This window comes from Coregonus lavaretus (assembly GCF_964263955.1).
Source record: "Coregonus lavaretus genome assembly, chromosome: 10".
Classification (NCBI taxonomy): Eukaryota; Metazoa; Chordata; class Actinopteri; order Salmoniformes; family Salmonidae; genus Coregonus; species Coregonus lavaretus.
Window position 1 is genome coordinate 35,850,275 of NC_139997.1, and position 60,948 is coordinate 35,911,222.

The following is a 60,948-nucleotide window of genomic DNA, read 5'->3' on the forward strand; positions in this document are numbered from 1 at the left end:
TGAAACCAAAATATAACCTTTTGGTAAAAACTCAACTCGTCATGTTTGGAGGACAAAGAATGCTGAGTTGCATCCAAAGAACACCATACCTACTGTGAAGCATGAGGGTGGAAACATCATGCTTTGGGGCTGTTTTTCTGCAAAGGGACCAGGACGACTGATCCGTGTAAAGGAAAGAATGAATGGGGCCATGTATCGTGAGATTTTGAGTGAAAACCTCCTTCCATCAGCAAGGGCATTGAAGATGAAACGTGGCTGGGTCTTTCAGCATGACAATGATCCCAAACACACCGCCCGGGCAATGAAGGAGTGGCTTCGTAAGAAGCATTTCAAGGTCCTGGAGTGGCCTAGCCAGTCTCCAGATCTCAACCCCATAGAAAATCTTTGGAGGGAGTTGAAAGTCTGTGTTGCCCAGCGACAGCCCCAAAACATCACTGCTCTAGAGGAGATCTGCATGGAGGAATGGGCCAAAATACCAGCAACAGTGTGTGAAAACCTTGTGAAGACTTACAGAAAACGTTTGACCTGTGTCATTGCCAACAAAGGGTATATAACAAAGTATTGAGAAACTTTTGTTATTGACCAAATACTTATTTTCCACCATAATTTGCAAATAAATTCATAAAAAATCCTACAATGTCATTTTCTGGATTTTTTTTTCTCATTTTCTCTGTCATAGTTGACGTGTACCTATGATGAAAATTACAGGCCTCTCTCATCTTTTTAAGTGGGAGAACTTGCACAATTGGTGGCTGACTAAATACTTTTTTCCCCCACTGTATATTGTCAAAGAAGTGTGGATCATCATTATTTGGTCCGTAAAGGTTAATGAGCCATATCTGTTTATGGTCCAATAACATATTTAAAATAATCCATCTACCTTGCGTATCTGTTTGGACAATTTGCACATTCGGATCGAAATTGCTGTTAATTAATATCAACCCCCCTTTTGAGTTTCTTTGCCCACGGGAGAAGTATATTTCGCCCCCCCATTCCTTTTTCCACGCAACTTTATCTAGAATTGTTGAATGAGTTTCCTGTAAACAATAGATATTATATTCCTTCTCTTTGAGCCATGTAAATATTGTTCTTCTTTTGTTATTATCTGCTAAGCTAACTGGCTATACTTATTTCACCATATACCATAATGAGACACAAGTTTCAAATATTTTTATCATTATATATGTTTGTAAATTTACCAATAAAAAATACCATAGTGATTGAGTGTCCATATACAGTGGGGAAAAAAAGTATTTAGTCAGCCACCAATTGCGCAAGTTCTCCCACTTAAAAAGATGAGAGAGGCCTGTAATTTTCATCATAGGTACACGTCAACTATGACAGACAAAATGAGAAAAAAATATCCAGAAAATCACATTGTAGGATTTTTAATGAATTTATTTGCAAATTATGGTGGAAAATAAGTATTTGGTCAATAACAAAAGTTTCTCAATACTTTGTTATATACCCTTTGTTGGCAATGACACAGGTCAAACGTTTTCTGTAAGTCTTCACAAGGCTTTCACACACTGTTGCTGGTATTTTGGCCCATTCCTCCATGCAGATCTCCTCTAGAGCAGTGATGTTTTGGGGCTGTTGCTGGGCAACACGGACTTTCAACTCCCTCCAAAGATTTTCTATGGGGTTGAGATCTGGAGACTGGCTAGGCCACTCCAGGACCTTGAAATGCTTCTTACGAAGCCACTCCTTCGTTGCCCGGGCGGTGTGTTTGGGATCATTGTCATGCTGAAAGACCCAGCGACGTTTCATCTTCAATGCCCTTGCTGATGGAAGGAGGTTTTCACTCAAAATCTCACGATACATGGCCCCATTCATTCTTTCCTTTACACGGATCAGTCGTCCTGGTCCCTTTGCAGAAAAACAGCCCCAAAGCATGATGTTTCCACCCCCATGCTTCACAGTAGGTATGGTGTTCTTTTGATGCAACTCAGCATTCTTTGTCCTCCAAACACGACGAGTTGAGTTTTTACCGAAAAGTTATATTTTGGTTTCATCTGACCATATGACATTCTCCCAATCCTCTTCTGGATCATCCAAATACACTCTAGCAAACTTCAGACGGGCCTGGACATGTACTGGCTTAAGCAGGGGGACATGTCTGGCACTGCAGGATTTGAGTCCCTGGCGGCGTAGTGTGTTACTGATGGTAGGCTTTGTTACTTTGGTCCCAGCTCTCTGCAGGTCATTCACTAGGTTCCCCCGTGTGGTTCTGGGATTTTTGCTCACCGTTCTTGTGATCATTTTGACCCCACGGGGTGAGATCTTGCGTGGAGCCCCAGATCGAGGGAGATTATTAGTGGTCTTGTATGTCTTCCATTTCCTAATAATTGCTCCCACAGTTGACTTCTTAAAACCAAGCTGCTTACCTATTGCAGATTCAGTCTTCCCAGCCTGGTGCAGGTCTACAATTTTGTCTCCGCCAACGTTTCAACATCAATGCCCTCAGAAGATGATATCCCAACAATGCTACTAAAGTAACCCCTGCTACTACTAACACTGCACATGACGCATACCTCAAAATATCCCTAATTTGTGCCGTAGTCCAATTCCATGCTGTTACTATAGCATCCTTCACTAACGCTACCACTCCTTCAGTTACTGTCCCTACAGCGACTGCCGTGAGAATAGCTATTGCATGGAATCTGTCTCCTGCTCTCCTATTGCCTTCGTGGTTCACTTAGATCTAGGACTGAACCTTTCAGATACCCCCTACCTGTCTCCCAACTCATGCCTGCTGGACTGTTCCTTTTTACGGTACCGCATCCTGTTTATGTTTAGCCTCAGCCCACACTTTGTCGCCATTACCAGCTGTAGTCTTAGCTCTCTCGAATAACACCTGTGATTGCTTTATGCCTCTCTCACATGTCAATTTGCCTTGCTTATTGTTGTTTCGGTTATTTCTTATTGTACTATTTCACTGTAGAGCCCCCAGTCCAGCTCAACCTGCCTTAGATAGCTCCTTTGTCCCACCCCCCATACATGCAGAGACCGACTCAATCGGTGCCTCCAGTGATGCTATCTCTTTCATCGTTACCCAACGCTTAGGTTTACCTCCACTGTACTCATATCCTTCCATATCCTTGTCTGTACATAATGCCCTGATTCTATTCTACAACGCCCGGAAATCTGCCCCTTTTATTCTCTGTACCCAACACACTAGAAGACCAGTTTTTAAAGCCTTTAGCCGTATACTTATTCTACTCCTCCTCTGTTCCTCTGGTGATGTAGAGGTTAACCCCTGTAGCCCCCATTATCACTCCTACTCCCCAGGCGTTGTCATTTGTTGACTTCTGTAACCGTAAAAGCCTTGGTTTCTTGCACGTTAACATCAGAAGCCTCCTCCCTAAGTTTTAGTTATTCACTGCGTTAGCACACTCCGCCAACCCTGATGTTCTAGCAGTGTCTGAATCCTGGCTTAGGAAGGCCACCAAAAATTCAGAAATGTCCATCCGCAACTACAACATTTTCCGTCTAGATAGAACTGCCAAAGGGGGTGGGGTTGCAATCTACTGTAGAGATAGCCTGCAGAGCTCTATCATACTATCCAGGTCTGTGCCCAAACAGTTTGTGCTTCTACTTCTAAAAATCCACCTTTCCAGAAATAAGTCTCTCACTGTTGCCGCTTGCTACAGACCCCCCTCAGCCCCGAACTGTGCCCTGGACACCATATGTGAACTGATTTTCCCCCATCTATCCTCAGAGTTCGTACTGCTTGGTGACCTAAACTGGGATATGCTTAACACCCCGGCCAACCTACAATCTAAACTAGATGCCCTCAATCTCACACAAATTATCAACGAACCTACCAGGTACAACCCTAAATCTGTAAACATGGGCACCCTCATAGATATCATCCTGACAAATTTACCCTCTAAATACACCTCCGCTGTCTTCAACCAGGATCTTAGCGATCACTGCCTTATTGCCTGTGTCCGTAATGGGTCCGCGGTCAAATGACCACCCCTCATCACTGTCAAACGCTCCCTAAAACACTTTAGCGAGCAGGCCTTTCTAATTGACCTGGCCCGGGAATCCTGGATGGATATTGACCTCATTCCGTCAGTAGAGGATGCCTGGTTGTTCTTTAAAAGTAATTTCCTCTCAATCTTAAATAAGCATGCCCCATTCAAAAAATGCAGAACTAAGAACAGATATAGCCCCTAGTTCTCCTCAGACTTGACTGCCCTTGACCAGCACAAAAACATCCTGTGGCGTACTGCATTAGCATCGAACAGCCCCCGAGATATGCAACTTTTCAGGGAAGTTAGGAACCAATATACACAAGCAGTCAGGAAAGCAAAGGCTAACTTTTTCAAACAGAAATTTGCATCCTGTAGCACTAACTCCAAAAAGTTTTGGGACACTGTAAAGTCCATGGAGAATAAGAGCACTTCCTCCCAGCTGCCCACTGCACTGAGGCTAGGAAACACTATCACCACCGATAAATCTACAATAATCGAGAATTTCAACAAGCATTTTGCTACGGCTGGCCATGCTTTCCACCTGGCTACCACTACCCCGGCCACCAACTCTGCACCCTCCGCTGCAACTTGCCCATGCCCCCCCCGCTTCTCCTTCACACAAATTCAGACAGCTGATGTTCTGAAAGAGCTGAAAAATCTGGACCCCTACAAATCAGCTGGGCTAGACAATCTGGACCCTTTATTTCTAAATTAGCCGCCGAAATTGTCGCAACCCCTATTACTAGCCTGTTCAACCTCTCTTTCGTAACGTCTGAGATCCCCAGAGATTGGAAAGCTGCCGCGGTCATCCCCCTCTTCAAAGGGGCTGACACTCTAGATCCAAACTGTTACAGACCTATATCCATCCTGTTTTTGTTAAGATAGGAATGCGATTTTAGTTTTCTAACGAGATCATAGTTTTCATATAAGTTTTGCACCAGTCAGTAGCCACACCCAAGTGAGCTCAGAGATTGTGCCAGCCTGATGGAATGTCCCTTTTACCCAGAGTGCATAAAAGGCTAGGTAACGAAATTAACATTAGACCAGAAAGACGTGAGACGGTGGTCTACACGTCTGAAAATGGTTGGAATGTTGAACCTCAACACGAGGTGAAGAAGATCAACTCCCAGACTAGACCTGAACATTGCAAGGCTGCAGCTTTGCATGTAAAGTGGCTCAAACTCTGACTAAACACATGAGGTTGGAAGAAGAAAGCTCCCCTCTCAAACAATCACTGGTACATCTGAGTATCTGTTCTGAGGAAGCATTCCAGTACATGCCAGCACAACTAAGAAGAAGGACATTGTGATCTCTTGTGGACAATCAGAGCCTTACACCCACAGGACAATCAGATCCTTACAAGTGAGCTGAGCGAAGACCCAGCCAAAACCTCCTTTCCAAGAGGGCTTGGGTCAACAGAGATAGATGACGAACAAAGACATCCACACGTAAATACATTCATGATTTCTTACTCTAAACGGGCGGTGGTTCATGAGCAAAGTATTATGATTACTTTGAGGGTAGTTTCCAAATGTATCAACGATAAGTGTCTCTTTCTCTTTGTCTCTCTCTCTCCCTCACTTCCTCACTCTCTATACCCCTCCCTCTTTTGGTGACCAAGAAGTAATGTTGTTATTCCGCTAGGGACTTTTTCTCATGTATTAAGTGTGTATGTTATTCTGTGTTATTATTTAGTTAGCTAGTAAATAAATAATTAAGCACATTTGTGTAGTGCTGAATCATAAGTAAAGCTGTTTTTTGTGTAGTGCTGAATCATAACCATCCCCTGTAACAATATACATAGAGGAGTGGTATCATTCCCCAGAGACTCTATTACCCACTTCCTTAACTTATTAGCCACACAAATCTCTGCCCCAGTCGTATTAAATTCTGCTTCCCAATTCCCTGTAACGTTAACGCCTTGGTTTTTGGGACTCCATAGAATGCACTGACATCGGTCCTGCCAGAATCTGCAACTCCAAAGGACTGACCCTTGACCCCCCCCCATCATACCATCTATTTCTGTCTCAGTCACTAGTTCAGCCCCTAAATGAGTCTGTAAGTATGCCTTCATCTGCTCATATGCATCTTCTTCCCCCTGACGCTTGACAGTAAGAATAGTTTGGTTCCCATATTCACCCCTTAGGGTGTTGTCCAGAGTATAATTACCCCAACAATTTATCTTTCCCCAGGTTCGTGGTCTGCTGGTGTCTAAAACTTTCCCTGACCACTTCACTCCCTTAGTTGCTGTACTAAAGGGCATTACTGGCGAATAAAACCTCCTTTTATGAGATAGCACTTCCCCCACACTATCCTTTGCTGCTCCATTGTCAGTAATTGTTGTGTCCACACTATCAACCTCCTGAAATGTTTTAAGTTCTGGTAGCATTCATCTGAAAGTTATCGACTGAGCTTCTGCTGATTTAGAACCCTGGCACATTATGTCCATCTGCGGCAAAAGAGAAAATCTAGTTTCGTTCTTTAGACTGTCAGTGTTATTACGTTCCTTCCACACTCTGTAATAAAACTACACCTTGTTCTGAACAGCCTACGTCCAATGTACTAGTCCTGTTATCAAGTGGCTCCACCCAGATCACCATACCTTTGTGATTAGTGATCTGTCTGGTATCCATAGCGTTAGTACTGACACTGCCCCAATGCATTCTCACGTCTTCATATTTGGCAACTCATTCTATGCTAATTGTCAATCAATCCTTTTTACATGGTGCATTAACCAATAAAGCAACTGACACAAAAACTATGGCGGTTAAAGTAACTCCCAGACCCAACCCAACTGCTTGTTTACAGTGGAATCTACTCTTCCTCTCTCTCTTTAGCTCCGCTTCCTCTATCACAGCGTCTTCCAGCTCACCCATTATGCAGCTGGATCTTGTTTCACATGAGAAGTGTGAACCCACCGATGAGAGGCTGTGGTCTTTACCACTGCAGGTGCTGTAAGTCCAGACCAATGCCGTCCCAACCCCGCCATCCTTTCCCTACTTGGAGTAAATTAGTGAACAACAATGCCCAGGCCTCTACTTCCGGTCTATACTTACTATCTACACCTTATGGACACAGTTAATTTTACAATAATTCTATTATATATATATATATATATATATTATTATTATTATTTTTTTGCTCCTGAACTTCTTCTACTCTCAACCTCTCCGATCATTTTCATGATGTCCATCCGGTTTGCTTCTATATGCCATATCTTTCTAACTGTGCTCTTTCCCAAAAGCTCCCAACATACAACCTATATACTTATTATGGACACAGTATGCTTACATTATTAGCTATCTTTGTTATTATTTGTTGTTATTTGTTATTAGCCCCATCCTTCAACTCTATTCAATACCTCCCATCTATCTCTTAACACCATCCATATAGGATTTCTATTTGCCATATATATTTCAACCGTACTGTGATGTTTTACAAAAGTTCTGAACCTTTCTATTCTCATTGCTTTTACAGATTGTGAATTAAAAATTAACATTTTTGCTAAAAGTACTATTATATTATTGATCGATTGACTATGACTTTTCAGATCACCCAGTAATGCTATCTGCAAGGTTAGCTCCAGGTAAATATTGCAATCCTTTAGCCATTCCTGGACCTGTGTCCAAAAACAAGCTACAAATGGACAGAACCAAAACAAATGATCTAATGATTCTCTCTTCACAGCAAAATCTGCAGAGCTGGGAAGATTGTATCATCATATAAATAACATTCTATTGGTAGCAAGAATTTTATATAATAATTTAAATTGAAAGATTCTAATTTTTGAATCCGGTGTCGTTTTGCGTGTCAGTTCATAAACACTATGCCATGGGATCGGTACATCAAAGATCTCTTCCCAACTATTTTGCAATCTATATGGGACGGCTGTCAATCCTTTGGTCCTTAAGTGAAACTGATATACTTTTTTATTTATCACAGTTTTCCTTAACCAATTATGTTCTTTAATGCAAGGCCGACAGACAAGTTCCTTACTTTCTCCCCCTTTCCTCTTCCACTTTTGCGGTAAGGCTGCAATTATTTGGTTGTAATTTTGGGTAGAGCTCAGGGATTAGAACCAGCGACCTTTCGGTTACTGGCACAATGCTCTTAACCACTAAGCTACCTGCCGCCCCGACAATGAAAAGCATGGGCGATTCCCAAAGCCTTACACACCGCCTGTAGCACTTTGGAGGTAAAGTGTGTCCTTTGATCGGAATCTAATGTCCGGAATAAGCACCATCTCGGTATCACTTCCCTTAACAAAGTTTGTGCTACAAAGTTTGCTGAAGCTGAGGAAGTTGCAAATACTTCTGTCCATCTGGAGAATCTGTCCACCACCACCAATGCATGAGTCTTTCTCCTGCTTTGAGGGAGTGGCCCTATAAAATCTATCTGTAATTCTGTAACTGGTCCTCTGTCGGGCAGGAGTAGGCATTGTAGGTGCAATATTGTGTTGGGCACATATCACACATCTTTTAACCCAGTCCCGAAATGTTCCTAACACCCCCTTTCCCCACCACGACGTCTTGAACTGAGAATACATGTTCACAGCCGATTTATGTGTTGGTCCGTGATACATTTCAGAGAGAGTCACATGTATCCCGTTTGGTGCCACGGGCCTTCCAGTGGTAGTATTATACCACAACCCCTCAGTGTCTACTTGGCACCCATGTTCTAACCACTCCCACATTTCTTTCTTGTTAGTTTGCTGCTGTAAATCTTTTAGACTTAGAATCCCAGCCCTGGTATTCACAATATTTACATGTGGTTCTTTAACACCTTCTCTTACTAAGGCTGCTGCCTTAGCCATTTCGTCTGCTCTGCGATTCCCTATGGCTATTTTATCTGTACGACTAGTATGAGCTTCACATTTCACATCTGCTAATTTACAGGGTAGCTGACACGCTTCTAATAATGCCTCTACCTCATGTCCATTTTTTATTGGTGTTCCTGTCTCTGTTAACATGCCCCGTTGTGACCACAATGTACCGAAATCGTTAACTACCCCAAATGCATATCGAGAATCAGTGTATATTGTTACATTCTCCCCTTTCGACAACCTACAGGCCTCGGCTAATGCACATAACTCCGCCCCCTGGGCTGACACTGGCAGTGGGCTAGCCTTTACTACACCCCTGTCATCACACACAGCATACCCTGTTACTCGATTCCCTTCTATGGTCATGTAACTAGAGCCACCTGTATACAATACTTGTCCCTATTCCATTAATGTCTCTTGCAAATCGGGCCTAGGCTTTGGCGCAATTTGATCTGGGTCACATGTTTGCGATTCACCCTGCAACGGCATTAATGACGCAGGATTCAAAGCACCAATCTTATGGAATTGTAGATTTTCCCCATTTAATGTTAACTCCCATTGTGTCCATCTCGCACTAGTAACTTGTTGTGCTTTCGTGCTGTTAACTATGGTTGCTACTGCGTGTGGAACATACAGATCCACTTTTTGCCCCATTGTAACGCAAGACCGTTTCTGTCGCTTGTACCGCCTTCAGGCACGATGGCATTCCTCTCGCCACCGAGTCTAACGATTTACTCCAGTACATTACTGGTCTATCTTTTCCCCCTGATTTTGCGTAACCACTGCACTACAATGCCCTTCATGTTCATGAACAAACATTTTCAAAGGTAATTTTAGGTTTGGCAACCCCAATGCTGGCGCTTGACACAATTGCTTCTTTAGCTCGACAAAAGCTTCCTCACACTCTTGACCCCACTCTATCCTTCATGGGGACCCTTCCCCCCTTTCGTCATTTCCGTAAGTGGTTCAGCAATTTCCGAAAACTACGGAATAAAATGTCTCACAAAATTGAAAACACCTAGGGTTTTCCGGAGCGTGCGAGGAGTGTTTGGTCGTGCCAAAGAACGCATTGTTTCTACTCGATCACATGTAATGTGTTTCGTGCTTTTTGAAATCAAAACCCCCAAATATGTTACCTCTTGTTTCGCCAGTTGTGCTTTCTCATGTGATGCTTTGTGACCCTGCTCTGCCAAATAGTTTACTAATGTGGTGAGGTCTCGCATATGAGTTTCTTCATCTTTTGACGCCAATAACAAATCGTCTACGTATTGTACCAACACAGAACCTTCAAATGTACACCATTTTAGCGATAGTTACAATGCGGCGTGATACAAAGTTGGATTATTTGTAAATCCCATTGGTGCCCTCGCCCACGTATAATGCTCCCCTTGGCAACAAAACCCAAACCAGTGTCGTGACTCCTCAGCCACCAGCACTGACCAAAATACCTTTTTCATGTCTAGTACACTGTACCATTCTGAGGGAATAGATGCCAACAGGTCTGTCAAATCCACTCCCACTGGTGAGATTTTCACTGCATGTTTGTTTATCATTAATACGACATGTTGGTCCCTTTTTCACTGGGAATAAAGGGCTGTTGCATCGAGCTGGTCCGCGTACCACTATGCCGCGTTCAAGTAATATTGGAAGATCCTCCGCCACTGATTTCTCAGCCTCCGGTTTAATAGGGTATTGCTTCATTGGTGGCGGCGGCTCTCCCTCCACCACAACAGGCTTGCAACCTTTGATTAGACCACAATCTAATGCGTCTTTTGCCCATAGTGGATGATCCTGAAACAACACTTGCTCGGCTTTCACCGTTCTCACTGCCAATTTGTATTTGTTACCTTTTAGAATCCACTCTCCTGGCATCTCGCAAAGATTATCCAACCCCAAAATCGGTTCTACTCCCATTGCCATGTAAAATGATCTGGGTATTGTTACTGGACCTATGTTTAAAGACATGGGTAATAGCTGTATTGCCTTAGATTCTGCCCCTGTTACCCCGCTAAATGTCATACTTTTTCCTGTCGCAAATTTAGCCAATTTCTCATCGTAAGGAATTAGTGATATTTGAGCGCCGGTATCTATTAGAAAGTTGTGTGCGACGTGGCCTCCTACGTCTCCCTTCACATAGAAACCGTAAACTCTATGAGCCACTATTGATCGAACCGAGGCAATACACCGCTATGTGAAATTGTCCTGCCCCGCTGCTTTCAACAGTGTTTGCTGCTGTTCTTTTGTCAAAGATGCAAACGCTTGCATTGCAGCATTCCCTCCGAATGCAGCGGGTGCAGTAGGCTCCATTACCACCCTACACTCATTCTTCCAATGACCAATGGCCCCACATCTAAAACAAGGATCTATCGCTCTACGCTTTGATGTTTTTTCGCTACCTTTTCCTCCCTATTTCTTTTTGTTTGACTTGGGCCATTGTAACCACTGTTAGTGACTTTCAATGTGGAGGCATTAACTACTCGTACCGCTGCGGAGTAAGTGGAATTAGATTCCACTCTCAACGCCGCTTGTACTATTTCATCCCAGTGAGAATGTTGGTCCACTACCCCCGAAATAGCAATTTTGATAACAGGTTTCAATCCTGCCATCAAAGCAGATTTACAAATTCCTGCATTTTGATCGTATCTATCCCCCATTGTCAGATTAGTACGTAACACATCATCCATCCGATCCACATAATCTTGCATTCCTTCTTTCGGACCCTGAGTACAGTTACTAACTTTACTCACATCTGGTCGAACCAATACATTCCCATCTGTAGTTAAGGATCCCTCAATTTCGTCATTTGCTGTCACTGGGTCACACACTTCGCGTTCCGAGGACCAAGCCGACGTTCGATACCCCTGTGCGAGTGTTAACAACATGGCCCTTGGCAAAAGCGAGCGTACAATATGATTGTAATCACCAGCATGGAACACAAAAATTCTACCCTGTTTCCTTAGGAAACTGATAAATGCCTGTCCCTCCCTTATTGGATCCGGTACATCTTTCATAATACTACGCATTTCACTCACGCTCAGTGGCTGATGGTGATGCTGAATTTGGATCCGTACTTGGGGATGCGCATCATCGGGTATAGGGTTGTCCTCCCCTGGTAATATTTGTCCCGGATAATATGTAACCGGGGTCGCGTGTGTTCGTACTGGGTGCACATCTCTATGATTACCTGGATCATGCTGATCCCCTATCCAGTCCACGACTACTATATACGGACTCGTAATGTGCCTGTCCTCTGCCTCTCGCAACCCATATTGCTATTTTTCCTCTTTAAGAGAGGGGTATAATGGTGGCCCACTAGATGTGACCTGTTTCACCTGATAGCAGGGGGCGAACGCGGAGGAGTGGCAATTGCATATACTCCTCCACACCTATTTTGATACTGTTGAAGCGCAACTCTGTTGTTTAATTTGTTTTTGTCTTTCCTCAAGGGCTTCCTCTAATTCAATTAGGACAAGCATCATATTCCCCAGCATCATATTCACCGCAGCATGTGGAGGACAGCCATGGAGGTATGTAGTACATTCACTTAGCCCAGATGAGACTATGCTTGTCTGACCTGTTTTGCACAGTATGTAATTATATTAAAAAGTAACCTGCAATTTTCCACGAGGGCAACTTTTAACCTTTTTCAATTTAGTTTTATTTTTCAGGGTAGAAATCCAAAGCCTCCGACAGGAAAACAAATCACTGAAGGAAGACAAGGCAGAAATACAAAGACTCCAGCAGGAAAACAGAGCCCTTAGGGAAGAAGTTAAGGTGCTAAGGAGTGGGCAATCAGGTGAGAACATAACTTGTGTGACAGTGATTAACTGCTTCTTTTTTTCTATAGGTCCGGGTAGTATCGGACCAATGGGCCAATGGGTCGGTAGGAGATTTGTCCTTGCCTGATGAGCTCAATCTCCTGATGGGGTACCAGCAAGGCCTGGAGCTGCTGGAGACCAGGCTGAGCCAGGACACCGAGCTCCAGGAGAGACTTGTAAGTGTGCTCAGAATTTTATATAGCCATTGCTTTTTCCGGGAAGGAGCAAGAGACATTCAACTTTGACCCTGTTGTTGCGACCGTTGTCTCGGATTTACATTTACTATGTTACTTCTACGCCTGAGTTCAGGTTGGAAATTCACATTTGTGACTGCACTGGGCCTTTAAGGGTAGCGTTAGTGTAGCTTAACTTCTTCCAGTGAGAAGTAATTGGTAGCTTGGTAAACTATATTTTCAGAGTAGCTTCCCCAACACTGTTCCTATCCTACTCTTGCAGTCAGTGTCCTTGGGAACAGGGCTTCATATTGATGTGACCCAACAACGTATCCAGGGACTTCATGGCCCTAGTAGGTGACATTCTCTTAAAATGGGAATACATTGCATTCTATGAAAATGATGGTCTCTGTTTTGTTGAACGTTTCACTGCCACCCACTGTTTAAGTAAAGAACTGAGCATCAAATCAGCATCAGCCTCTCTGGACTTGTCACATTTGCGAAATGCATCATTGTGCCACTAGAGATCCTGGTTCGAATCCAGGCTCTGTCGTAGCCGGCCGCGACCGGGAGACCCATGGGGCAGCGCACAATTGGCCCAGCGTCGTCCAGGATAGGGGAGGGAATGGCCGGCAGGGATGTAGCTCAGTTGGTTGAGCATGGCATTTGCAACGCCAGGGTTGTGGGTTCGATTCCCACGGGGGGCCAGTAAAAAATAAAAATAAAAATATATATATATATGTATATATATATATAAAAAATAATAATGTATGCACTCACTAACTGTAAGTCGCTCTGGATAAGAGTGTCTGCTAAATGACTAAAATGTAAATGTTTATCTAAAGGTTTAATCAAAGCTTTATGGTCAAAAGATAAGAGCGGTCACCTGGTTTTGGAATTTAATCCAGCTAACAATGCCTTTTTAAGTAAAGCATATTAAGTGTGGACTTTGCTCTGATTTAGGGGAATCCCTATTGGAACAAAAAAAATTGGACCATTTATGCTTATGTGTAGATAAGTAAGACATTTTTTGTGGCATGTATAATATGTGCATGCATGCGTCTTTTCAATCTGTGGATGTATGGCTCCTTGTGTCCATCTCTTTTCTTAAGCCCTTGCTGTTGCTAGGCAACCTATCCTCATTTACTACAGTCCCTTATGGCCTGCAGAGGGACAGGGCAGGTGGGATATACCATTGCCTTACTTTGTGTAGGGGAAGGATGCTTGTCCCTGCCTCTAATATTGCAGCCTCGCTGTTTCACTTCCGTGGATGTCCAAGCCCTATCACCCCTTTGTCTGAAACAGAGTGCACTGCAGCCAGACCCAGAGATGGTAGAGTCTACTGTATTCTGTTGAACTTCAAAGTACACCTTTCGACTTTTGCAATGACCTTTTGGAATACACTGACACACAGAGTGTCAACAAGAGCAAATCATGCATTCTCTTTAGATGTGGCAGGTCCCGACTCCCATTCAACCAAAACCAGTCACTGGGTTTCTGGGATCAGCCCCAAAAACAGATTATTTTTGCCTAGAATAAGCATACTTACACTACCGGTCAAAAGTTTTAGAACACCTACTCATTCAAGGGTTTTTCTTTATTTTTTACTATTTTCTACATTGTAGAATAATAGTGAAGATATCAAAACTACGAAATAACACATATGGAATCATGTAGAAACCAAAAAAGTGCTAAACAAATCTAAATGTATTTTATATTTGAGATTCTTCAAAATAGCCACCCTTTGCCTTGATGACAGCTTTGCACACTCTTGGCATTCTCTCAACCAGCTTCATGAGGTCGTCACCTGGAATGCATTTCAATTAACAGGTGTACCGTCTTAAAAGTTAATTTGTGGTATTTATTTCCTTCTTAATGTGTTTGAGCCAATCCGTTTGAGCCAATCAGTTGTGTTGTGACAAGGTAGAAGATAGCCCTATTTGGTAAAGGACCAAGTCCATATTATGGCAAGAACAGCTGAAATAAGCAAAGAGAAACAACAGTCCATCATTACTTTAAGACATGAAGTTCAGACAATACAGAACATTTTAAGAACTTTGAAAGTTTCTTCAAGTGCAGTCGCAAAACCCATCAAGCGCTATGATGAAACTAGCTCTCATGAGGACCGCCACAGGAATGGAAGACCCAGAGTTACCTCTGCTGCAGAGGATAAGTTCATTAGAGTTACCAGCCTCAGAAATTGCAGCCCAAATATATGCTTCACAAAGTTCAAGTAACAGACACATCTCAACATCAACTGTTCAGAGGGGACTGTGTGAATCAGGCATTCATGGTCGAAATTGCTGCAAAGAAACCACTACTTAAGGACACCAATAAGAAGAAGAGACTTGCTTGGGCCAAGTGCTCAGCATATGTGGGAACTCCTTCAAGACTGTTGGAAAAGCATTCCAGGTGAAGCTGGTTGAGAGAATGCCAAGAGTGTGCAAAGCTGTCATCAAGGCAAGAATCTCAAATATAAAATATATTTTGATTTGTTTAACACTTTTTTGGTTACTACATGATTCCATATGTGTTATTTCATAGTTTTGATGTCTTCACTATTATTCTACAATGTAGAAAATAGTAAAAATAAAGAAAAACCCTTGAACGAGTAGGTGTTCTAAAACTTTTGACCAGTAGTGTATATCAAATTGAAATTTAGTTCGCTTTTTTGTTATTGTTTTGTTGATTCAAATGCATTCTCTCAGGAGGTAGAATCTTTTTTTGTCTTGCCTAGAAGAAACAGTTAACAGTTTTGACTGATTGAGGGCCTAGGTTTCCCCCCACCCTAGGGTCATTATTATAAATAAGAATTCTTGGTTTGTTTGGTTAAACAATGGACAGCTCTAGTCAAAGCATGGGAATATATTTATCAGGCCCATATGGCCATTTAGTACCAGATGCTTGGTTCTGGGTTACTCCTGTCTTACAAATGCATTAAAATATAATAATAGAATTATTATGCATATTGTGTGTGTGTGTGTGTGTGTTTCGTGTGCATGCATGTGTGTGTATACAAGTTCAATGACAGTTTAAAAATGCATTATATATAAGAATAATGATTATGCATATTATGTGTGCATTATGTATTGTGTGTGTGTGTGTGTGTGTGCATGCACAGGCCTCTGACCTCTTTATCACACTGTAACGTTCACACAGTCAATGACAGTAAATGAAGGGCAAATTTGAAAAAAAATCTGGACAGACAGAGGATTTAGAAATGAGCGGATTATTCACTATCATGAATATAAAACCATGGCTTGATAAAACCCCAGCTCTCAACAGCCTATGGCCTTGCTCTCTCACACACATATGCTAATTATAAAATAACCCTTAGGTGTATAGCCTACATCTCTAGGGATAATACAGTGCTTCAGAGTAATTAGTCTACTCTGAAGTATTAATTACACAAGTAGTTTAATCAAAAAGTGAAGGGGACGAAGTAAGAAATCTGCTATGAGTGATGAATTGAGGACGATTGGAGCCACTTCAACAGTTATTTTTTTTAGGTGGGTGGGCTCTTGCAGTTATTTTCCTACAGTGGAAGTAGTTAACGCTATAAATGCACACTGTACTGAGGGATATAGTCTTAGGCCTAATCAATAACTAAGAGACGAAAAGGGTTCTCATTAAGGAGACAAATGCGGCCCTGTGATGTTCTAAATCTGCAGTAGATCGAGGACCATCTGAGCGTAATCCCAATCGTAGCCTATCCAGTAGACATCAGAGGGGGTTTCTAAAATGGTACAGTCTCTCCGAAATGGGTGTGGTTGAATCGTGCTTACGAGATCTAACGTTAGCAAGCGCAGACCGGGTGATTTAATCTGAAACTACGTTATTTTATTAGAATACTGAAATTTAGCGCTTTGAATACAAGAACACCTCATGTGAATATGCATTAGGCCTATTGCATGTTTTTTTTTAAATTTGTGTACCAATGGGTGGGTTTCCTGCTCCTCCGGCAAGATAGCCCAGTTGCTTTTAAAATATTATTTTTATGTTTCTCTCAAGAGCTTAAGCCTCTGTGTTTGGCAATTTATTTAATAATTCATTTTTTGACGAGGAGGCGACGGTCATTACAAGCGAGGGAGTGAGGGGAGAGAGGGAGGAGGAAGATATCCGCGAACTAGCAGAGGAGGAAGGAAGCGAGGATCACGAAAACCACAATCAAGAGAAAAACTGAGTCATAAAAAAGCTATTTACTAATTTCATATGGTTCAATGCATTTTCTTTGATGCTTGGACAGACTGCAATTGTGTTCAATCCGCTCCAACAAAGATGTTTTCGAGTTTATGAAGGTCTCGGGCGTAGAAAGGCAAACCATTCTGAAGAGGAAACGGGAACACAACAGCAGAACTCATCTTTTCAAGAGGTCCAGTCAAACGGAGATATGGTGTCTCTGTACTTCGAACTAATATTTATTTGATGTGTAGCCTACATTGGAGATTCACTGAGCAAGAATTTAGAGAAGACAAGGAGCAGAGAGGATATTGAAAATATCTGCATATTTTTGTCCCTATATTGTTTTATTTTCAAAGGGAAAAAGGGGCCAATAAACATCCCCAGCCTTTTTGAAACATTACATCCAGACTGTATTCGAGAAAGACTACCAACCTCATCGGAAACATTACCAAACAGGTAGCCAGCCATCCATTATAAAATGCTGTCAGAGTTGTCATGGATGTAAGATGGCTGGATGATGTAGCCTACCAGTGATGGGCCTATTCATGACTAGGCTCATCATTTCGATGAAATTATTTTTCATCTGTATTTTTTGGTAGCCTAAATATAGACATATGGACAAACCTCCCCACTGTACCAAATGTTGTTATATTTGCATATAGCATAACTTGCTGTACATTCTTGCAATAACCTATATTAACATAGGCAACCCCGTAAAGTGTTTGCATATTTAGCGGCTTGGAAAAATTACAGGGTTGCCAGGGTGTCAGTGCAATTAACCGTGAATGCCCGGGGCTCACTGCTATAATCATGGAATTGTGACCTTAAATTCATCTAGTAGCCTAACAGCTACCTATATCAAGTAGCCTCTATACATTTGTGGGTACTGGGTAGGCTATTGTTGCTTGTAGTGAAGGAGTAGCCTAGCCGTCTGAGCTGCGCCCCAAGGCCGATGTAAGCAACCTATTTGTTGATGAGGGAGGGCTGTTCTACAGTGTCTATGCTGCTATTTGACCTTAAGATGGATTTTACATTTTATTCAAGGAATTTATTTAGAATCCTATTATAGAAAATGATGCTGTAATGCAGTCAATCCAATAACGCTAATATAATGTGCTTATTAGTTTACCACTCTTGGTTCGCTGTGAAATGTCAACCGAATAGACCAAGTAGGCTATCGTTTACTGTGCATGAACATAAGGGGTGGGGCCACACTGTATTTTGCATCATTTTTCCAAATGAGAAGCAAGTCTTTGACCTATAGTTTAGGTAGCTTCTGTCTGTCAGTTATCATTGGTAATATCTTGTCTTGGAGAAAATGCTTAACAAGCTGTTATGGTTACATTGATGGCCACCTAGTCAGCACTGGACACGTGGGTTGTTCGTTACAATGTATCATCATCACCATTCAGCAGTGTTCCATCATTAGGCCTGTAACAATCTGTGTCGTCGTCGTCGTCGTCCCCCCACACACACACACTAACACACACACACACACTAACACACACACACACACTAACACAAGTAGAGGTCCACAACTACTTATACTCAATAAGGAACATTTACATATAGCCGTGCCCTGTGTTTTGCATCATTTTATACATCTTTCAAAGTGATTTTACTAGTGGACAAACACTTGTTGAACCAATTCTACCAGAAATGCTCCCATAAAATGATGTTCTTGAGGGAGGGTTAGGAACTTGAACGTGTGTCCAGACAACAGCGGATTGGGTTGGTGACTGCCTGGCGAAGTGGAATGCATTGTACATACAGTCAAAGAAAGCATTGGGGAAAGTAGGAATTCAAAAAAGGGCTATTTGATGATGTCAGTGGGCGATGGTGTTTCATCCCATCCCATGATGCCCACTCCTCTCCCACCCTGGTATCTGATGGTGATGCAGCACCACCAACCCCCTCAGAGCTTTATTGGCTAAATGAGCAGCTGTGCCAGGAGACTGGGACCCACCAATTTCCCCCGGTCGCCTTCCATTAGTGCTGTGTGATCCATCTGGTTGGAGGTTCCCAACGGGAACAATGACCCAGTTAATTGCTCCTCTTCCTAGCCTAGTAGATGGTGATGATGTGGATGTGTGGATGTTCCTGTTTGTTTGTTTGTGTATGTGGAGTTGGAGGCCTTTAATAACATGGCACAGGTGTTGTGAGTGTTAGGTAATGTTAACATTGAGGCACTGGGATTAGAGGAAATATGGAAAATGTGAACACTAAATGTGATACTACCTGATACTGCTGTGTACCTGTCTGTGAATGTATTTTCTTTTTTAATATGCGTGTTTTCCAAGTACCGGTACACCGCCACTAACAGAGGTACAGTATCGACAGTGATGCAAATCTAATGTGCAAAGCAGAGTACAATGGTCAGAGGTATTTCATCAGTGTCTTAATGAATTTGAATAGGCCCACCAACTCATGCAAATACTAGTGCCCATTTTAGAATAGGATTTGAATGTGAAACCTCTCTCTCTCTCTCTCTCTCTCTCTCTCGTGGAGATGGGAGTGCTTATTACCCCTGGGTCCAATTTCGAATTCCCTGTGCATGTGATCAAAAACACATCTGTAGTGTTAAGCATATTGATATGGAAGTGTATGGTACAGCCAATACTGTTTTGGTGAATTTAAAATAGCGCTGCACACAAAATATAATACAAATAGGCCTACCATAGTATTTTCAGTCACATTCAACTGTGACGGTAACAATAGAGGTCTAGCGGGTGAAAAATGTAGTAATTTTGAAATGTAGTTTGTGATAATGCTAGTATCAGACATTTTCAGTAGTGTTTTTCACTAGGTGATCGAGATCTTGCTGTAAAATAGTTTTCATTCGTTTTGATACTGCAGCTTAAACAATGACATTTTGTGTCCACTAGAATCAACCATAATCGCGGCAATGTTGAATCAATAACAAGTCATTGTTAAAACATAGTAATAGCCACGTAATAACATAGTAATTATGCAAATATCCCACAGGCAAATTCCTTGAAGGATAGCTATGCTAAATAGAGATTCAAAACTGCTTTTAGAACACAATACAGACAGACACAAACACACACACACATTTTGTTAAATGTGTCTGTAATAAATGATAAATGCCTGCCTGCCTGCCTGCCTGCCTGCAGTAATCCTAATCTTGTTTCTGTGCATTAAGTGGTTCATGGATATCAGAGAGAGCCCATTAAATTATGAAGCTCTCTCAGATTATACCAGATTAGAGATTATTCTCCACAGTTAAACCAGACAAGGCTGTACTACCATAAACATACAGATTACAGAGTTTTACGTATTTTAGATGTGCTATGTTAGTAAACCATGCACTTAAAATACTGAATTAAGGATTATTTTACAGTTTATATGCCCAATTTACTCTGAATCTAGCTGCCGCTCTGCAGCCATGTTTGTGATGGTGTTGAACAACCAGCCTCCAGGTGAAATATGCCAAAATGATTATGATCAGATCACACCCATTGATCAGGTTGAGACCAGCAGAGGACCACGAGACCTCTGATGTAGTTGGAGTCGATTACTCACCATGATAACACTGCAATCAAATCATGCAATCTGATACGCATGCCATGTCCAAACATAGCGCATATTACATTACAAGCAGAAGATTGGTTTGTTCTGACGCAGGCACTGTCCATCATTCTAATTGGACATTTCTGCTCTTAGACGGAATCCTAACTTTGAACTTGATATCATAGTCTGGGCGATCTACATCAACGTTTTAAGTTTAAATTCTCATGCTGTTTTTCCATCCTTTGTTCCCACCAGGTGACTGACTGAGTGACAGAGGACATCGACGAGGCCAGGGACCAATCCAAAATGAGCGAGCTGGAGCAGCTGCGTCAGGAGGCGGAGCAACTTAGGAACCAGATAAGAGTATGTGTGTCAGAGAATGTTACTGATCTGGGCACACATTTACAAAGAGTCCCAGAGGCTAGGTATGCTGATCTAGGATCAGTTTAGCCTTTTAGATTACAGGATATATCCTAGATCAGCAATCCTACTCTGAGACACTTTATGATCTCAATGAAAGCAGTAAAACCATCGGGTTTAGAAGAGAAGGGGGTTGGTGGAAAAGGGAGTAGGCCTAACAAACCATATTGAGAGGTTGGATATTGGCCTGGGTGAGATTGAGAGAGATTGCTAATGCTTGTCTAACCACTCTCTGTTTCTCTGTCTCTTAGGATGCCAGGAAAGCATGTGGGGACTCAACCCTGACACAGGTAAGTATCACACATACCCACATAAAAGAGAGTATGGCTGCTTTTAGACAGCCAGCCCAATTCTGATCTTTTTTTCACTAATTGGTCTTTTGCCCAATCAGATCAGCTCTGTAAAATATCTGATGTGAAAAGATCTGATGTTTGAAAAAATATCAGAATACAGTGCATTACAGTGCATTACATTGACACAGTAACCCTGTGATGAACTTTTCTTCTTTGCATAGCTTTTTTGTGTGTTTGTGTGTCAACCAGATAACGTCAGGTCTGGATCCTGTGGGGAGGATTCAGATGCGGACGAGGCGCACTCTCCGTGGCCACCTGGCTAAGATCTATGCCATGCACTGGGGCACAGACTCTAGGTGGGTGTAACGTTCCGCCTACCCATTAGGGGGCTTCTCCCACTCTTCACACGCTCTCACTCATATACCACACATGGTGGTACAAGCTGTGCTTTTTTTGATGAGGTATAATACAATGGTTTTACACCTTTGTCTCCACAGGCTCTTGGTCAGTGCCTCTCAAGATGGAAAACTGATCATCTGGGACAGCTACACCACTAACAAGGTGAGATCTATACCCAAATAACAACATCTCCCCTGGTCTCACCAAGGGGCCTGAATAGGTTGACTCACTCTCAGCGAACTAGGCAGCCTTCAGGGATTGGAAATGAAATGGGAGCCGACTGAAAAGCTTTCTTTACTAGGAATGTGTGTTTTGACTCATCTCATACTTCTGCTTACATCATAACCTACCCGAGTCACTTTGCCATTCAAACATTGTAAATTATATTATGCAATGGCTCTCCCGAAAAGATCCTACAAATTCAATATAGAGGAAGCACAATGGACTACTATTCTGCTCCTTCTCTGTCTGGATGTGGGCTTGGCGCCTGGCTCCGTTTATGATGCTACTCTGTCCTTGTCCTTGTCCATGGCCATGCCTTTATTCTGTGACACACAGTGACCAACTCTTCTCCCCTCTCCAGATGCATGCTATCCCCCTGCGGTCCTCCTGGGTGATGACCTGTGCGTATGCCCCCTCTGGTAACTACGTGGCCTGTGGAGGTCTGGACAACATCTGCTCCATCTACTGCTTGAAGACCCGCGAGGGCAACGTCAGGGTCAGCAGGGAATTACCCGGACACACAGGTGAAGAAGCATTACTACACACAAATACCTACAGTACCAGTCAAAACTTTGGACACACCTACTCATTCCAGAGTTTTTCTTTATTTTTTACTATTTTCTACATTGTAGAATAATAGTGAAGACATCAAAACTATGAAATAACACATATGGAATCATGTAGTAACCAAAAAGTGTTAAACAAATCTATATATTATTTTTTATTTTTGAGATTCTTCAAGGTAGCCACTCTTTGCCTTGATGACAGCTTTGCACACTCTTGGCATTCTCTCAACCAGCTTCATGAGGTAGTCACCTGGAATGCATTTCAATTAACAAGTGTGCCTTGTTAAAAGTTAATTTGTGGAATTTCTTTCTTTCTTCATTCGTTTGAGCCAATCAGTTGGGTTGTGACAAGGTAGGGGTGGTATACAGAAGATAGCCCTATTTGGTAAAAGACCAAGTCCATATTATGGCAAGAACAGCTCAAATAAGCAAAGAGAAACGACAGTCCATCATTACTTTAAGACATGAAGGTCAGTCAATACGGAACATTTCACAAAAACCATCAAGCGCTATGATGAAACTGGCTCTCATGAAGACCGCCACAGGAAAGGAAGACCAAGAGTTACTGCAGAGAATAAGTTCATTAGAGTTAACTGCACCTCAGATTGCAGCCCAAATAAATGCTTCACAGAGTTCAAGTAACAGACACATCTCAACATCAACTGTTCAGAGGAGACTGCGTGAATCAGGCCTTCATGGTCAAATTGCTGCAAAGAAACCACTACTAAAGGACACCAATAAGAAGAAGAGACTTGCTTGGGCCAAGAAACACGAGCAATGGACATTAGACCGGTGGAATCTGTCCTTTGGTCTGATGAGTCCAAATTTGAGATTTTTGGTTCCAACCGCTGTGTCTTTGTGAGACGCTGAGTAGGTGAACGGATTATCTCCGCCTGTGTGGTTCCCACCGTGAAGCACGGAGGAGGAGGTGTGATGGTGTGGGGGTGCTTTGCTGGTGCCACTGTCTGTGAATTATTTAGAAGTCAAGGCACACTTAACCAGCATGTCTACCACAGCATTCTGCAGCGATACGCCAGCCCATCTGGTTTGCGCTTAGTGGGACAATCATAGTTTTTTCAACAGGACAATGACCCAAAACACGCCTCCAGGCTGTGTAAGGGCTATTTGACCAAGGAGAGTGATGGAGTGCTGCATCAGATGACCTGGCCTCCACAATCACCCGACCTCAACCCAATTGAGATGGCTTGGGATGAGTTGGACCGCAGAGTGAAAGAAAAGTAGCCAACAAGTGCTCAGCATATGTGGGAACACCTTCAAGACTGTTGGAAAAGCATTCCTCATGAAGCTGGTTGAGAGAATGCCAAGAGTGTGCAAGGCTGTCATCAAGGCAAAGGGTGGCTCCTTTGAAGAATCTCAAATCTCAAATATTTTTTGATTTGTTTAACACTTTTTTGGTTACTACATGATTCCATATGTGTTATGTCATAGTTTTGATGTCTTCACTATTATTCTACAATGTAGAAAATAGTAAAACTAAAGAAAAACCCTTGAATGAGTAGGTGTGTCCAAAGTTTTGACTGGTACTGTATGTCACTGAGCTTGAGTCATTTTGTGTTCGTTTTTATTGAGATATCATGGAAGTGTCTTAGCTAGGTTATGTGAGTTTATTTGAACCTCCCTGATTCTAATTGCCCCCAGTGACACTACATATGGTTGTATATGCAGTTCAGTTGAGTATTCCTTCCCTGTCCCACAGGGATTCCCAGGTCCCAAACCGCTAAACAAGGAAGACTTTAATTCACATGGTTAATTAGTCACAGGGCAACACAATTATAATGAGCTGAGACTTCAGCCAGAAAACCCAGTGAGTCCCTTAGCTGTGTTACAACGCTAGCTCACCTGTGGCTCTCAAATGACTCATATTTGGTAGGACAAGTATTGTTGAAGTTAAGTCTTACGCCTCGATCACACCTACAGTGTCATTGCGCAAAATGGTACGCAGCATCATCTGGATATGTGTGCAAGAACAGTTCAACATTCACCTTCTGCTACCATTTCTGTCAAGCCGTCTACGCATACAGTTTGAAGCATACGTTCAATAAATCCAACGTATGCAACACACAGAAGGCACTGCAACTGCCTCTGCAATGCAATGCTGCAAGGCAAACGCAGCGTTCCATTGAAAATGAATGTACTTCTGGTGTACCAAAATGCAATGACGCTGTCGGTGTGATCGAGGCATTAGTAGGAGTACCATGCATTGATATGGTGTGGTCAGTGTTCTAATATATGTTTTTATTTGTGCTACAGGTTACCTGTCCTGTTGCCGTTTCATCGATGACAATCAAATCATCACAAGTTCAGGAGACACTACCTGGTGAGTCCTGATTGATCAATAACCAAGGCTGAAGAGAATGCGAATATAAATATACTACAGTATATTGTCTATACTGTAACTAGCTATGAGCTAGCCTAACCTTACACTCAAAATGATCTGATAACAGTTATTAAATCCAGTGGGTCCCTCTTCTGTTCTCTTTCCCAGTGCACTGTGGGACATCGAGACAAGCCAGCAGACCACAGTATTTTCGGGCCACAGTGGTGACGTCATGAGCCTGTCCCTGTCCCCAGACTTCCGCACCTTTGTGTCCGGAGCCTGTGACGCCTCTATCAAGCTGTGGGACATCAGGGACAGCATGTGCCGACAGACGTTCACAGGCCATGAGTCTGACATCAACGCAGTCTGTGTGAGTGTGCTGACAGGCTGGGGGCCACTGGTGACCTGCTTTCTGGTTCATGTCATGGCATTAAGCCAGGAAACCATACTCTAAGACATGTCACTGTTCCCAAAGTCCCTAATGTTAGCTGCACTAGCTAATTCTGAGTGTCTAATGTACCTAATGCTAGGTGCATGGCTAGCTGATCTAACCCATATCTGTCACTCCCTCTCACTCTCCTCTTCAGTTCTTTCCCAATGGCAGCGCCTTTGCCACCGGCTCCGACGACGCTACCTGCAGGCTGTTTGACCTGCGTGCCGACCAGGAGCTCAGCCTGTACTCTCACGACAACATCATCTGTGGCATCACCTCGGTGGCCTTCTCCCGCTCCGGACGGCTGCTGCTGGCCGGCTATGACGACTTCAACTGCAACATCTGGGACGCCATGAAGGGAGATCGAGCAGGTCAGTGGGGTGTGGTGGGGTGGAGTAGGAGCGAGCGGCTGTCATCTAGCTGGCAGCCATTGTTGTATAGTTGTGTCTGGCTATGCATCAGACCCGTGACTGAAAACAAATTATAACTTCAAAGGGAATGGTATATATTCTGATTTCATTGAAATGTTAGACTTCAATTCACAAGCTGATCTCAGTAAAGTTTCATTCAACCCTCTAAGGGATCCCTGTGTTAACAGTTAAGGGATATTGTAAGATGGTGGATTGATAGGATAGCTAACCAGGACACCATATGATGACACTTGTTTGTTTGTCCCTCTCTGTGTCAGGAGTGTTAGCCGGCCATGACAATCGCGTGAGCTGTCTAGGCGTGACTGATGATGGCATGGCGGTGGCCACTGGGTCCTGGGACAGCTTCCTCAAGATCTGGAACTGACAAGTTACCTGAGCCATGCACACACGCATACACACATTACACATGCACACACATAGACATACACATACATACACACACATACCCACACGCACACACAATATTGATCATACAAAGTATTCACATCTCACATTTTGGTACACATAGTTTGCACACTGTATTCACACTGTATGTAAAGATGTACACATACACATACACATTGAAACATTGTACATAATATATATATAACGCCAATTAGGTATGAGTTTACACAGACACACAAATGCCACTTGCAATTGTACATGTTACCAATCACATTGTATGCAGGAAGAGTACACCAGAATTACAAACAAATGCCCACACTACCCACAACAGATATACAGATCTGGAAAAAATGAAGAAACCACTGCAAAATTATCAGTTTCTCTGGTTTTACTATTTATAGGTATGTGTTTGGGTAAAAATAACATTTTTATTTTATTCTATAAACTACTGACAACATTTATCCCAAATTCCAAATAAAAATATTGTCATTTAGAGCATTTATTTGCAGAAAATGACAACTGGTCAAAATAACAAAAAAGATGCAGTGTTGTCAGACCTCGAATAATGCAAAGAAAATAAGTTCATGTTCATTTTTAAACAACACAATACTAATGTTTTAACTTAGGAAGAGTTCAGAAATCAATATTTGGTGGAATAACCCTGATTTTCAATCACAGCTTTCATGCTTCTTGGCATGCTCTCCACCAGTCTTTCACATTGATGTTGGGTGACTTTATGCCACTCCTGGCGCAGAAAGTCAAGCAGCTCGGCTTTGTTTGATGGCTTGTGACCATCCATCTTCCTCTTGATCACATTCCAGAAGTTTTCAATGGGGTTTAGGTCTGGAGATTGGGCTGGCCATGACATGGTCTTGATCTGGTGGTCCTCCATCCACACCTTGATTGACCTGGCTGTGTGGCATGGTGCATTGTCCTGCTGGAAAAACCAATCCTCAGAGTTGGGGAACAATGTCAGAGCAAAAGGAAGCAAGTTTTCTTCCAGGACAACCTTGTACATGGCTTGATTCATGCGTCCTTCACAAAGACAAATCTGCCCGATTCCAGCCTTGCTGAAGCACCCCCAGATCATCACCGATCCTCCACCAAATTTCACAGTGGGTGCGAGACACTGTGGCTTGTAGGCCTCTCCAGGTCTCCGTCTAACCATTAGACGACCAGGTGTTGGGCAAAGCTGAAAATTGGACTCATCAGAGAAGATGACCTTACTCCAGTCCTCTACGGTCCAATCCTTATGGTCTTTTGCAAACCTCAGCCTGGCTCTTCTTTGCTTCTCATTGATGAAGGGCTTTTTTTCTAGCTTTGCACGACTTCAGCCCTGCCTCTAGGAGCCTGTTTCGAACCGTCCTCGCCGTGCACTTCACCCCAGCTGCCATTTGCCATTCTTTTGGTAGGTCACTTGATGTCATCCTACGGTTGTTGAGTGACATTCGAATTAGTTTGCAGTCATCCCGGTCAGTAGAGAGTTGTTTTCGCCCTCTGCCGGTCTGTAGCTTTGTTGTCCCCAATGTCTGCTGCTTGAACTTGTTCTTATGAACCGCCGTCATTGACATTTTAAGGATGGAATCAACCTGACGCTCACTGTATCCCTCTGCCAGTAAAGCCAGAATTGAACCCTTCTTTTCCTCACTCAAAACTTTCCTTTTCAACTCTTTTGGCATGGTCAATAGCTATTTTTTGATCAATATTACTTTTGAGGTACTATTAGCTCTGTTTTTGCCATCCAGCTGGTCCTATTGCAAGAGGATAGTGATGACCACAGCAGTGGTTTTTATACTTTTCCTCGTTAAATAAGATTTGGTTCAGGTGATCACCTAATCAGTACCTAATTCAGTAGAATGAGGTGTGCCTGTGTTGGAGTTCAACAGACACTGGAATGGAATGGCTGTCATACATGTAGAGATGCTGATTTAAGAAAAAATTGCAGTGGTCTCTTAATTTTTTCCAGAGCTGTATATATACACAGCACACGCACGGGTATAATACATTTGTAATTGGAACTACCATTAAAGACGTGACCAAATTCAATAAAATCCTGTCATATGCTAAACTAAAACACACATTTGAAATGTCACACATTACCAGATCTTTCTGTTAACACAAATGTGTTCACACACACATACTTTAAGTGCATACACACATACATGCACACACACATAAACAAAAATATATAAATGCCACACATCTACAGTACATGTTTATTTCTGAGCAAATCTCCAACCCTTGAGCTAAAAGGTGGAGACAATTCTGTTTTTCGTTTGTTTACTCTGAAGTCCCAAATATCCTTAAAATGGATTTTCTGTGCTACAGTAGGTTTGTGTGTCTCTGTAACAGGGTGAAAAAAGTGACAGTTGAAGGAACAGAGAGTGATGGGCTGGAAAAGCATGAGAATAAGTGAATCCAGTAACACTCAGAAGACTACAGACAGGGAGAGATAGATAGAGAGCAGAAATAATGAGCAACTTTCCACAGTGACACTGTTAAAGGAAAATCAAGATAAACCATCAATTCTTAAAGTTTCTTCTGGCTCAAACAAAATGCTATCATGTAGTTACAGTTTTTATAGATATGTACACCCACATATATAAGTAAATATATGATAGTTTTGATTTTGATGTTTTTGTTGTATTAATTTTTTACGCCTATTTTATTCATGTTTTCCCTGTGTGCCTCAGATACACTTTAAGGATAATTAATAGAGAATAATGATGAAATTAAACTAAATTAAATCAATAAAATGAGAGATTCATAAGGTGAGCGAGATTATCAAGAGACAACTCTCAAATAAGCAGGGGGCAATATTAATACTTTGACTTTGTCAATATATTATGTCAACTTTATGATGGTATACATTGTACATACTATTAATAAATACACGTAGCCTCTCTTGCCAGTTTCGTCCAGTTGTGTGTACTTATTTTTTAGCATTGTAATTTCTGTGTTTAAAACCATGCATGCTAGTTTTCAAGGGAGATATGTGGAGATTCTGTTCAGCATACAACTTGAACATAAACAGTGAATTTTACATGCTTTGATGACCCAATTTAAATAATAATATGCCATTTAGCAGACGCTTTTATCCAAAGCGACTTAAAGTCATGCGTGCATACATTATTATTTTTTGTGTATGGGTGGTCGCGGGGATCGAACCCACTACCTTGGCGTTACAAGCGCCGTGCTCTACCAGCTGAGCTACAGAGGACCACACATTTAACCTTGATAAAACCTTCCTGATGTCCAGATTTCTGCTCTAATTTCTCAACACACTACTCACTGTAAACTGATTAATGCTATACATAGTTACTGGTCATTTTTAGAATGGTCAGATAATGTATTCATGAAAATCATGGCTTGCGTTCCGAATCTCTACCCTTCTTCCAGGAGTGTGCATCCGTTCACTCCCCCACATGAGGATTGGATTTTTTGTTGTTGTATTTATTAAGGATCCCCATTAGCTGCTGCCAAGGCAGCCACTACTCTTCCGGGGGTCCAAACATATTAAAGCACTTACATTACATATAAAACAAAATATAAAACAGTACATCATATGACATTATTACACCACCACCTATCTACAATACAAAATGTTTAATACCACCATACAAAAATATCAGAATGTGTGCGTATGCATGTGTCTATACTCTTGTGTGTGTCTCTTCACAGTCCCTGTTGTTCCATAAGGTGTATTTTTACCTGTTTTTTAAAATCTGATTCTTGCATCAATTACCTGATGTGGAATAGAGTTCCATGTAGTCATGGCTCTATGTAGTACTGTGAGCCTCCCATAGTCTATTCTGGACTTGGGGACTGTGAAGGAGACCTCTGGTGGCATGTCTTGTGGGGAATGCATGGGTGTCCGAGCTGTGTGCCAGTATTCCAAACAGACAGCTCGGTACATTCAGCTTGTCAACACCTCTTAAAAACAAGCAGTGATGAAGTCAATCTCTCTTCCACTCTGAGCCAGGAGAGACTGACATGCATGTCATTAATGTTAGCTCTCCATGTAGTTTTAAGGGCCAGCTGTGCTGCCCTGTTCTGAGCCAACTGCAATTTTCCCAAGTCCCTCTTTGTGGCACCTGACCACACTACTGAACAGTAGTCTAGGTGCGACAAAACTAGGGCCTGTAGGACCTGCCTTGTTGATAGTGTTGTTAAGAAGGCAGAGCAGCGCTTAATTATGGACATACTTTTCTCCATCTTAGCTACTGTTGTATCAATATGCTTTGACCATGACAGTATACAATCCAGGGTTAGTCCAAGCAGTTTAGTCACCTCAACTTGCTCTATTTCCACATTATTCATTACGAGATGTAGTTGAGGTTTAGGGTTTAGTGAATGATTTGACCCAAATACAATGCTTTTAGTTTTGGAAATATTCAGGACTAACTTATTCCTTTCCACCCATTCCGAAACTAACTTCAACTCTTTGTTAAGTGTTGCCGTTATTTCAGTTGCTGTAGTAGCTGAAGTATATAGTGTTGAGTCATCCGCCTACATAGACACACTGGCTTTACCCAAATGTCGTTAGTAAAGATGGGAAAAAGCAAGGGGCCTAGACAGCTGCCCTGGGGAATTCCTGATTCTACCTGGATTATGTTTGAGAGGTTTCCATTAAAGAACACCCTCTGTGTTCTCTTAGACAAGTAACTCTTTATCCACATTATAGCAGGGGGTGTAAAGCCATAACACATACGTTTTTTCCAGCAGCAGACTATTATTGATAATGTCAAAAGCCGCACTGAAGTCTAACAAAACAGCCCCCACAATATTTTTATCATCAATTTCTCTCAGCCAATCATCAGTCATTTGTGTAAGTGCTGTGCTTGTTGAATGTCCTTCTCTATAAGCATGCTGAAAGTTTGTTGTCAATTTGTTTACAGTAAAATAGCATTGTATCTGTTCAAACACATTTTTTCCCAATAGTTTACTAAGGGTTGGTAATAGGCTAATTGGTCAGCTATTTGAGCCAGTAAAGGGGGCTCTACTATTCTTAGGTAGCGGAATGACTTTTGCTTCCCTCCAAGCCTGGGGGCACACACATTCTAGTAGGCTTAAATTGAAAATATGGCAAATAGGAGTGGCAATATCGTCCGCTATTATCCTCAGCAATTTTCCATCCAAGTTGTCAGACCCCGGGTGGCTTGTCATTGTTAATAGACAACAATACTTTTTTCTCCTCTTCCACACTCACTTTACAGAATTCAAAATTACAATGCTTGTCTTTCATAATTTGGTCAGACATACTTGGATGTGTTGTCAGCAATTGTTGCTGGCATGTCATGCCTACATTTGCTAATCTTGCCAATGAAAACAATTATTAAAGTAGTTGGCAATATCAGTTGGTTTTGTGATGAATGAGCCATCTGATTCAATGAATGATGGAGCTGAGTTTGCCTTTTTCCCCAAAATTTCATTTAAGGTACTCCAAAGCTTTTTAGTATAATTCTTTATGTCATTTATCCTTGTTTCATAGTGTTGTTTCTTCTTCTTTTTCTTCAGTTTAGTCACATGATTTCGTTTCCCAATCGGCCTTATTTGCCATTCCTTTTACCTCATCCCTCTCAACCATACAATTTTTTAATTCCTCATCAATCCACAGGGATTTAACAGTTTTTACAGTCATTTTCTTAATGAAAGCATGCTTATTAGTAACTGGAATAAGCAATTTCATAAATGTGTCAAGTGCAGTGTCTGGATTGGTGCATGCAAGACCAGAGGGAGTTTCCAACAATGATTTATATATACACTAGATGACTACCTGATTTGAAGCCACTGTGCCTCCATCTTGGAACGCCCCACTGTTGTAAAAAATATTTTGGAAGCTATAGAAATGCATTTATTTAATGTCTACATTTGTTTTTACCAAATGTATTATATTAGACGCTTTAATGCATACTTCTAAATTATATTATGTGAGCTAAACATACAAAAGAACATGAAAATATACACTAGACTATTTTCCTTTAAGAATAATTTGTTTAAAGTTCTAATGTTACTGTCCCCACTACAACAAAATACTTAAATACATGTAATTTTGTCCTTGAAACATTTTATACAAATACTGTAGAATTCCATTCATTCCTTTGGAGGACTGCTTCATCTGGGAAGTGCCAATATGGCCGACCAGTGGCGACAAAGCCTCTCATTCGCCAATACATAGCATAAGCAATCCAAGGTTTATATACAGCATTGGTTTCCACCATGTTCTTTAAACCAGTCTATTCCTTTTAATTCCACAAGGTGGAGTGTAAATCCACACTTCAGGGAAATGGTTGATTATTGGACGCCAAGCCTGGTAAATGTGTCGGTTGGAGTGAAGTCCTGCATGATGGTGGTTGGGAACTCCTGATAGAAGACTGGAGGCCATTTATACAACACATGCTTAGCCCATTATCTCATTGGGTGTAAAGCATGAGGAACAATGAATCCAATCTATGAATAAAGACACTATTATAGACCATTTAAGATGAGATCAATGTAGTTTTATTTTTCAAACAATTCTTCATCAAGACTTTTACAGACTCATGAGTTCATTCAATACAATCTTTTAAAACGTTAAAGTTCATCAGTCTGTTAAATACAATCTTAAATTAACCCCTCAAAAAAGAAACACTAAACAAACATGGTAAAGACATTTAATTTCTCATAAACAAGAGATTGAAAAAAAAAAGTAGAAGTAAAGAGATTATAGACCCATCCAAAGATATCAGCTTTTTCAGCTTTCCGACTTTCACCTGTACTGGTTCCCACAACAAGCACCTATTAAAAATCACAAATCATTCATCCTTTAATCTAATTCTACAAGGAGATCCAAGATTGTTGTACAGCAGGGTTTCCCAAACTCGGTCCTACACGTTTTGGTTTTTGCCCTAGCAGTGCACAGCTGATTCAATTAACCAAATCATCATCAAGCTTTGATTATTTGAATCAGCTGTGTAGTGCTAGAGCAAAAACCCTGTTGTACAGTATTACTATATAATATCTGTAAATGGAGTGTCTGATTAGTGTGTGACTACATTGGGTGGAGCAGGTCATTGCCTCAATAGCAACATGCAGAGGCTTAGAGTCTGTATAGGTAATAAAACATTACACAGAAGCAGGAAACCCACCCAACTGATTATCGTGTATTATAATTTATCATTAAATGTATTGATCCTCCTCATACTTAATCATAAAAAGGCAATTACTGGATAAACGCATTAATGCAAAACTAGAAAAGCACCACAATTGTTAAAGTGATGTTTGAGTATTATGCTGACTGTAGATTAGAAGGTATATTTTCTTGTGATTAAGACCAAAAAACTGAGATTAAGCAGTGTATGGTATCTCTCAATTACGAGACACAAACAGTCCAGCTTACATTCAGTCTGCTAAAGGCCACGATAAACACCCTCCCACCAAAGTCACACAGACAGAGAGACAGCAGAGAATTCAACTTAACACTCATATTGCTTATGAAGAAGTGTCAACATTTGATTTGGCAAGGACAGCCTTTGTGATATGCCTATGTTTTGTGGGGCTGAAATATTCCATTCGGTAACAAAGCCCATTTTACTGTTACAACTTTGTCGTAACACTACACTTGACTGATATTGTATATTTAGATTTGACAATAGAAATGTTGCTATAATTAAAAAAAATAGATGGCTCGCTTAAAGACAAACTGTTGACCCTCTCCATCCACCCACCTTTCTGTCTCAGTTGACTATTCCTGCATCTCACAGTACATGTCCTCAATATCAGACTGGTCGCTCCCTTCCTCTCAACCAACAGTAAGACTACTAGTTGAACTGTATCAAGAGGAATCTGCACTTCCACTGGAAATACATGCAGCTCAGCCATCACTCTCATGCATCTGTCACACCCACAAAAACAGTCCAAACATTCAGTCTCTGTTAACATACACACCCACATTTATAGCTTTGCCCTCTGTACTGTAGATTCGAATACATTGTGCTTAGATTAATTAATATACCAGACAGTAAAGTATGTTATAAAAATCTGGTTTATAGATTTACATTCATTTATTTAAATCTCTCAATATAATTTACATATCCTTTAATAAAATTGTCCTTTCAGAATATATTAAGTTGGTTACATTCCCACTGCATCTCACCCAGTCCACACACATGACCACTCAAGAAAAACCTGCTGCTTTATCTCCATGTTTCTAGCCCCTCTAACACCACATAACAAAACTCAGGTCACTGGCTTCAGTTTCATTTGAACATATGAAATACTGTTCTCAACAAATGTGGAGTAGCATATGGCTTTTCTATGGTATTTTGGCCCCCCTCCCACTGTCTAGAGAACCATCATATTTACATTTACATTTTAGTCATTTAGCAGACGCTCTTATCCAGAGCTACTTACAGGAGCAATTAGGGTTAAGTGCCTTGCTTAAGGGCACATCGACAGATTTTTTCACCTAGTCGGCTCTGGGATTAGAACCAGCGACCTTTCGGTTACTGGCACAACGCTCTTACCCACTAAGCTACCTGCCGCCCAAGAGAGATGCATTTTTATAGGCATATAATTTGCTACATTCCAAATTGGTTAGGTTTGCAGCCATCATCAAACTGCACATTTGCCCTGTGCCAATATTCTAGTCACATGAATGGGTCATACAAGCAGATTGTATGCATTCTACACTTCACTGAAATGAATGATGGTTGAAATTCTCTAGAGAATGCCTAGACTACATGTCTAATGTTTCCTCTACACCTCAACTCTTCCACATGGTGGCAACAGATACAGTCCCTGTAACTGGTGTGTCCATTCAATGTTTAAAAAGCAGTAGGTAAACATTGTGATTATTATTACAAAATGAAATATATAATCATTGATACTGTAAAACATTAAAAGTCGTTGAAACATATTGGGACGTTCTGGTTTCTATTTAAGTGCACTTAATTGGCACAGGACACCATTCTTAACGAGGGAGGCAACTATTTATTATTTTGATCCGTCTGTCAGTAATACCTCTTCTTCATGGAGTTCAGAGTTAGAAGAGTGACTGGAGGGTCATATTCACCCCCCCCACTTCTCCCCTCAACACCAATCTCCCAGCCCCTTCCCTACTCCAAGGCACTGCTTAAACTGTAAACATGGCAGTTTGGCTAACTAAGATAAGAGGACCGTTTTCATGGCTGCCAGAGCTACTTGTGAAGTGTGTGTAAAATGTGACATTTGCGATATCAGTCACAACAGCACACAGCTGATATTGAATGCACTAGGCTAGCGAGAAACTACTCAAATAATTGTTAATGAATTGTGATACAGGATGAATTGCTCAGATATGTGCATGCACGCATGCTCACGAGTAAAATATACAAATTGTAACTGTACTAAAAGTGTTTGTCAATCGATTCTGTTCTTTACTCCCTTATATATTTTAATATAATTTTTAATATTTGCCTCTGTACTAAATATATTTATAATATATAGCATTTAGCATAAACTACATAAAATACCCACAGCTTAAGCATTTCCCTGATCTCTAAAATAATCAAAGCAGTTTAATGTATGTCCAGAGGATAATTGGGAACTTTGGTAGGGAAAACAATAGCAAATACAGTATATTCAACAACTTGTTGCCTTACTACTAGTTTAGTAAGCTGATAAATAAAAGTGCCCAATGAGTTTGAGTCCTCTGGTTCAGTATTGCAGAGCCAAATATGCCACAAAACTGGGCCTGCTAAAGCATCAGTCAGTGGATTTGAACACTGGCTCAAGAATCACACAGCTATTGCTTGGAACCACACTAATAGTTCAATATTATCCACTGCAGCCCCATCCCTACAAACTCTCATAAAGCAACACATATTTGTGTACAAACACACACATAACCAGATCCATACCAATTAACATAAAATACATTAAAAAAAACTGAGGTTTCAGAAAGAGTAGATCTAGCAAGAGAAAAGGGAACTATATTTCACTGGATTACAGACGCCAGATGAGAGCCTGAACCCCAGCACTACCCCCCAGGTAAGGTATGGATCATGACACCTGCTGCCATTATAATATTCTAACAACCACATCACTCGCTCACTCAATTCCTATGTCCTCTATATTCATGTCACTTCAAAACCTTCATACTTCATCAACCCTTGACCCCCACATCTTAAGTCACCTCACTCCCTACCACTGGTACATTTTACACACAACAAATTAAACCTAAACTCCTCTCTGAACAAGAAAAGCATATATATATTGCAATATAAATGGCAATATAACAGTATAGAGTAAAAGTAAGAATGCCAGTTAGACTAATACCAAATACAGAAACAGTACAGATACTATAAATTGTTTGCAGTGATAGTGTAAATTCATGACAAGAAAAAAGTTAATATCTTAAGTCTGTTAGATAGCCTCCTAAATGGTAAATAGCTCCACCCCCGATATGGAACACGGGGAGAATAAAGAAATAGAAAGCATAGAGCTACAACACAGCAGTATGTTCCATTTTACTAGGGAACAGAATGATACCATGTTCACATCATGGATAGTCGGTCTTGCAATGAGGTTTTTTAAACCTTCCCCCCAAAAATCAAATAAAAACATGAAATCAAGTTAATCAAACATCTCTTATTTTTGAATGATGAGTTGAATATTTAAGCCATTGGGAATCTGAAGTTTAGCATATTGAGTGAGCTTATATGATGAAGTGTTGCAACAAAGGGTGTGCCAGTACAGTATACAGTACCAGTCAAATGTTTGGACACCTACTCATTCAAGGGTTTTTCTTTATTTTTACCATTTTCTACATTGTAGAATAATAGTGAAGACATCAAAACTATGAAATAACACATATGGAATCATGTAGTAACCAAGAAAAGTGTTAAACAAATCAAAATATTTTTTCTATTTGAGATTCTTCAAATAGCCACCCTTTGCCTTGATGACAGCTTTTCACACGTTTGGCATTCCTTCAACCAGCTTCACCTGGAATGCTTTTCCAACAGTCTTGAAGGAGTTCCCACATATGCTGAGCACTTGTTGGCTGATTTTCCTTCACCTCTGCCGTCCGACTCACCCCAAACCATCTCAATTGGGTTGAGGTCGGGGGATTGTTGACGCCAGGTCATCTGATCCAGCACGCCATCACTCTCCTTCTTGGTAAAGTAGCCCTTACACAGCCTGGTGGTGTGTTGGGTCATTGTCCTGTTAAAAAAACAAATGATAGTCCTACTAAGCCCAAACCAGATGGGATGGCATATCGCTGCAGAATGCTGTGGTAGCCATGCTGGTTAAGTGTGCCTTGAATTCTAAATAAATCACAGACAGTGTCAACAGAAAAGCACCCCCACACCATAACACCTCCTCCTCCATGCTTTATGGTGGGAACTACACATACGGAGATCATCCGTTCACCCACACCGCGTCTCACAAAGACACGCCGGTTGGAACCAAAAATCTCCAATTTGGACTCCAGACCAAATAACTAATTTCCACCGGTCTAATGTCCATTGCTCGTGTTTCTTGGCCCAAGCAGGTCTCCTCTTCTTATTGGTGTCCTTTAGTAGTGGTTTCTTTGCAGCAATTTGACCATGAAAGCCTGATTCACACAGTCCCCTCTGAACAGTTGATATTGAGATGTGACTTGAACTCTGTGAAGCATTTATTTGGGCTGCAATTTCTGAGGCTGGTAACTCTAATGAACTTGTCCTCTGCAGCAGAGGTAACTCTGGGTCTTCCATTCCTGTGGCGGTCCTTATGAGAGCCAGTTTCATCATAGCGCTTGATGGTCTTTGCGACTGCACTTGAAGAAACTTTCAAAGTTCTTGAAATGTTCCGTATTGACTGACCAGGTCTTAAAGTAATGGTGGACTGTCGTTTCTCTTTGCTTATTTGAGCTGTTCTTGCCATAATATGGATTTGTACTTTTACCAAATAGGGCCATCTTCTGTATACCCCCCCTAACTTGTCACAACACAACTGATTGGCTCAAACGTATTAAGGAAAGAAATTCCACAAATTAACTTTTAAGAAGGCACACCTGTTAACTGAAATGCATTCCAGGTGACCACCTAAAAGCTGGTTGAGAGAATGCCAAGAGTGTGCAAAGCTGTCATCAAGGCAAAGGGTGGCTATTTGAAGTATCTCAAATATAAATTATATTTTGATTTGTTTAACACTTTTTTGGTTACTACATGATTCCATGTGTGTTATTTCATAGTTTTGATGTCTTCACTATTATTCTACAATGTACAAAATAGTAAAAATAAAGAAAAACCCTTGAATGAGTAGGTGTGTCCAAACTTTTGACTGGTAGTGTATATCAGGTCCAAGGCTACACCCTGAATGGAGGCGTTATATACACGTCTGCCAGTGACTTCAATCTACCCATGTTCTCTTCCATTTAAACATGTTAGATACTAGCTATTTACAATTCAATCTGGACTTATACTGGTTGAATCTTGCTTTCTTTAAAATGTATTTCACCAGTAAGGAATGTTTTTAACATACCCCAATAAGAAGGAACTAACTACGGTAGTTACGACTAAACACAGGCCCACCAAGTGACTGAGGTACAATAATACAGGATAAGTATATACAGTACAAAGTAGAGATGATATTACATTAGAAGCCTGTAGTAATATCTCATAGGTAGCTACCATTCCAGAGGGAGATCAATCAGATCATGGGAGTCAGAAGATGGCAGGTGAGATGGACTCTGTCGTGAAGATTTAGGCTGGAATGGATTTACAGTATGCTTGTGTGTTGGCGCGCGTGTATGTATGAGTGTTTTGTGTCTGTGTATTTGTATTTGTAATTATGGGGCCTTGTGGTTTCCATACACCAACTATGGGACTATGTTGCTTCACCAGTTCATGATGCAGTTCCTGTTCAGGGTCATGAAGTAGACCTGGCTGCTGCCTCCGGAGCGCACCGAAGCAAAGAACACCTGAGACACAAATTAACAAGACATTATGCTTATTACTCAGGTTCAATGTTCAGTTGTACGTACTGGAGGCATAAACGTAGATCTCTTAAGTTATATTTTGAATACCAGTGTGTGACCCACCTTGTCATTCCTCTCACAGAGAAACTTGAGCCTCTGGGCTCTCTTGTGCATGAAAACTCCGTCCAAGTGGCCTGTCTCTACAGCACGGATCTCTATGGCCTTCTCTCCCCAGCCCATGATCTGGTTAGAGCAGATATGTGCTGCACACAGGGAGAGAGAGAGGGAGAGAGAACTCAGAACATGCCACATTTCAAGAGAAAGAAGTGTGTGTGTATGCCGTGTGTGCCTGTGACTGCGTGCGTGCGTGCGTGCGTGCGTGTACACATGTGCCATACCAACGGAGGTGGGCATCTCGCCCCACTGCAGCACCACATCTTTGATGATGCGTCCGTAGGTGTTGACGTAGACGCCCTCGTCCTCGTAACACAGCAGCATCTCCATGCCATCCGAGCTGGGCAGGAACACGATGGCATGGGGCATTATCTGGACCTGGATCTGGACACACACAGGGGCAAAGGAGTAGAAGCTTGTTTTACCTAACAGAGTTGAATGCACTGATTCTAAGTCGCTCTGAATAAGAGTGTTAAGTGACTAAAATGTAAAATATATGTAAATCTTGCAAGAAATGGGTAGAATCTGTGAGGTTTTCATATCAATACCTTTCAGGTCTGGGCATCTAATCAATGAAACGTATCATTATTCATGTTTTATAGATATTGTAGTTGTCAATTAATTCCAAAGCTTTCTTTGATTTGGAAGAATTTGTGGGGGCTGTCATGACTTGCCCTCATAGGTTGAGGATCAAACATGCCGGCTAGGCAAAGGTTTGACCACCACCTATCCTGGGGGCAAGTTTTATGACCGGTCGTAAATACCGTGCAGACTTTCTCTTCCTTGCCATGAAGTATTGGGGGAAAGGACCCCTTTGTTAACAAAGGAAGTCTTCCCGCCAAGACTCCAACATCCAAAAGTGGATAATGAAACAATATTCCTACTTAAAAAGAATGTGGGAAATGGTCAGTAGGGACTTAATAAAACAATAATGCAAAATTTGTTACTACGTTGTGATGTCATTAAAGACGGTGGAACAACATAACTGTATCTCTGGGGGTGTACACTTCCCAGTTATGAGGTTTGCATCTAATTGTTGTATAAAACAAATGATTAAGTATAATAATACTTTTGTGAAGATAACAATGTGATTTTAGCATTCTAGATGAGATTATTGTTTTCCATATTGATTTGTTCTCAGTCAGCGGCCACGCCCAGATGAGCACAAACATGATGGAACGCCCCTTTTACCCTGAGTGCATAAAAAGCCTTGAAAAACATTTTAACATTAGACCAGGAAGCCCATGGCTTAAAATGGTTGACACTCTATAAGACCAGCAGACGTGAAGCGTGAGCTAAACGTTACAAAATGGCTAGACCAGAAAACGTGAGACATTAGTCCACACATTTGAAATAGAGAAACTCTGAAACTCTCAACCTCTACACGAGGTGAAGAAGAAGACAATGCACTAGACCTTATCATTTCAGTCTGCAGCTGGCATGTATAGTTGTCTAGAGAACTTTCCCTAAAGACACGATGTGGGAAGGACAATCCCTCTCAGACAACCGCTGGTACATCTGAAGTATCCATTCTAACCACTACTACGACCAGAAACTCTACCAAGGACATTGGGATCTCTGGTGGGCAAACCAGAGTCCTACATCGTCAACTCAACTATCGATGACAGCTACACGTAAATACATGTTGCATTTCTAATCCGAATGAGCGTTATTAGGGTGATGCGTCATAAGTATTATGATTACTGTGAGCGTAGTCTCCAAAGTAACCACAATAGTTTCAATCTCCCTCCCTTCCACTCTGACCCTACTTCTACCCAAGCATTCATGCTATTGTTAGTCCAGTCCACTAGGGACCTGTTTTCATTGTATTACGTTAGTAATCAATAACCTGTGTGTGTGTGTGTGTGTGTGTTTGTATTGTGTTATTATTTAGCTAGTAAATAAATAAATCTAATTTGTGTATTGCTGATTCATCAATAAGGTTAGGGTTCTTGCAGGGTCAAGGATTATGCGACGTTCCGAATTAGACTGATGAGGTAATTATTTAATAAGTGACTGTTATCGATATATAACATATCTTCTAAGAGTTTAATTCGGGAGATGGTAACTCGTTAAACTTATTCCTAATGAGTTCATTGTTACACGATTCATTTAATCAAGTGACAATTAAACATAGTTAGGTAATTTGATAAATAACAGTCATACATTCAAGTAAGTCACGTCACGACAGGGCTTAATAAGGAGATTCTGCCCCGTAGTTTCGGTCTAGCCCTGGAGATGAGTTGGTGTCCTACACACTCAATGCCTTCTGCGTCTGCGTGTGCTGTCACATGAGGAACTCCTCCACTCACATGCACTGGGATGTAGATGTCATAGTTGTTCCCAGAGTCGACATCAATAGCGTGGAAGCCAGCACTGGAGCCGTAGATGACCTTCAACCTCTGTCCTTCCTCCACTGTGAGGTCAACCAACTGGGGCCTGTGGGGCAGGTCACCAAAGGACTAGAAGAGAGGAAAGTGAGAGAAGAGAAAGAGAGAGGGGAGAAAGAGAGATGGGAAAGGAAAAGAGAGAGAACATAAGAGGTTTTGAATGTTGTTCTGGTCGACTGGCTGAGGGGAAATAGAACTCCTGGCATTCAGAACATTGAGGCAGGAAAGGTGAGACCTACCTTGAAGGCCATGAATTTGTGATAAGGCTTGGGAGCCCAGGCGTATACCTCCACCGCGTTCTTCATAGCTATAACCAGGAACTTGATCCTCTCATATTTCACTAGACACAAACAAAGTGGGATTAGAGCCTTTGTGACGCTATAAATAAACAGTGCCAAAAGGCAAAACCAATTGTGTAAATATACATTGTTCGAAAAACTGAACGCATTGATAATAGATACAAGGTTCAATAACGGGTCACATCACTGTTACTCTGTCTCCTTCCTCCCTTTACTCACCCACTTTGTAGTGCACACATCCCTCCATCTCCCCTACGGTGGTCCAGCCCTGCTTCTTCTCCACCTCCGGGTCATTGTGGAGGATCTTGTTCCTCAGCCAGGCCAGGTAGTACACACGCACCTTGTTCTTCTTACCTGGGATGGACACACACACAGGGTTATATAGTGGATAAGAAAAGGTGCTTAGTAGCAACAGATGTTTGTGGTGCACAGGTCCTTTTCCACAAGTGTATTCAACAAAGTGAAACGTTCAGAACATCGCAGATAGAAATGCAAAAGATAGAATCCTGTTAGCTCTACCTGAAGGTTTTGTGACGTTGCTCTCCTAAACAGACCCCCAGGTGAGTGCAGTGTGTTAAAGTGCTGAGCAGTACTAATCAATCACCTGATATGGTGATGAGCAGGTTGAGTCCCTCCAGGACGTCCATCTGTTGGAACCTGCGGGAGTTGATGAGGGGGTAGACCTTCCCCTGACCACTACGGTCCAGCAGCTTCAGACCGTTCTCTGTCCCCACCAGCAGGTTCACACCTGGGGACACACACATGCTTAGATACAAAATGTCCCCCTTAATGCAATCAGGACCTACAATATGTGAAAAATGTGATACTCAAGCTGGATGGAACAAAGTGTGTTACATGTGGTCATTGAAATACATATAATTCTATGTTCCATTTTAATTCTGTGCATGTGGCTCATATGATTAGAGTGTGGGCTATAGCTTAGACCAGTGTGCCGTCAGTCTCACCCCAGAGAGCAGCACAGAGGATCTCAGAGTTGAACCTCTTCTTGTACTTGCGGATCTCGGGGGTGTCGCTGTGGGGGCGTGTGTTGGTGGGGTTCACGTTCACCATGGAGCCTTTCCTCACCTCCATCTTCAGCTGCTCAAACCTGGAGCCCAGGCCTGGACACAACAGGAGCAGAGTTGAGAGGGAGGAGAGAAATACAACCCATAGTTTCTCTATGAATGCCAAAACGTCCTTAAGGGAATGATAATATTGAATCAAGCTACTGTGGGCAACTGCTTCCCTCCTGCTTATGAGACATTTCCATGACTCAGATTTACCAACAGCAGTAAAGTAAGTAAGATGCTGATGATTGTGAGCCAAGTACTGAAGCTAGAGAGACTAGAATAGGAAACTAGGTAAGTGAAGGTATATAGGGGAACCTTATTTAACCACTTATGATAATGACCAGTTCTACAGTATGTACTTACTGCCCACAGAGATGGCATCCACAGGGCCTGGTGGTTGGTACATGCCCAGGTCAACAAAGGTGGTGAAGGAGGACTTGCCACTTGACGCCTTGACTAGACCCCTGGACTGATACTGGGGGAAACAGGAAGGGAGTGAGAAATACCACTGGGAATGGGGTTTATGGCAGAGAAACTTGTACATGGAGACAGACATATTGGCGGATTAGTCAGGGAGACAGAGACAGACTGACCGTCAGAGACACGCAGAGAGACAGACAGTCAGAGAGACACAGACCGAGAGACTCACATCATAGACAGAGTCTTTCCCAGGGGAGGAATGGGAGGCCGAGTCAGTGGGGGAGTGGGAGGGCTGCACCACGTCAGGCAGGTTGGTGTATCCATTGTGGCTCCGCTTCTCTGGTGTCTGCCAGGCAACGGGGACAAACCAGTCACAATCACACAACCCCTACATAAGAGTAACCTGACCACCCATACATATCCATACACCCCCCCCCGTAGGCTACTTCCTGAGAGACAGATGACTCACCCTCTGCACCAGCATGGTCTGGTCCCCGTAGACTCCTGCCTGACCCTCCTCCCCTCCCTCCCCCTCCTCCTCATGAACCACCATGGTGTTGACTGAGTCAGAGTCTGCATCCCGTGGACTAAAGAAAGACAGGAGATGAAGTCAGTGAGGAAGAGGGGAAAGAAACAGAGGAAGATGACAGAGTAGAGTGCAGTGGAGGACATGAAGTGGACAGGAAAATAAAAAGACAAGGAAAGGTTAGGGTGGCGGTAAAAAGCGGACAATGGGCTTTCAATAACATAATTCACAAGTAGCTATGTCTCTAAAAAGCCATTCCTTTTTTCTCTTTCCTGTTTGTCAGTGTGTGTGTGTCTCCCACCCTGGTACTGACCGGTCTGTGGGGCTGTCCTCTTCATTCCCCTCTCCACTCTCACTCTCCTCACTGCTCTCACTGCCTTCTGAGGATGAGGAGTAGTCGTTGGCCTTCACCGGAGGTCTGGGCTGCTCCTCAGGGCGCTCCTTAGCATACAGCCCATGGTCCTGAACACAAACAGACACACACGCAGACAACACAGACAAGCAACAGATATTAGGGAAGCATAGAGCTGGGTGTTTCCAGCATACCAGGACTATGACAGGCTTGTGTAACTTAATACAGCAGCCTGACATAGTGGAAGCAAAAACATATGTATCACAGCACACAGAGATACTAACCTCTCCTATTGCTCTCTTGTAACTCTGTGCATTGGAAGAAGCAGTGGACAAACAGGGAAGTAAGTGGAGTAGGAAGAGAGAAAAAGAGGGTGGATTATAATATTTCTTTTGACAAAGAGTGCAGAGGAAAGGGTGTGAGCAACAGGTACAGAAAATAGGCCAAGAAAGAGAAACTGTTAGTGCAGGTGTCAATATCCAGAACAATATCAGTTGTAGGGATTAGTGAGCGTAGATGTTCCAATAGTGCAGAATAGTCAGTGAAAAGAGAAATATAGATTTCTACAAGTGATAAGCTTAAAAGAAGATGCGTGTGAACAGCTGAGAAAAGATAAGGGTGTGTAAAGTGTCTGAATTTCCTTCATGCAGTGTTCAGAGTGAGGGAGGGTGTTTTACAGGTGAGGGGTACTTACAGCAGGTCGACTGGGGCGGGACGAGGTGCGAGACTCCCCTGGCTTGTGCCCCTTCATGCGCCCGTCATGGCCTAGTATGGGGGAGTCCATTTTGGAGGAGCCTGAAACCAACACACTGAATATCACCATGGAATTGCTAACATCATTGTTGGGGCATGCTTTCATTCCATACGAGGGATCAAGAGATGGCGAGAGAAGCAGAGTCAGCGAAAGTGTGATATACTCACTGAGTATCCGGTGCCTCTCCAGAGAGCCAGTCTGGGGCAGATTGGACACGAGGTTCACGCTATCTCCTCTCTCCCAGCGGTCGTTGCGGCTGAGGTCTGGGTTGCTGTTAAGGAAGACACCAGATCAGTTATCCAGCCTCAGCAGTGAATATCATAACTGTGTCATGATCTACCATCATTCATGTGTCATGATTGGAATCAGAGTAATCTCTCCTGACACACGTTTAAATGCAAATCTGTCGGCAAACGAGCTCATGGGTGAGACAGGGAGTAAAACAGTTTCTGTTCAGTGCGTTGGAATACCGTCAGCTGATTATTTTGACAAATCAGAATTTCGCAGATGTGTTGCTTAGAGTGGGGACAGGGATTTTAGCCACAAGTCTCTAATAAACACTGCATACCTGTGAAATATTTTCATCGAAAACGTCGCCAGATACCTCCATGTTGTCAGCATGCAGCAAAAAAATTATAATAAACACAGGTGGACTTTCTGGAGAAGGAGGGAGGGACTGGGAACGGGCTTTGGCAGAGGAAGGCGTGGACTTTGAGACAGATTGGAAAGCGTTTTCCCCCACAACCTAAATCAAGTAGGGGGAAATGTTGCGTTCTTGATGCCGACATTAGACTGAGAGTAGCTAAAATGTGTCCGCCTGAGTTACCTGGCTCTGACTGGAAGCCTGATGCCAGACGAGAGGTTGGTGTTGAGAGCTGTGGCAATGGAGGCTGTCCTCTGGGGAATCTGGGAAAGACAGTGAAATACAACATTACATTTTTTTTTTTTTATTTTACATTTTTAGACACTCTTATCCAGAGCCACTTACAGTTAGTGAGTGCTCTTTAGAGAGCTCCAGACTGCGACCATTTAGTCGCATTTTGTGACCCCTTGACTTGGCTGTGCGGGTAAAAAAATGTATTCTACATGGTCACCTCACTCAAAACCTCCTATTTTTTTAGAAGGCTAAAACCATGATTTGGTCAAACAGTAAAGTACATTATCCTTATGATTCCTGTAATGAAAGTGTCTGCCTGCCCCTGTAACTGTTTCGCTGGGGCCTGCTGCTGTGTCGAGCGAGCCATTTCCTTCCTGGGGGAAAAAAATGCTCTGGGAGAATTTATCTTCTTTCTGATTGTATAAGATTTCAAATCCAATTGTGGGGAAAACACAGCTATCCGGTTGTCAAGGTTGAAGAGAGGTGGTTCTCAGCTTTCTGTAGGTATAATTAATATTTCTCAACTCTCAACCTTGTGCTCAAAAGCAACTGTTTTACAACCAAGATATTTGATATGGCTTTGAGATAAGGAGCGCACGAGATGTGCATAGGCCACTGCGATTGCACAGGCGTTATTGGGCGGTAGGCTACAAAGTTTTTTGGGACATTACATTTACTGTTAGATTAATACATGGTTACTAGCAGTGGGTATTATATTTAGAGTTAGCGATCTAGCTAATGTGTTTTGAGTTTCCACTAACTCAGGCGGTGAACTAGCCCCAAATAAATTAAAATATATATAATTCTGTAGCCCTATTTTAACAGTAAAATATAACAATCGCTTAATTGTCAACCCAAAATGCATGACAATCACTGGATTAGGTTGCACATTAAAATATTTTGAATCACAACATGAAAAGATGATGAAACAACGTATTTCTTGAATAACATCTCGGATAGTCTATTACACTTTTAAAATAAAGCACTGTGAGTGAATTTCTAAGATGCTAAAATTATATTACGTGAGGCTGTGAAAAAAATTGGTGTGACCAAATCGTGGGCTTGCCAGTGCCACCAGGGGAAAATGTTAGTCTGGAGCCCTGTCTTTAGTCAACATCTAAAGACTAAAACCCAGCAGGTGGTCTCTCACCTTGGGCGGCTGCTCCATCTCTGGCAGGCGGATCCAGGGGCCGCGGTCCTCCCTTGTGCGAGGCTGTGGGGCAGGGCTCTCGGAGGTGGGGTCGGAGTTCTGTCGGACTAGCTCCCTGGAGTGGATGGGGCGGGGGGTGGGGGTAGGGGAGGGGTCCTGGGTGGGGAAGGCGGACATGGTCTTAGTGGGCTGGTCACACAGGGACTGGGAGCGGGGGACAGGGGCAGCGTAGGGCTTCAGCGGGACCAAGTGGGCCATCTGGAACTGGAGGGGGGCAGCGGTGAAGAAGGAGGGAGGGGAGTGTGCAGGTGGAGGAGAGGGCAGGGCAAGGCAGTGAGAGCAGGCAGGATAGTGGGACAGGAGGGAGGATTATGCATTTTTAAGATGGGGAATAAAGGGATTTTTGCCATTTTATGAAATAAGGGCAATAAAACAATATGAACTCAATAAGAAGGGAAGAGGGTGGGTGCAGGAGGAGAGGGGAGAAAAGGAAGGAAAAGAAGATCGGAAATAAATAAAGGTCAAAGACGCATTATTACACAGGGGGTAATGCAGCTCTAGGAAGACATCGCAGTCTCCACTGTGCTAAACCAGTATTTGATCAAAATGCCTGCACTGTTGTAACAAGGGAAAACATACAAATAAAGTACACACAAATACATTCCCAGATTAACACCAACACACCTTGCCCTGCCCCCCCTGAGGTTCAACAGGCCGCTGCATAGGCGGGGTCTGAGCAGCCTGGCCCCCTCCGGATTGGCTGATGGAGTCAGAGCGTGATTGGATGGCAGTGTCAGAGACAGTGGTGCAGATTTTGGGTGAGCCCTGCCTGTTGAGCTTACTGCGCTCCTCCACCTGAGACAGAGAGAGAGAGGGAAAGACGGGGGACAGGAGACAGGGAGAGGGAGGGAGAGAGCACGTCACACAGATGTCGATTCAGACTAACCTTCAGGAAAAAATATGACACCTAAGGTGATACAGCATAACTGCTTGTATATGCTAGCTTGTTACAGGGAAATTGCTAAATGTATTCCACTGGTATTACTCTATATTACTCTAGGTTATAAAACACTATGTAATGAAAGGTGTGGTCCCTAGGGTTATTTAAGGTGAAGTAAGAGCATGTTCCACTGTTCCTGTCTGTGTGGTATTATTGTACCTCTCGGGCCCAGGCAGGCTTGTTGTTGGGCTCCAGGTTCTTGCTGTAGTGGTAGAGGGGCTGGGGCTTCTTGTCCTGTTGCTGCTGCTGCAGGGACACCAGGTAGGCATGCTCCTGCTGCAGCTGCCTCTGCAGACGCTCCGACTGCCTCTGCTCCTCCAGCTGCTTACGCTTGTACTCCTGCACACACACCATGATACGGTCAAAGCAGACATATCTAGGACTGAGCAGGGCTAGTACACAATACACACCCCTTTGACATGCCCCCAAAACAGACACAATCACACATACAAAAATGGGGACATCATGCAGGGTATACATAGACAAGGGCCTTGTTCTCAGAGTTCCCTCAAATGATTCTCCAGGTCTCTCAATAAATGTTTTCATAAAGTAAAAAGCGACATACAGTACATGGAGTTTTTGATGCCTCTAGTGGTGAGAAGTGTGAAGTGCAAGGAGGAGGAGGGTAAGGTAAGCAGTATGCACTGCAGGAAGAGGTAGGGGTAGACTAGGTCTGAGGAGAAGAGGTGACTGCAGGATAAAGGAAGGAAGAGAGTTACCATGAGCAGTGCCTGCTCCTGAAGCAGCTGCTGCTGAAGAATTTCTAACTGCCGCTGTTCCTCCTCTAACTTATGTCTTATGAACTCCTGAAGAGAGGTGGAGGAGGGGTGTAGAGGGAAAGGAAAGACAATGGAGAAGAGGATAGATATAAATAGACCACGATGTAGGGGGGATTTATGACTGTCATACACTAGTTAGTACACAGCCCTAGTGATTTGTCATGGCTTTAAAGTTCTACAGTCACACTAAAAGCTACTGCAAATGGTATTCGCTTTTTTCTATTGAATATCTACTGTTAAGACTACAACACAATTCCATATAAATTGCATCACGTCTTCAATCAGTACTAGATGCAGGTCAGTACTAGATGCAGGTTAGTTATCGTGAAGAAACGGGCAATGGTAGGAGAGTTAAAAGGTTGATGGAGAAAAGAAGACTAGGAGAGTAGATTATAAAACGTAGGTTGACTGTGATATAATGCCAGTCACTGTGTGGTAGAGGTAGAGCGAAAACAGAGCAGCAGAAACTGAGCTCTCCAACAGAAAACTGAAAATACACTAATTTAGATCCAGGCTGCCATGGCAACCAGCGCACGGACATTCCACAGCTAGAATGGCTTGCAGTAGGCTGCAGTGTATGCTACACCCACACCTCTCCCCAATTGGCTGATTGTGCTCCTGTGCTTCGAGGTTGGTTACCTGCTCCCTCTCGGCCAGCCTCCTATCCTCCTCCCTCCTTATATCGTCAAGTCTCCGATGGGGACCCTTTTCTTGCTGTCTCACCATCTCTCGCTCTTTTCTCTGTTGCTGAGAGGGATGACAGGAGAGAGCGGGAGAGAAATTAGTGTGCAGGCCACTTTTGCACATTAGTTGTGGTTATATGGATACCTTGCATAAACCTTTTGTTTTTTTCCCCCTCCACCGAGAGAGGAAATGGAGAGCGCGAGCAAAAGAGAACGAGAGAGAGCGAGATGTTAGTCGTGAGTCACTGCCAGCCACTGTTACCGCCAGCCACTGCAGCCCTGCTCCTCTTCTGAGACCGCGCTGCTTCCTGATTCAAACACTTGGCCAGTTGTTCTTCTAATTGGTATCACCCTGAATAGTTTTAAGCAGTCTTCTGAAAAGACACTACAGCCTCCCTATTAAAACAACTCCCTGAAGAGAGGATGCCTCTTTGTTGAATTAAGATATCACTTGCTGATGACACGTTTTACATTTAAAATGCTCGTCTTCTCTTTTGTGCTGAGAATGAATGATTAACAATCTCCAGAGAACATTCAGCTATCATTTATATTTTTCTCTCCCTGACGGTAAGTTGCTTCCTGACCTTGTGATAATAAATTCCCATCTACTGTACACTGTATGCAGGTAAACCAACATGAATTGAGATTTTAATCCAGTGGAAGTATTTTAATTATGTACAATTATTAATAATTCTCATTTTCATTAATACAATTTTTATTATAGATATCAAACCGTTGGCATGACCAACTAGCTAAATTAGCAAGCTTCATATCCTGCTGTATTATGCCATCTCCAAAAACAGTGTACATTGTGTTATGGCAATGTACATAACAGCTTAGTACAATCACAGTAAATCGGTCTACTGTGAAAGACTCGGACTGACATAAATAGCTAGATAAAAGGCTTGTGATGATTCCTTCTCTGTAAGGTGCGATCAAGTCAGCTGAACCATGTTGGTCACAAGTGTTTACCTCAAAGGGTAAAATCGAGGTTTGCTTAAGCAAGCTAAAGGACACAAGCCACAGTTGATAAGGTTGTCTGTTTGTCAGTGTGTGTGTGTGTGTGTGTGTGTGTATTACCTCTTCCAGGTGGCGGCGCTGTTCTTTCTGTTCCTCGATGCGTTTCTGTCGGTCGTGCAGCAGCTGTCTCTTATGTTCCTCTGGGTCTCGGCGCTGGGCAGCCAGCTGGGCCTGCTGTCTCTTCAGAGCCTCCGACCGCTCCTTGTTCTCCTGCTGCAGACGCAGGAAGTCCCGCCTCAACGTCGACTCACCCGGGACGTTCAGGATGGAGGTACTGGAGGAGAGAGGAAGGGTTGGAAAGGAAGATGTAGATATGGAGAAATATAGTAGGATGAAGTGATGGAGAGATCATAGTAGAGAAGCAGGAGATTGTGTCATTCATCTCAGGACACTATAGTCTTATATTACTGGGGTAGTAATGTTATATGGGTAGTGTTGTGTTACCTGGACTCCCTGTCTTCCCCACGGTTCTCATCCTCCTCATCACTGCCACTGTACTCATACTCCGTCTCCTCTGAAACATATGGAGTGAGGGGGAAAGAATGAACAGAAATGAAAAAGCCTATCCTATAGTCCTGAAAAAATACAGGTAACTGCCAAAATAAAGGAAACGCGTGAGTAAATGAGGGATACAAAGTATATTGAAAGCAGGTGCTTCCACACAGGTGTGGTTCCTGAGTTAATGAAGCAATTAATATCCCATCATGATTAGTTCTGTATAAAAATGCCCAGTTGCCCATTATTTTGGTTACCATGGCTAGAAGAGATCTCAGTGACTTTGAAAAAGGGGTCTTAAAGGAGCATAGGGGGTTTAAAGGGTGTGTCTCAGTCACCAGATCTCAACCCAAATGAACACTTATAGAAGATTCTGGAGCGGCGCCTGAGCCAGCGTTTTCCACTACTATCAACAAAACACCAAATTATGGAATTTCTTGGGGAAGAATTGCCTCAAATCCCTCCAATAGAATTCCAGACACTTGTAGAATCTATGCCAAGGCACATTGATGCTGTTCTGGTGGCTCGTTGTGGCCCATGCCCTATTAAGACACTATTTTGGCGCTTCCTTTATTTTGGCAGTTATCTATATGTACTTATAATGACCATAACACACCCCATCCTCACAGTCAACCTCACCCCTCCATCAACCATTACGCACACAGACATCTGCAAAACACAATATCGCATGCCCAACACAAACCAACAGAGGCCTCAGTCAGGTTCAGGCCAGCCCTTCCCTCTCTCACCCTTCTCTCCCCTCTTCTTGCGTGTGCGGTCGATGTGGTCTTTGAGCTGGATGCGGACCTGGCGCTCCGTGGGCTGGTCCCGGATGAACGAGTGCTTCAGGAGCTGCTCTGTGGTTGGCCGGCTGGTGTACGTCTTCACCAGGCAGCCCTCTATAAAGTCTATGAACTTCTTAGACCTGGAGGAGGGGGGGTGGGTGGGTCAGAGTCAGGTGAGGAAGAGGGGGGTGTTGAGTAACAGGTATTTGGTGGAGATAGATGGGAGAGCTGGTGTGGGTGGGAATTTTAGGAGGCCTGGTATCTCCTCAAGGTCACATGTATTTGGGAATGAAAACTACCCCAAGATGAGTGTTCAGAAAGAAGGGATAAGAACAGGGAAGGTCTGTGTGCGTGGGAGAGTGAAATAGAGACAGAAAGACAGTCTGAGTGTCCATACATTAAATGTACAAAAGTGCCTCTTACGGTGGATTTTTCACTGCTATTTTCATTAGGATGTACTTGGGTGTATCAATTGCAGTACAGTTATCCACATGACTTGTCTGGAAGCCAATAGCCATCACTAAAGTATGTACTATAGGTCAACCAAATGAAACATGTGCATTGAGCAACAACTTCATTCAATACATTCTTGTCTTAGTCATTGAATAATTTGTATGAGTAATTGAAATATGTGATTCTCGGATGACTGACTTGTGTTTGAGGTCTGATAATTCCTTACTACATGCCTGCTTTGTCAGGGAAAAATTGTGCAAGTAAAGAAAACAGGCTACATTAGTATTAGTGATAACATTTCTGACATGCCACTGTACCATGGCCAGCTGGTGTTGGATGTAAATAGTTCAGTAAAGCGCAGCAGGGCTATGGTAAGAAATAATCTTATCACTGCAAAGGGAGGGACGGAGGACCGGGAGCCAAAAGAAAATAGCTATATGTCCTAAAATAAAACTGAAGTTTTAGGAAAAACAACAGCAGAAACCAAACCGCACACTCACCACTTCTTGGACTTGAGTTTGGGAGGGGGGTTCCTCGGGATGAGGAACAGAGCTCTCATAGGGTGCATATCACACAGAGCTGGGGGGGGGAGAGAGAGAGAGAGAGAGAGAATTATGGATTGGTACAAAGCATTTAAATCAAAAGAGCATTTAAATACCGCTAGTATACTACTATACAGTATAAACATGGAATGATCACATAATCCTTATGCATATAAATTGTGACACTAGTAGCCCAGGTATTCCCAATCAATATAATGTGGTCTTGATAAACCCGATCTTTATCCTTTCTTTGTTGCCTCACACCTATTGCTCCATTGTCTTGTTTGAGCAACACTGTTACTTATAGTCTTCCCAGCATAGCTAGCTTAACCTGTCTGGTTAGGTTATAAGCTCAACAATAAAATGCCCTTTGTTAGGACGAATACACTGACGTTACTTCTGATACTGCCCAAGGCATGCAGTGGGTTTCATTTCAGTACTTTCATTGACTACATGACGATTACATGACCAGTATGTCATTCTCGACAATGTTTGTGCTGTATAAAAACAGTTTGTGCATCTGTGGGAACTTTTTATGTGATACATGTACAGACGTGCACATTTCACTGGTTTTGCACATCTAGTCATCACAACAGAATGGATGTCGGTTTGTTCACGAGTGAAATCAGTCTGCTCATGTCAGACCACAGGGTGGTTTTGTCAGGTTTTGAAAAACAACAGCAATGCTAGCTAACAATTAGCCAGTAGCATCCCAGTCACCAGTAGAAACTCACAGTGTTAGTGAGAATGTGAGTAAGTCCCTGTTGCATAATTCATGACGGCACATCATTGACAACAGGCCTGCGACAACAACAGCCCTTGACTGTCAGCCTGTCTGGATGGGCTGTGTCATGCATACTGGGTGGGTACAGCAACAGCAGGCGCGCCAGAGAGAGACTCCTTCTACAGGCAGGCATCCCACTTCAAAGCTGCCTACGGTGGGAGCAGTGTGCAGTGATATGTGCTTCTGCTGTGCTATGCGGTTTGATATAGAGAAGGCTCTCTAGCACCACAGATCAATAGCCCCCTCACCTCGTATCTTACATGAGCAGCACAGTGGTGAATGAGCCATCTCAAACACATGGCTTGATTTATGAGCCAGTGACGAGACAGGAGTTTCATAATGTGGGAGATTATTCAATCTCTCCACTGCAGGCTTATGTCATGCAGAATGTGCTTTTGAGAGTTTAGGAGATAAATATCTGTTGTTTGTGTGGCTGTGTGTGTGTGTGTTTGTGTGGCTGTGTGTGGATGAATAGGGTAATAAAGTGGAGATGTGTGTGGGTAGGTGCACTGAACGGTACTTACGAGGAGCTCCCTCTGCTGTCTCTATGGCTGTGATCCCCAGGGACCAGATATCACTCTGTGGAGACACACGAGATTTAGTACCCACTCTCACACACAGACAGACACGTTAGGATGGAAAGGGGTCATTACCCTGTAGTCATAGGTGGAGTCGGGGTTCTCATCACAGGCGATGACCTCAGGGGCCATCCAATAAGGCGTGCCGATGAAGGTGTTCCTGCGTCCCACGGTCCTGTCCAGTTGAGCACTCACCCCAAAGTCCACTGCACACAGTGGAGGACAGAGACACCGTATTACTGGCTACAGTATTATTTTTTGACTACCGTTTCAAGTCTTCATTAAGTTAAGTTGTAGATAAAACCATAATACAAATATGTAGTGTGCCTGATGGTGAGACAATTGAGTACTTTATTCAGACTGAGGGAAGCTGCTATAAAACACACAGACTGGAGGATTACATATGGCCACAAAGAGCAGGATTACATATTCATCACAACCAGTTCAGGGAACAGAACCAAAGACCGAAAAAGAAAAAATAATGTTTGAGGAATGGAAACAGAACCGAGAACGAAAGAGATCTCTAGTGTTCCGGAACAGAACAGTTATTTTAAAATCTTAAGAACCGATTAATAATGTAATTTTTTTTGTTACAAAAATATTCCTGTCTAGTATACAATTCTGTAATTTGGTGTACTTATAATGCTAGTAATAGCCTAAACACATTCCAGTTCACATCATGATGTTCAGCACTTCAAGCCAAGCCCCCTCCATGTCCATCCAGCTCTTTCCACCAGTGAAATGTCAGACGCATCTCACGCCTGCACTTTTCTGACCAATTAATCGTGTAAACAACTAGCGTACGCGTTCAAGTAAATTGATGAGCTATTTTCTCAAAACTATTTTGTTTTCACAGGTTAAAAAAAAGAACAAAAATTAACTATATGAACAGTTACTTTCTCTTGGTTTGAACCAATTTTGGAAATTTATTTTGTTTTTGTATTTTTTCTGGTCGGAACACTGGTACGGAAAACATACAAATGTTTGATCACAACAAGTCCACACACTGTACATAAATACATGTAAACACAAGCAGCAGCAGAGCAAACACATTAACAGTTTAGAATCAATCATCTCACCAAGTTTCACCTCTGCATTCTCTGTCAGCAGCACGTTCTGGCCCTTGATGTCTCTGTGGATGACCTTGTGTTGGTGGAGGTGCGAGAGGCCCTGGGTATCAGAGAGGGGTCAGAGTTCAGTCAGGGGTTCGGGGCCCTCTGGAGGACGTCTGTAATGGCACTTTTCCAATGCAGGGTGCTTGGCCTAAAGATTCAGACTGTTGTGTAATGGTTCTATAGTGGGTGCACTGTGGTTCCTCACCCTGAGGATCTCTCTGCAGATGTAAGCGATCCAGTCCTCCTTCAGAGAGTTGCCCTTGGTGTTCTTCACCAGGTCTGTCACTGAGCCCGCCCCACAGAACTCCATCACCAGCTATACACAGACAGGAAGGAACTTAGCACACATAAATACAATGTTCAGTGTGTCTGTAATAAATAATAAATGCTGCATGCAGAAACCCTAATCTTGTTTCTGTGCATTATGGGGTTCATGGATATCAGAGAGAGCCCTATAAATGATGAAGCTCTCCCTCAGATTATACCACCAGACAGGGACAGAAGCCATCAGACTGACCCAGAGCTGGTCATCATGTCCAGGCGGGCTCTTCTTGACGAAGGCTCCATAGTAGGTGGCGATATTGCGGTGATGGCTGTACTTTTTCAGCATGTTGATCTCAGCCTTGATCTCTTCCTCTTCCTCCTCAGTCACATCCATCACCTTTATTGCAGCCAACTGGCCTGTCTTCACGTGACGCCCCTGATTAAAGGCAGAGCAGACTTGATCATCTTAACTGGTCAATCAAAACGAGAAACGGAAGTAAGTACAACAGATGTCAGCGCAAAAAAAAAAAAATATCCTAACTTTGAGCCAAAAATCTCTAATAGTTCAAGGAACTCCGCCCAGGTTTAATCAGTTTTGAGAGTGATTATGCTGTATGTTACACCACGTCATTTACTCTTCTTCTCTCCACTCTACTTTTTAGTTATCTCCATATTATCTCTTTACCACTACCCGTCTACCGGGCTCCTCAGACTGACAGCCTCAGCGTGGTCCAGCACAGCTGCACTAATCTGGCCTAATCTCAGATTTACTACCACAGCTGGAGTTTGAGACACTCAGGGGAGACACTCAGACAGCCTCAATCTGAGCTTCAACCAGCTCAGTGGTTCATCTTACTCATCCCCTCAGTGTCTCTCACCTCCTACGCTGGGTCACTGACCCAAACCCCATCCATATGTCTCGTCTTACCTTGTACACCTGTCCATAGGTCCCATTTCCCACCACCTCTACCAGCTCAAAGATCCCTGCTGGGTCCTGGAAGAAAGTGAGACAGATTCATAAAGATAGTCTGCCAGAGAGAAACCAGAGACCAGACCACCAGGCCAGATGGACTGGGAGACAAGATGCAGAGACAGACATGGTACATTTGAATAGACTGGCAAACATATAAGGCCTAGACCACACAAGCAAGGAGGCCAGAGCGCTATGGAGATGTTTTGAGACACATAGAAGCTCTAGACATCATCCAGTTGCGTTATAGGAAATTGGCAAGAACGTTTCTATTTTTCCCCACCATAAGATAAAAACCAAAGGTGATGTTAATAATGGCTACTTCTAGTGAAATATTAAAATCAGTCATCGCTTTTTTCCCTGGAGAGGGCAAAAAGACATCCAGTTCCACTTTCACAGTGTGATTCAATATGGCCTGTGTAGGATCTGTGGGCGTTGGGGCTGCTGCTGCTTTGGGTTGGAAATGTACAGCGTGACCATCCTGCTTTCATCTGGTTCCAATAATGGGTCTGTCTCCTGACTTTTTCAAGTGTTTGTCTTTAACAGAGAGAACGCATATAAGGAGAGGAGAGAGGTGTACTAGAAAATGAGGCATAGATAGATGTGAGCATTATGGCTAAGGGGGTTGAGAGGAAAATAGGAAATAAACATAATGGGAATGACAAATCATCAAATTAGTGTATCTATGCTGTGTGTAAGAGGAGCACTAAGAGTAGGAGAAGCAGGATCAAACTGACAAAGGGGTTGGAGTAAAAGCACTGGAGTACAAGTGTACAAAATAGAGGGAAAGAATGAGATGATAGGGGTGAGGGGGGAAGAGCGAATGATGGCATAGAGGAGGCTAATGCAATTATCCAGAGGGAGGAGAGAGATGGTCGCCCACGTCCAACGCAGAGAGAGGGAAGAAAGAAAGAGATGAAGGTGGGGGGAAACCATTGAAAATGTCAAATCGAGAAAAACATAAACCGTCTGTAAGGGTAAGTTGAAGGTAAGCGTTGATTCAATGTGTGTTGACACCTGTCCTACCACCTGACATTTTTTGATGTGGGAACTCAAAGAATCCAAGGCTTCCAAAAAAAATCCATTACACAAAGCCTATTCTACTAGCTAACTTGAGTCTTCCATAGAAAGAGAAATCATAGCAATGCACTAGTACTAGCCTAGATTGTACTTGTAGGCTATGTGAATGTGTGTATGTGTGTGTTTATGTGTAGCAGGCAGAGTGGGTGTTATATAGGACAGCCATCAAACAATGAGCTCAAGTGAATCATCCCTCTTAGAGCTCACTCTCCCTCTCATCCCCCTTCTCTCAGAATGGAAAATTAAACAGCATTGCCTGGAGAGGTCTGGCCTGTAACTCACTGTACTGAAATCGCTAGAGAGTGTGTAGGTGAGAGATATACCGGTAGATATTAAATCTCCCTTTCTCAAACTAAACTGCCTCTACTCTGTTGTTATCTACTCTGTTGTTACATGCTCCTAGTCTTTGTTTGATGATATACTGACACTGGATCATGTTATCAGAACGGCCAACCTCCATGAGGGTCCACATTACAAATAGATAACTTGAATGTCTATGGTCCTGGAGTGTGAGCTCCCAGGTCTGGGTTTGTTTATTATTTATGTTCAACTTCTAATTTTGATGTTTTGGAACATGCAAAACAGGAGTTTTACAATACACCATTGTGTGCATGTCAGAGAGTGCAGTCAAAAACTCAATTGAAATCCCCCAAATCTATTTCAATCATGTTTTGATAACTCTTGGTAGAAATATTTTTGAGATGACGTTATTACTTCTGAAAAGGCTACAAGGAAATATTGTAGTACAACACACTGTGGCAAATAAGTTAGTCAACGCCTGTCTTGTTGTTGTCTATGAAGTTGTATGATAAGATACGGGTAACAATTACATAAGATACAGTGCAACTGTTTGATAGGTAGACTAGACGTAGATCAATGTGGGCTAGTTTTAAAAGGATAAATGCAACGTTGTAGATACAGGCCTGTTTTAAAAGCCAGCGATCAAACGGATCAGGCCTTCATCCTCCTCGTCCACGCACTTACAAAAATGGCATAGGATTTAGATTGACTAAGGTGATATGGAAAAAGAGCAAGATAGTGTAGTCAGTAGTGACACCCGATAGACTCAAATCTTGCCACCCTCTCTCCCTAAAATAAACATTTAACGTTACAGCTGATAATCATCTGCAAATACTAATACTGCTTGCTAATATGAATATATTCAGCCAAAGCTCTAAAATTCTATGTGCGTAACCCACAACTGGCCATTTAACAAATATAACGTTAGGTAGCTAGTTAGCTAAAGCAAGCACCTCAAACTGACAGCTCTAGTCGTTGCAAGTTTCCAAAATGGTATAATCAGTGAAGCGTTGGCACGCGCATAATGACAACTGGCTGCAGCTTTGAGCTAACTAGATGTACAGTAGCCACTTACCCTCAAAGCTGCGAGGTCTATGTCATCCAAGCTTCGTGTGGGGGCGTTTTCGGACATGCTGGCAAAAGTAGTAGCTAACGTTAGTTAGCTAATAATTTAGCTACAAAATAAAAGCAGCAGCCAGTAGAAAATGTTTAACTTATGTGTCCTGAGCTGTCAAGTCCCGCTCCGAACATCAATCACTGATGAGACTTGACTTGCTAACTTAACTAGCTAACATAAACAAATGGTCGCAAAAATGGCAAGGTAAAACGCAGTTCTCTAGCTAGCAAACTAGCCTACTAAGTTCAATTGCGTTACAGAGACCCAATATTGTGCTGTACTCTCTTACTGCGTTCATTTTGGCAATAACGTTACTGCGTATATGCTGTTTGAAGGTCGTCGACAGATAATTTGAATGTTTCTAACTACAAATTCAATGCAATTATAACGTCAATGTTTGTGAGATGAAACAAGTAGCTAGCTAGCTTGCTAAGTTAGCTGGCTAGATAACAACAGCGCAATACAAAGGTGGTCCGCAGCAGAGCTGTCATTTTTCAGTCTGCCATAACATGAACGCAAACTAGCTAGCTACCCACGCACAAATCAAAAATATGATTTATTGTAAATAAACATGGATTTTAACTAGTCGCAATTCCACTCCGGCAGATACTTCATATGTTCCACAAATGAAGTAGCAAATGGCGCGCCGCGCGATCAATGTGGAATGTACAGCTAGCTACGTCAAATGTTCGATATCCGTACACAATCTTTCATTCCTTTCGTGTTGACAGTGATCGCGTCTTGCGCTGCCTGTACGGACGACTGTGCAAAAACAAACAGTTTCTGTACGGTCCCAATTGACCCTCGACTGATAAGCGTCATGGAGCTGGTTCGTACTTCTAAAATAGATACTTTAGCTAGAGTAGTTGATACCAATTAATAGGCAAGTAATTTTCCGACAAATATCATGCATAAACTTATTTCCTCGCCATGTTTTGGTATAGCCCATAGAGATGGTCAGAAGACTCAACATTTTATCTGTTCTATGGCGTCTGTGATCGCATGGGCAGCCCCTTCTTCTTCTATGGTACTGTGGCGGTCCGCAAACAAATGTTAGAGGTGCATGCCGCCACCAACTGGACGGGGGTGAATACATTCACAAAAGAAAAGTAAATTCATTACAGGAATGGAAAAAAAATAACAATCTACAAAAAACGACCCAAAAATTATATGATCAACAAAAATCTTCCCACTACTTCAGATAACTCAAACTTCCCTACTCAGGCTCTGGGGCCTGAGAGGGTGGGACCCCTCGAGGCAGTACTCCATGCAGCTCTTCAGATGTAAAATATTTTAATATTTTCTACTAAGCTATATGGAATTGTTTTAAGAAGGTCATACCAATAATCATTTTGCTATTTGATTTAGAATTTTAAGACCCCTTGAAGTATAAAAAAAAAAAAAAGTTTTTTTGTTGAAAAAGTTTTTTGGCCTTTATTTGACTGCTAAAAGCCCATACAAACACATTGAATAACAGATTCACTACATGGAACAACAGATAGTCCCCCCCCCAAAAAAATATAGGAAGTTTGTTCTGAAGTGCCTGTCCTATATCTGAGACATATTAGAAAGATCAGGAAACGTTTGTTTTTTTATTTATTATTATTTTTGTTTTTGTTTTTACATGTATTTAACCCCTTGTTTTTGGCACTAAACAGTCTCCATACTTCCATTCATTTTTTCAACTGGTACCGGGGGACCTTCAGATTAGTCTTGTGAGGCCTGTGGGCATTCTAGAGCAAAATAACTGACATGTACGTGTTTGTGAGAGTCTCACCTTTACACATCGGGGACATATTAGTGTGTGGTCCAAACTGTTTGGACGCTACAGACAGAAGTTGGCAGATCGGCTGTACCGACTTCAGACGAGTCCCAAGACGCTTTTCCCATTCTTTTAGACAATTGTCCATTCCTCCTTGTTTCCACCGCCATAAGATTCAAGTTCACCATCCGCTTCCTCCATCTTCCTCCCGTCCATCCACATCCCATAGTCCTCCACTCCGGAAACCGTCATCCTCACTCCCAATGGGCAGTGCCATTGAGGCCATCTC

General features: G+C 42.5%; 2 protein-coding genes across 3 annotated transcripts; one reads left to right on the forward strand and one right to left on the reverse strand.

The window, feature by feature from the left end:
• Positions 1-16,581: 16,581 nt before the first annotated feature.
• On the forward strand, positions 16,582-28,163 carry LOC311136553 (guanine nucleotide-binding protein G(I)/G(S)/G(T) subunit beta-2-like). Its single transcript, XM_084170728.1, has 10 exons — positions 16,582-17,434; positions 20,765-20,872; positions 21,181-21,219; positions 21,472-21,578; positions 21,720-21,783; positions 22,205-22,367; positions 24,681-24,747; positions 24,916-25,117; positions 25,335-25,551; positions 25,869-28,163. Exons 2-10 carry the CDS (start codon positions 20,816-20,818, stop codon positions 25,973-25,975), a joined length of 1,023 nt encoding a protein of 340 aa, XP_084026854.1. The 5' UTR covers positions 16,582-17,434; positions 20,765-20,815; the 3' UTR covers positions 25,976-28,163.
• Positions 28,164-32,473: 4,310 nt separating this feature from the next.
• LOC311136003 (misshapen-like kinase 1) lies at positions 32,474-59,931 on the reverse strand. 2 transcript variants are annotated; one of them, XM_084170060.1, is made up of 31 exons: positions 58,856-59,931; positions 56,359-56,424; positions 55,684-55,866; positions 55,372-55,482; positions 55,131-55,221; positions 54,127-54,257; positions 53,998-54,052; positions 52,648-52,726; positions 51,659-51,834; positions 50,859-50,928; positions 50,475-50,688; positions 49,351-49,458; positions 48,652-48,738; positions 48,092-48,271; positions 47,617-47,787; positions 46,933-47,196; positions 45,732-45,811; positions 45,073-45,176; positions 44,846-44,946; positions 44,113-44,261; positions 43,743-43,860; positions 43,503-43,619; positions 43,217-43,328; positions 42,749-42,904; positions 42,388-42,531; positions 42,003-42,137; positions 41,724-41,824; positions 41,407-41,556; positions 39,319-39,478; positions 39,044-39,183; positions 32,474-38,923 (listed from the first exon to the last, which is right to left on the reverse strand). In XM_084170060.1, exons 1-31 carry the CDS (start codon positions 58,910-58,912, stop codon positions 38,840-38,842), a joined length of 3,894 nt encoding a protein of 1,297 aa, XP_084026186.1. In that variant the 5' UTR covers positions 58,913-59,931; the 3' UTR covers positions 32,474-38,839. The 2 variants fall into 2 exon arrangements, with proteins under 2 accessions (XP_084026186.1, XP_084026187.1); XM_084170061.1 differs by lacking the exon at positions 48,652-48,738.
• Positions 59,932-60,948: the final 1,017 nt, after the last annotated feature.

Bases quoted from the DNA above. Each gene is read 5' to 3' on its own strand.
- LOC311136553 (XM_084170728.1), top strand. From the start codon at position 20,816: ATGAGCGAGCTGGAGCAGCTGCGTCAGGAGGCGGAGCAACTTAGGAAC. The intron at 22,368-24,680 runs GTGAAGAAGCAT...TTTGTGCTACAG, and splicing joins GGAATTACCCGGACACACAG to GTTACCTGTCCTGTTGCCGT. The intron at 25,552-25,868 runs GTCAGTGGGGTG...TCTCTGTGTCAG, and splicing joins CATGAAGGGAGATCGAGCAG to GAGTGTTAGCCGGCCATGAC.
- LOC311136003 (XM_084170060.1), bottom strand. From the start codon at position 58,912: ATGTCCGAAAACGCCCCCACACGAAGCTTGGATGACATAGACCTCGCA. The intron at 43,329-43,502 runs GTGAGTCTCTCG...TGTTTCCCCCAG, and splicing joins GGAAAGACTCTGTCTATGAT to TATCAGTCCAGGGGTCTAGT. The intron at 38,924-39,043 runs GTGGGTCACACA...TTTGTGTCTCAG, and splicing joins TCTGTGAGAGGAATGACAAG to GTGTTCTTTGCTTCGGTGCG.